General features: G+C 36.6%; 2 protein-coding genes across 2 annotated transcripts; one reads left to right on the top strand and one right to left on the bottom strand.

Annotated features, from left to right (window-relative positions):
- Positions 1-62,794: 62,794 nt before the first annotated feature.
- On the top strand, positions 62,795-65,883 carry LOC143626668 (zinc finger CCCH domain-containing protein 40-like). Its single transcript, XM_077096675.1, has 4 exons — positions 62,795-62,947; positions 63,024-63,293; positions 64,370-64,593; positions 65,101-65,883. The coding sequence occupies exons 1-4, from the start codon at positions 62,843-62,845 to the stop codon at positions 65,852-65,854; spliced, it is 1,353 nt and encodes a 450-aa protein (XP_076952790.1). The 5' UTR covers positions 62,795-62,842; the 3' UTR covers positions 65,855-65,883.
- A 1,263-nt stretch (positions 65,884-67,146) lies between these two features.
- Positions 67,147-69,962, bottom strand: LOC143626667 (uncharacterized). Its single transcript, XM_077096674.1, has 6 exons — positions 69,303-69,962; positions 69,137-69,214; positions 68,818-69,052; positions 68,625-68,712; positions 68,080-68,554; positions 67,147-67,382 (listed from the first exon to the last, which is right to left on the bottom strand). Exons 1-6 carry the CDS (start codon positions 69,921-69,923, stop codon positions 67,173-67,175), a joined length of 1,707 nt encoding a protein of 568 aa, XP_076952789.1. The 5' UTR covers positions 69,924-69,962; the 3' UTR covers positions 67,147-67,172.
- Between the last annotated feature and the right edge of the window lie 2,127 nt (positions 69,963-72,089).

Here is a 72,089-nt window from a genome sequence, read left to right as displayed (position 1 = left end):
TATAAATTATCAAAATATTATCAAAATAAGTTAATATAACATATCTTTGAAAATTTTAGTCAACTTATTATTTAAATTAGTGATCATTAATTCTAAAATTAAGTTGTTTAAATGTAACAATATAGTCAAAATTTAAATGTATATAAAACGATATATTTAGTCAAATCATTATTATTATGCACCATTAATTATAAATTAATGGTTAATCATATACCAAAATTGTTTAGAATTACCATATTCAAAGCATTGACTTACATTGACCTTAAATATGTAAGGTCAAATTTGAGTGTGTGATAAATTTTATAACTATCCATTATATATACTTATATATGGTGATCAATTTTATAACGATAATAAATTTTTTAAATTAGAATATAAATAGAAATCAAATAGTTTTATAAATTATAAAAATACGGTAATATAAGTTATGTTTTAAAATATAGTCAAAATTTAAATCTATATAAAATATTGTAGTCAAATCATTATTGTTATTATGGACCATTATTTATAAGGAAAGTCAATATTCAATATTGATGTTAATTAAAGTGTGATTGGTATAATTAAAGTATTTAAATTACCATATTCATGTTAATTCGGTTATTTAAACAGATAAGGAAAGTCAAACTAAATCAATTGTAATAATGGGATAATTAAATATGTACATGAATATACATGATTATTCAAAAAATAAATATACATCAATATAAAAAATACATCTTATAAAGTCATCCTCAATCCTTGAAATTAGATAATATGAGTGAGACAATAACCTGAAATAATAAAATTAAATATTAATATTGATATTATGGATTATTTTAATTATAATTAATAACCGGAAAATTTTAAAGGTGTTACCGGAAAAAGGAAATTGTGAGAATGACCATGATATCTCGGATATTTTCGTAGAATTTAAATTGATGTTAGGTTGTATGACTCGTGACATTCACCTGAAATTATAAAGTAGAATATTAATGTTTATGTTATGGAACATTTGATATTTAATTTATAACCGAAAAATTTAAATGTCTTACCGGAAAATAAGAAATAATGATAATAACCATGGCATCTCCGTTTTTTATTAAGAAACTAAAATCAAAATTTCCGTAAATCAATCGGGTAAATTACCTGAAATACGTAGAAATATTAGCTTAATCACCATTTTTGATTTAGAATCTAAACTGATTTTAAAAAAATCAGTTAACAATGAAAATAAAGTTAAAAAGGTTAGATCTACAATAACCGGAAGAAAATATGATGTTTCCAGAAAAAGATATAACCTTGCAGGAAAATCATATAACATTGTTGGTCATTAAAGAATAATATATAACCTTACCGGATAACGATTAATCTCGATCTACATTACCGGAATATAGAAGATGGTGGATTGTGGAGCTAGTAAGCCGAGGGGGGAGAGAGAGAGAGAGAGAAATTAAAATGATTAAAATAATTATAGTGGAAAATTGTAAGGTTTAAATAGTGTGTGAGATGACACGTGGTAGAATATTAGAGCTCATGAGAATGGAAACATGCTGACTGGATTGCACATGTGGACAGCCTAGAAGAAGGTCATGTGTCCACATTGTATTGCTTTAATAATATTTAAAGATATAATCTAATTTACAAGAATGGTCCTTGTTGAATCAATTTTTGACTTAAACGAGCTTTTTAACAACGAACCGGGTTATAACGAAACGTTATGACTAAAACGTTAGTCCAAGTTTATAAAAGTTAACTCTCGTTGTTATGTTGTAAATAATACTTCATAAGAACCTAAAACGTAGAAATTACGCGCAATTGATCGAAATTTCACACAACAAGCTACGAACTAAGCACATAATCATTTAACGTGTAATTTCATATAGATAATATTATAAAAACATACTTGATCTATTATTTTTACATGATAACTGAAAGCAGGTTAAGCGAGCATAATATACTAAATCATGTAACACAAAAACTCATCTTGCACATAATATGTAACATCCCGAAATTTCCAAAATGATATTAATTATATTACTTAATAATAAAGGGAAAGTTTACTCGGGTTATCGGGAAATAAATAAATAGAGTATGAGTTGGTATGGGTCGGGCTAGTGTTGGGTAATGGCTATGGGTTATGGACTTGGGTTATGAAAGAAGGAAGGAGAGTCCATGGGATTAAGCCCATGATCCCTAAATATAAATACCATTAACCACCATTTAATCCTCATTCTCACATATTCCATACACCACCAAAACACACACGACCCGAACCAAGATCCGAAGGCAAAAACCCGAGCTTGTTGGCGCTGGAACGTCGTGACGGACCAAAACAACATCAAGGCTTAACCGTGTTCGTAGTTCGACTCGTTCAAGGTACGTTTATAGTTAGAAATCGTTCGTATAGGTTTGGTTTGATTTGAGAAATGATAGATCTGAGTTTGTATGGTAAAAACGAATCCAACAAAGCTAATCTTACTGAAAATGATTATGATTTGATGGGTTAATCGATTGATAAAAAGAACCCGTAACCTATATGCCTAAATCGCACCCTTTAAACATCGATGTTAGGTCGATTTGATGGTTGGGGTTTGTAGGCGCTGGTCAGATGATCCCGTGGGTACCTAAATCGAGTTATTTGGTTAAGAAACGAAGGTGATTAAGGGATTTAAGAACGAACAGTAGCTGCAGACGACAACTTCGTCTGCAAGCTAAGTTCGCCTGATGAACTTCGCCTGCAAGCTAAGTTCGCCTGATGACAACTTCGCCTAAAGCCAAGTTCGTCTGATGACAACTTCGCCTAAAGCCAAGTTCGCCTGATGACAACTTCGCCTAAAGCCAAGTTCGCCTGATGACAACTTCGCCTAAAGCTAAGTTCGCCTAAGGTTTAACTTCGCCTAAAGCTAAGTTCGCCTAAGGTTTAACTTCGCCTAAAGCTAAGTTCGCCTAAGGTTTAACTTCGCCTAAAGTCAAGTTCGATTAGAGAATAGATTAAAACGATAAGTAAAAGTAAGCTAATACTAGGCCACCATATTAGATCAGGCGAGTATTGATACGTGTAACTTATACAGTCAGCCGAGCTCAGTTAAAGAAGGGATTTACAACTATCAGAGGAAGAAGCAGAGTTCAGGTGAGTTTCTAGCCCCATTCCTTGTTATGTTTTCGGGGCTGTGTGCATACTCGATGTGTTGTTAATACATTTATCCTAAGTGATAAGTGTATGCCATATGTGATATATGTGATGGATATGAATGATTGCTTGTCGGTACGCGAACGATCTTCGGATATTGCGCGTACTGTCTGGTTAAAAATAAAGGTACGAATATTATATATCGAAGATGTATGAATATTACAAATGAATACTTGTCGGGGCGTGAACGATCTTCGGATATTGCACGTAACGACAAGGGGTATGGTTGTTAAATTAAGGATGTAAAGAACACCTAGAGTGTTCTTATGCTATAATGTAATTATTGTATATGTGAAGTATGTGTATATAGGTACACGAATGGTATGTGAGTTCTACGTTCGACATAGTAAGTTAGGATGGCAAATCCCTCTAACTTCTGTTGGACATAGACTTGGCAGGTGATGGCGTAGTTAAGGGCTGCGAGCCTTATACGTGATGTAGATGATAGATGTAAACGTAGATAGGGACGGTGGGCCTTATACGTGTTATAGGAGATAGACGCCAACGTAGATAAGGACGGCGGACCTTATACGTAACGTAGATAAGGACTGCGGACCTTATACGTAATATAGGTAAGCGTCAGCACAGGAAAGGACTGTGGACCTTATACGTGCTTTAGCATGGGGGAGGACTGCGGACCTCGTACGTGCTATGAATTAGGTTGCAACATAGGGAAGGATCGTGGACCTTGTACGTGTTGTGGATGTATGATGGTATAGGGAAGGATCGCGGACCTTGTACGTACCATGAATGGTGAACATAGGTAAGGACGGCGGACCTTTTACATGTTCACGACCTTGAGTACAGGTATAGACGGCGGACTATGAACGTACTCTCGGTAGACTGAGGTTAGTGATTGTAGATATGTATGTATGTATGGTAGTAAGTATGTATGTAGAACAGAAGGGTAATTGGTTAAGTATGGATATGTATCTTCGGATATGTATGTATGTGTATGTATTGTATAGTGTATGATTAACTAGAACTCACTTAGCGTAGCTGACTTTTAGTATGCACGCAGGTGAGTAGGATGAGGCAGCTCGCTTGAGGAGACACGTGGCACTAAATAAGAGGCTGGCATCGGAAGACTCAAGACGTTTAAGTTAAATGTTTCGTTTATTTTGAAAGACAAAATGATGTTTTAAGACAAGACGTGTTTTGTTATGAAATGTTTTATGAAAGTTTTTATATTCCGCGAAAGTTTTAATGGACTTTGATTTGTACGAACTGTGTCTACGAATAAATCCGACGCTCAAGTAGGGCTACCGGGTTCGGGGCCTTACATAATAATTATATCCGAGTTATTTAAACATATATGATTCAACATTAATCACCAACGCATATTGACAGACTCATGTGGATGACTCGGGTAAATGTTATGCATGACGTGTAAGATAACGAAGTTTGGGTTAATGGAGCTAACATGAAAATGCAGGGTGTCACATTATCCCCTTGTTGAAAGAATTTTCGTCCCGAAAATTGATAGGTGGTGCTAAGTAAATAAGTAGACTCCCTGTCTATGTGTATGATCAAAATGAAATTATGTAGACATTATGTCTATATGTATGATCAAAATGAACCTAGTAGACATCCTGTCCATATGTATGATCAATAAAAAGCAAGTAGACACACCGTCTAGAGATTAGTGTCGCTAACGTTTGGGCAAAGTTTCCAATGTTTATAAAAATTAAAATAAAAATCCTCGGTTGTCACATCATCCCCTTGTTAAAAGAAATTTCGTCCCGAAATTTTGATTATGCTGGTTTAAGACCGTAACAATAGTTTATTGATAACAAAAGTGTCAAAGCGTATGGCAGTATAAAAAGTCAAGAAATGTTTTGCATGAATAATTTTTGTGATACATTATGAAATTTGAGATTCTTGGTCTTTGGTGCGAGTACCGGTTCTACAAGGTCAAAGTGGAAGTGAATATGATTAAGGGGCTAAGATCGGGAAATGATTTGGCTCTAGTCCCCACCGTCAACATACTGTTAGTGCTTATATATATGGTGTACCGCAGCTAACCCACCACACTAATAAGACATTGCAAGTGACTCCTATCACCAATCATTACTTTGTCAATGTGAAGTATAACTGAAGGAGAAATAGAATAGTCTGAACTCGTTCCTTAACTTTAGCCCCAAGGATTAGGTGTCTTGTCTAGGGTCGTATCCATAAGAATAATTGCATTACCGACCAGACGCTTGCACTTCATGAATTACATGTTTAACGGGATTGGTTAGTTTCGCAAAGGAGGGTTTCAAAAAATGGAGAGTCTTACGCCGGCTAAGAGGTTGTTCTTTCTGGTTGGTTGCATGATCGATAGTCATCATATGTGCGATTAAGATGCTTCAAGTGTAGAGGCAATTTCTTGTGTGAAAGAAGTTTCATGTCAAGGTTCCATTCTAAGTAAAGATAATGAAAAAAAAACAACAAAATGAGAGGGAGAGAGCTTATGTGTTCCTCACAGCTAGCATTGTTGCAGGATTTTGATCGATTACTCGAAATTATGTCCATACGGTAAAGGTCAGTCAACATGAAGTTTAAGGAGTTGAGACACATATCTTGTGGAAAGTCTGACCGTAGAGTTTGTTGTCTTAAGCTGTAAGGCCCCGTTACCGGTGCACTACTTTGGACGTTGGATTTACTCATAAACACAGTTCTAAATATCAGAGTTAATTAAAACTTTCACGGAATAGGTAACATAAAACCATTCATTACATAACTTTGTAAAACTTGTCTCAACAACATTCAAATTTGTACTTTTAAATAAAACATAAAACATAACAATCTTCCATGAGATGCCAGTTTCTTCTTTTCCATGCCATGTGCCCACGACAAGCGAGCTGCCTCATCCTACACACCTGCGTGCATACTAAAAGTCAGCTACACTAAGTGAGTTCTAGTTAATCAGGTAACATACAATACATTCACAGGTTTATACATACGCATTCGAAGATACATATTATATAACATGCTTACCTTTCTTTCATACATATATTATCATATACTTTCTTTCATTCTTTTCTTTTCTTTCATACTATTATATTAAACCTTACTTTACATAATTCTATTTTTTAAAGAGCATTATGCCCTACTACCTCGAGTATTATTAGGGCCCCGTTTCCTCTCTGCCTCGAGTATTATTAGGGCTATGTTCCCTTTCTGCCTTGAGTATTATTAGGGCTCGGTTCCCTTTCTGCCTTGAGTATTATTAGGGCTCGGTTCCCTTTCTACCTCGAGTATTATTAGGGCTCGGTTCCCTTTCTGCCTCGAGTATTATTAGAGCCCGGTTCCCTTTCTTCCATACAACCATACCATACCTATCCATATATTCATAATCATAACTTTCATACATACATACATCATTCATACCTTATAAATAACAATCATATCCTTAAACTACCACCTGGCGGTACATGCAATATCCGAATATTGTTCACGCACCGTCAAGCATTCATTCATACATAATCATACAAGGCGTACACTTACCACTTAAGGTTAGTGTATTAATTAATCACATCAAGTATGCACACAGCCCCGAAAACATAACAAGGAATGGGGCTAGAAACTCACATGGATCCTGTTTCGTTCTCTGTTAATCGTTTATCCTTTCCTTAACTGAGCTATGCTAACTGTATATTAGTTACACGTGTCAATACTTGTCCTATTCACATTATTCAAGTTTCAGCCAAAATGGCTAAGTCTGGTCTATTCTATTGGCCTTATATTAGAATATAATATACTTGGAATAAAATTTCATTCTCAGACACTAATGTATTCTAATGTTGGGTATTCAATTACTTTAGTATGCTTTGTCTTTCCTTCCTTTTGTGTTAGATTACATTTTTCTTAGAATTTAGTTTGTAATTAAATTTACAATGCATTTGAGTCCTTATGATGTATGTGATTTGCATACGTGTTTGAATCCCTACAATGGATGCGAAATATACATTGTATTTGAATAGGACATTGTAATCGAGTATGTTTATTATAACCGAGTGTACATTGTAAGCGGGTCTCATATTGTAATTGATAGTACATTGTAATCGAGTCTCGTATTGTAATATGATATACCTTGTAATCGAGTCTTAATTGTATTCGGCCATATTGTATGTGAACCATATGTATTCGAGTCTGACTATGTAATCGATTTGGCCAAGTATGCGACTAAGACCAATGTAATCGAACACAAGGGTTGTATTCTAGTGGCTCTTAATGTAATCGATCCATCTATTGTAATTGATGGTACATTTGTAATGGAGTTAACTTTGTAATCGATTATAGGTATTGTAAGCGAGTATTCCCATGTAATCGAATAGGCACTTTGTAATCGAGTTCAACATGTAATCGAGTCCGCTGTTTGTAATCGAGTTTTTGTACCATGTAATCAACCATAGGGCATGTAAGCGAATGAGCTGCTTATTGTAATAGAACGAACAATAACTTTTGGTCTCTTTTTATCGTTATCATACTCGTTTTAACCTATATACCCTTTTTATGATTCGGTATTAATCCATAAAAGTTTCCTTAACCGGTTTCGGCCAAAGCTTAACCCATGTAACCATAAAGCTTGGACCTTTAGGGATAAAGATGTTCAAAACTAGATCTAGGGTTTCTTTTATGAGCCGTTCAAAACCATTAGTTCATTAAGTCCATTTTAATCATCAAGTTTGCAACTTTATGATTTATCTAGGCCCGATCTACTCTAGGTTTGAGTTCATGGCAAAACGTTCATAAAAACATAACCTTTGAAGATCAAGAACGTACCTTTACTCGTTTTTAGGATATGGTTTAGCTTGGTTATGAACTACAATCTTGTATCTTGCTTGTATATCACAGATTTATCAAGATTTAGGCTAGGTTTGATCTTGGATCTTCTTCTTCTCACGGCCGTAAATTTGTTGTTGCATGTGTGTGTTTTGAGTGTGTAGAGAATAAGATGGAGAGATATGAGAGTTTTAGGGTTTAAGGGAGGTTTAAGTGAGTATTTATACTCACTTAAGCTCATTGACCTAAGGCCCATCTCATCCCTTATTCCATCTTTTCCCACCCAAGTGCATATTCCTCTTTATATTTAATTCTAAGTAAACATTAATGAACAAAATTTCCTTTTATTTATAATTACAAATTTTAGGATGTTACATAAGCTGCAATCAAACAAAAAATACCAACGGGTGGTTTGTGTTTTGTATTTTTACCTTTGTTTCTGAATGTTATTTTCTCTGTGAATATATCTGTGTTGATTCTCTACATAGGATAATTTATGTTGAAATTAAATTCTATTTTCGGTGTTGTCTTCTTGCTTCTTATGATACAAAACGGATTGAAAACACTCTTTGACAAGAAAATTTTAATATTCAAATGAGAAAGTTAAGAAATTTCACGATGCATTTTATAATTAAATAAGGAAAATGGAGTGAAAATATTTAAAGTTCGAGAGAAAAGTGTCTTTGTTTCGGTTCGTATCTTTCATTACTATAACTTCAAGCGCATAGTTACTGTTCTTGCAGTAACATGTATAAAAGGAAATAATATTTTCATTGATAAGTGACAGTTTATACATGTAGATAGTTATTGTTAATGATGAAGTAAATGAAAAAAATGGAAGTAAAAGTTTCGGTTTAATTAAATTTCAGTTTATTTAAATTTTAGTTTATTTTAGCAGTCTGCAGATGTTAAAAAACAAACCGTCTTCTTGTTGCAGACTGCAGAGGTTTGGTCCATCTATTCTGCTACAGATGTTTGGAGATATGGTCCCCAGATTGCAAACATTTTACCCCTGAAAAACAAACAGCACCTTAGATATTAGAATTAAACGTCCCCTTACTCCTTAGTATTGGTATTTATTTAAAAGGTTTAACCATCCATATATATATATATATATATATATATATATATTCAAAAAACAATCTCTTATTTTTGGAGATGATAATTGGGTTGTTGACAACTAGTAATTGAGATTAATAAGGAGATCTCAATTGACTTTACACATATATGTATGTTAGTGCAATGTTTTGCGTCTCGATTCTTTGTATTTATCGATTATGTATTTGTCGTTTATTTATGTAATAAATTATTAAGTTATTAATGTAGTTCGCTAAAGTAATAGTCTAGTTCGTTAAGGATGTTTAACGAACTAGATCTAAGTTAATATCTCTCCTGATTCGTTAAGGATTAGGGGGTGATTCGTTAAGGTTATTTCATTTAAATGTATGTAACGAAGTGGATGCTAGTTCGTTACGGAATGTGTAACGAACTAGATCCATATTCTATATATAGTGGCGTTTGTCCACTGTTTAAGTTAAGTTTTGAGTTTTACATTATCGAATTGCTGCCTGATTACTCTCTCAAGCTTCATACTAATATTATCATACACATACATACATATATATATATATATATATATATATATATATATATATATATATAACGTATAACTAACAATCAATGGCAATTACGAACTAGATCCGTATTAGGTTAATTATACATAGATCTGAGATCTGTGTGTTGGATTAACGAGATCAAACAAGTGGTATCAGAGCTGCTGGTGCTCTTTTGCTCTTGATTTTGATGGTTAATTCGTTATTACAATATTGTTAATTGTTATTTTGGTATAATTTTGTTTTCGGTTGAGTTTTGATCAAATTGAGTTTGATTTAAACTTGTTATGGACTGATTGGTTGGATTTGTGGTATATAAGGTATTGGAAAGGTGTGGATAATCGGAATTGGTATTTGATTGGAGTTTGGATTGAATTGGATTGGATTTGGTTTTAAGCCGAAACAAGGGATTGGTTTTGGTTAGTTTGGATTTGAGGTAATTGGTTATTGATTACGGGATGAATTGTAGTGGATTCGCGATGTATTTGCGAGTGTTTTGGTAGTTTAATTGAGTGTTTTGGTTAAGTATTGAGTGAGTATTACAGATTTGGCTTCTTAGTTTGTGTTCATAAGTTTTCCAGAAACATGGAAAATTTGAGGTTGAATGTTTGAAGATTTGAAGATTCAAATGGTTCGTTATTTCTTCAGTCTAATTCGTTAACTCTTTCAGCCTAATTCGTTCACATCTTTAAGCTGATTCGTTAAATTGATTAGATGATTCGTGAACTATTTCGTTACACAAATCCGATTCGTATTACACATTCTAATTCATGTTATCTAAATCGTGTCTCACCTCGGTTACTGTTTATAACAACTTTTGCCACGTGGCATTAGTTGTCAGAGGTTTGTTACAACCGTTGTAACTACCTAATTCGCTATAGGTTGATTCATCATTAACTGTAGCTGATTTGCTACTTCATTCGCTAAGCATACACTTAGTGATTCGTTAAAGAAAACCATTCTGCTTCGTTAATTAATTCGTGGACCAATTCGTTAAAATCATTTCTGATTCGTTACCTGATCAATCTTAACTTTGTTAAGGTGTGATTCGTTACTACTGTTTACAATTCGATACAACTGTTCACAGTTCGTTACCACAAAGGCTGTCCAAATCTTCTGGAGTTAAACCGTCGTCTTCCAGATCTCAAGCAATGTTGTCCAACGTAGATGGAGATGACCGGTTACAAAGGCTGCTATGTGGTAACAATCAAGCGAATCTGGTAATTTTTGGATTTCCTAAGAATTTTCAAGACGCAAGTGGAAGTGAACTCTCTTCGGATGCTGATACTGATTCTGATTCAGATGATTCAAGGGAAAAGCTTCCAACTACTTTCGCGTGTATGGCAAAAATCAGTGATTCAACCACGTCTGCTTACATGGCTAAGAAAAATGAGGTTAATACTTCTATTTCTAAGTTATCATGTGCTGATTGTGAAACCAATAAGCCTAAGATAGATGCCTTAAAACATCAAAATGATAATTTGCTAAAAGATATTGTTTCGTTAAAAGATACTTATACACAATCCTTAACATCTCAAATGAATTCAGAATAGAAAATTGAGGCCTTAACTATAAGTAATCATGATCTTAAGGCTGAGTTATCGGTTAAAGTGACTATCAAAGATCAAAAGTTTCAAGAAATTTTGAAACATAGATCAAAGATAACCGAGCTTGAAAATGAGGTTCTTGATTTAAAGAACAAATTGGACAAATTCAGAAACTCTTCCTTTTGCTAAATGAAATAATTGAAGTATGGTAAGCAAAAAGATTCAAAGAAAGGAATAGGTTTTGTTGAGATTCTGCCACCTTTTCAAAATGATTACAAACCAAATCCTTTTGCTAGAAAAGAAGAGGCTGTGATTGTTAAAGAATCGGTGATTCCTGAAAAGACAAAATCAGTTAAACCTGAAACTGTTAAAACCCAATCTTCAATTCAGAAACCTCATGTTCAAAGCAACAAAGTCTTTGTTGAAAATGTTGACAAAGTTATCATTGAGGATGTGTTCAAACCTGAAATCATACACAAGAATAAGAGCATTCCAAGTTCTAATCACATACTGTGTGAACCTCATGAATTCCATTGATACGCCTCTTGAGCGACTTCATATGGATCTTTTCGGTCCAGTGAATCATGCGAGTATTTCTGGAGATTGGTATTGCCTGGTAGTTACTGATGATTATTCACGATACTCATGGGTCTTGTTTATGAGTTCGAAAGATCACACCGGTTCTTGTTCAAAATTTAATCATTAAGATCGAATCACTATACAAACAGGAAGTGAGGAGAATTCGAAGTGATAATGGTACTGAATTTAAAAATATTGTATTGGATTTCTTTTGTTTACAAAAGGGAATTCATCGAGAATACAGTGCTCCATACGTACCACAACAAAACGGTGTTCTGAACGAAAGAATAGAACGTTGATTGAGGCTGCTAGAACTATGCTTGTTAATTCAAAGCTTCCTATCCATTTTTGGAATGAGGCGGTGAATACTGCTTGTTATACACTCAATCGAGTTCTAAATGTTAAGAGACTCAATAAGACAAGTTATGAGCTGTTGAATAATCGTAAACCTAATTTAAAGTACTTGGAACCATTTGGGTGTCCTTGTACTATGTTGAAAAAGGATGTGGGAAAGTTTGATGAAAAAGCCATTGAAGGGTATTTCTTGGGATATGCTTCTCCTAAGAAACGAGTATTTAATTTCACGTCTGGTTGTGTTGAAGAATGGTACCATGTGCTCTGTCAAAAATACACTACTCCTTCTCAAGGGAAAGGTCCCGACTGGATGTTTGACTATGATGGCTTGTTTAATACATTTACTCCAACAACTGATCAACCAGATGAAGATTTACTCTGTGCTTATTTTGAAGAGCAACTGGTAATTCCAAGATTTTCAAGTTCTAATGATATTGAGGTTCCAACTGATGCTCCAACTGAAGATCCTGATAATGATTCTCCAGTTCTCTTTGATAATGCATCTACTTCGTCTGATGATACTCCAGTTGTTGATCAAGTTATTGAACTTGATAGTGATGTTTCATCTCACGACCTGGGTGAACACTACACTAATTTATTTGAAACTATTGATGTTCCTGAGAATCCCACTCTTAGGATTCATAATTATCATCCAAAAGAAAATGTTATTGGAGAACTTGATGTGGGATTTCAAACACGTCATCAAGTTGCTTCGTCAAATGAAAATAACGTATTATGTGCTTATGCAGATTTACATGCATATAGAATTGTAAATCTTGCTAAATTCACTTGCTTTCTATCACAAGTTGAGCCAACGACTCCTCGTATGGCACTTCAAGATTCTTCTTGGGTAGAAGCCATGCAAGAAGAATTATAGCAATTTGCACGTTTGGGTGTTTGGGATCTTATCGACAAACCTGCTAGAGTCAAGAAGGCGATTCCGACTAAGTGAGTATATAAGTGTAAGAAAGACGATCGTGGGGTGATCGTGAGAAACAAGGCACGTTTAGTGGTGCAACGTTTTCATCAGCAAGAGGTTATTGACTACACCGAAGTATATGCTCCTGTTGCAAGACTGGAGTCAATACGAATCTTTCTAGCCTATGCAGCTTATAAGAACATAAAAGTCTATCAAATGGATGTCAAAAGTGTTTTTCTCAATGGTGAACTTCATGAGGAAGTGTTTGTTTTACAGCCTCCGGGTTTTGAAGACCCTGATTATCCTGACCAAGTTTACCGATCAAACAAGGCATTATATGGTCTACATCAAGCCTCGAGATCTTGGTATGGCACGCTCGCCGACCATCTGACGGATAATGGTTTCAAACGTGGGACTGTTGACTGCACTTTGTTTTATAAAAATATTGGTGATGATCTTCTCCTCATCCAGATTTATGTTGACGACATAATCTTTGGGTCAACAAATTTACGCGTTGTGTAAGGAGTTCGAGAAATCAATGCAAACCAAGTCCGAGATGAGTTCGATGGGAGAGATGAATTTCTTTTTAGGGTTGCAGGTTCATCAGTCTGGGAAAGGAATCTTTATTCACCAGAAAAAATATGTCAACGATGTCTTGAGCCGATTCAAGATTACTGCCGGAAAAATCCCTTCTACTCCTCTGCCCGTGGGTCACAATTTATCACCGGATGAATTGGAGGATACTATCGATCCTACCCTCTATCGAGCTATGATTGGTTCTTTGATGTATCTTACTGCTTCTCGACCCGACATAATGTTTGTTGTTTGTTTATGTGCTAGGTACCAAGCTAGTCCCCGAGTGACTCACCTGGCAGCGGTCAAGCGTATTCTTCAATATCTGAGGGGCAATCCTGACACCGGGTTATGGTACCCCAAAGACAATACTTTGATCTTACCGCTTATTCCGACTCAGACTATGGAGGATGCAAGATTAATTTCAAGTCTACCACAGCGGGATGTCAATTGTTAGGAAGCTGGCTTGTTTCCTAGCAGTGTAAGAAGCAGACACCGGTCTCCACTTCAACCGCCGAAGCTAAGTATGTTGCAGCCTCGAGTTGCTGTTCCTAGGTTTTGTGGATACAACAACATCTTCGCGACTACGGTTTGGAGTTTCTTACTACTCCCATTCTAATTGATAATTCTGCTGCTATTAGCATCACCAAAAATCCCGTACAACACTTTAAACAAAACATATCGAAATTCGATATCATTTTATACGGGATTGTTTTGAAAAGAAATTAATTGACCTTGAGAAAGTACATACCAATTTTCAGAAAGTTTACTTATTTACCAAAGCATTTAATAAAACATGTTTTCAATTTTTGCTTGGTTTAAATGGCTTAAAGACCCTTGCTGATATCCTAAAATTAGAATAACTATTTTTATTTTGAGTTTATTTTATTTTAAAATTTTATTTTGGTTTTGGCTTATTAGGGGGTGAAATAGAAAATACAAAAAGAATGTGCTTTTCGTTTGTATAGATAAAATCCAAAAACATTAATATAGTGTGTTTCCATAAGTTTCAAATTTTGAAAAATCCAAAAACATCTTAAAATTTGAAAAGTCAAAAAGATTGTGAATTTCTCGTTTGTAAAGGAAAATCCGAAAAAGACAAAAAGATTGTGTTGTTAAGTATGTAAAGAGAAAAATCAAAAAGATTTTTGCTTACGTTCGCTGAAAATTATGTCAATTACTTCTATTTGAAGGACATATACTTTTATATGTTTGGTCGTGATAATTTCTTGCAAACATTCGAGATAGCCATTTACCTGACAATGGAAAGTATTTGGGGTGTACGTTAAGCTTTCTACTTTATTTTCTCGCTGAAAAATATGTCAGTTATTTAAGTTTGTGGAGCATGCTTGCATGTTTTGGTCCTGTTATCTACCTGTAGATTAATAGTATAGCCATTAATTTATAGACTTAAAGTAATTGGGGAGATTAAATTCATTTTGTTTTATGCTCCTCAAAATTTTGAGTTTTTGAAGCAAAAAAGAGAAAATGATAGTACATTGATTATTTGACCCCAAATCCGGTAAGAAATAAGCTTAAAAGACTGAGTGCTTAATCATTGGTGCATTGATAGGTCTTAAACAAGTTGTTAGAGTAAAGTATGTGATATAAACATAAAGAAAAGCCAAATTGAAAGAGGTGTTAGTCTCTAGCAAAAGTCTCGGTGAGGATGGCAGAAATGTAATAACCAGTCATACTCAAGCCTTATAGTTGTTAATTACCCAAAAATATAATAAAGCAAATAACAAGCGTTAAGATTCTGGACACTGTGAGTCTTTATGCGGCTTAATCATCTGGGTATTCATATGCATGAATATTTCACTCGCTTTTAGAGCAACCCCAAAGTCATTAAACTTGATCACTGTTGTACTTCGTACAATCTAAATTACTGACTTGATCAAAATCCGTTGTTAGTCATACATCTGTTCCTTCCTTGCGCGCGTCTCATTACAAATGTAACGATTCCGGCAAGTTCAGGTATACCCTAGCCGGAATATACTAATTACGTGTTATTTAGTACTGAATATATGAATTATAATGTGTTTATACGAGTATTAAAGATTCACAGTACGAATTATACTCAAATGTACAACTAGTCGTATCGGAATTACGATTAATCGATGAACGGTTATTGAAACCCGAACGAATCGGGAATTACATTATAGACGAAATATATAATGTTTAGTGATGTTTACGAAGTATTAAAGCTTCGGGATAAGTGAATTATAGCACAGAAAAAGGATTTCGATTTATTAGTACGTCGGTACGATAAGAGAAACCTTTAACATCAAACCAAGCAAGAGACGATCGATCAAGCCGAAAAAGATGCACAATTACCGACAATACGATGTGTTAAGTCAATAAACGTCATGGTTTAAGTTTTTTAAAGTTTTTAAATCAGTTTTATATAAATTTTAATTTTAAGCCGAAAAAACGACCGTTTTGGTCTCGTTTTGAGCGGAATTAAACGTTTAACCGAGAAACGAACTGAACCAGATTATCCACAACATTATCCGGATTACGCAATCCAAATGTGTGGCCATGGTTTGAGATGTGGGCCCCACCCCACACCACAGCTAGGACCGATCGGTCCCTATGCACACACTTACACATTCATTTTTTCTTTTTTCCACAATCTTTCTCCCAAAATCCTCTCAACCTCTTCATCATCCATCCAAAGATCCAAGTTTTTAAGCAAGAAAACGAGGTATTGTAACGATTCCGGCAAATCCAGGTATACCCTAGCCGGTATATACTATATACGTGTCATTTAATATTGATTATATGAGTTATAGTACGTATATACGAGTATATATGATTCATAGTACGAATCATACTCGATCATATAGTGAATCGTATTGGAATTACAATTAACCAATGAACGATTATTGAAACCCGAACGAATCGGGAATTACATTATAGACGAAGTATATAATGTTTAGTGATGTTTACGAAGTATTAATGCTTCGGGATAAGTGAATTATAGCACAGAAAAAGGATTTCGATTTATTAGTACGTAGGTACGATAAACGAAACCATTAACATCAAACCAAGCAAGAGACGATCGATCAAGCCGAAAAAGATGCGTAATTATTAATAATATGATGTTTTAATGTCATGGTTTAAGTTTTTAAAGTTTTTAAGTCGGTTTTATGTAAATTTTATTTTAACCCGAAAAACAACCATTTTAGGCTCGTTTTAAGCCGAATTACGAGTTTAAACGAGAAACGAACTGAGCCAGATTATCCAAAACATTATCCGGATTACGGAAATCCGAATATGTGGCTAATATTGAAGTTGTGGGGCCCACCCCCACCCATTACTTGGACCGATCGGCCCCCTATCCCCGTTATCAATTCATTTTCTTTTTTTTTACACATCAAACTCTCTCAAATCTTTCAAACCTTCAAACATTCAACCCAAAAACCTTTGATCCAAACCAAGAACACAAGGTATAACACATGTTTTAATGCTTAAATCTTGTTTCCAACTTCATGATCTTGAGAAAAGGAGGTTTCAAATGTAAAAATGGGTGAAAACCCGAGTTGAAACCGATTCTCGCATGATCAAGTGATGTATACAAGTTATACAAAGGATCTTGATCCAAGTGATGAGTTAAAAGAGTTTAGAACGAAATTTTACGGTTGAAATCTTGTAAAATGAGTTTTCCATGTGAAAGACGGGTGAAAGCCCGAGATGAAACCGACTCTTGCATGATCAAGAGATGTATACATGTTATACAAGGGATCTTGGTCCAAGAAATGAGTAAAAAGAGTCGAGAACGGATTTTTACGGTTAAAACCTTTGTTTTTATATCAAAACCAACACTATGAAAGAAATGGTTTGATTGTTGGTGTAACTTGCTTGGTATAGTGTTATTGTGCTTGTAAGTGTTGTATCTAGTGGCTAGCAAAGGCTAGAAACCAAGATCCTTGCGATCTAACGCTAGAAAACACAAGATAGTTCGGTTTTCGTGTGATTTAGTGATTTTGGACAGATTGTAGTGTGCTTAGAGTTGGGTCACGAAATTTCACAGAGATGATCTACACATGAAAATATGAGATCTGTGAATTTTTGGTAATTTTTGGATAAAATATGAATATTTGGTGAATTTAATGCTCGGTTTTGGCCAAAAATGGTGAAAAATAGCTAAACTTGATGAAAAATTCTGAAAAATTTAGGATAAGCTTTTTATAACATATAAAAGTCACGCACAAAATTTGAGCTCAGTTGGAGAAGTCTAAGGGGGCTTTTCGGTAAAACGAGTTCTAAGGCTTTCTAGCTCGGTTTTTGTGAAAATGGCTTTAAAAATGAGTTTTGGGTTCTGTAAATCTTCCAGGGAGTTATGAGGATGGCAGGGATCGTCCCGGAAAAATTTGGGATTTTTCTAAAGTCTTTTGGTATTTTTGACATATTTAGTGTTTTAATAAGGTTTAAAAATAGATAAATAAATGTAAATATAAGAAAATAAATCTGGAAAATTTTTATAAAATTTCTTACTGTCAAAATAAGTTTTGTGCAAAATTTCAAGACCCGAGACTAAACGGGTAATTATTTGTGCTAAAAAGAACATAAAAACAAATTTTTAAAGCTTAAAACGTGTAAACCGGCAAAACTCGCATAAGCGAGCTGACTGGTATATGAAAACCCTAAAAATGGACCATTTCCATAAAACTAAGTAAATTAAGTAAAAATAAATCATCCAAAAATAATTCGGATGATTTGGGTAATTTTACCCGATTTTACTGTTTCCGGCACCTAAATGACGGAAACGGGCCCCGCGGCCAAACGGGGTGTCCAAACCGAGCTCTAATTTCATCACTTTAATTAAATTAACAGTCAAACACCATTTTTGGGTCGGGTGTGACCAAACTCATTTTTGAAACTAAAAACGGATAACCGTGCTAGGCACGCAAATCAAGGAAATCATAAAAATGATAATTTTGACCGTCAGACTCTAAGCAATGTCACAATCTGAGTCCTTAGAAGTGTCACGGGGTTAACATTGTCCCCGAATCGAGTACAGTACTGGGCTAACAATGTCCCCAGATGTACCGATTGATACGTATTTAATTTATGGGAATTATATAGTAACGACTAGATATTATATTACAGATCCAGGCTTATAGCAGTTCATTGTATCACGTCCCAACTCACAGGAAGGTGAGTTTTCACGAGCCCCTTTTACTGAACTGTTTTAAATATTTTCCCGGGGCGGAAAGCATGTATTTATTAAAGTATTTAAGTACATACTGATCCTATGGAAACACTTGTATATTTAAATATATATATGGTTTGATGCATAGGATATATAAATTGTTTATCGTGTGGGATTGTTCTGGGGTAACATAGTTCCCAGAGGTTATTATTATTGTTCTGGGGTAACATAGTTCCCAGAGGTTATTATTATTGTTCTGGGGTAACACAGTTCCCAGAGGTTATTATTATTGTTCTGGGGTAACATAGTTCCCAGAGGTTATTATTATTGTTCTGGGGTAACACAGTTCCCAGAGGTTATTATCATTGTTCTGGGGTAACATAGTTCCCAGAGGTGATTTTTGTTCTGGGGTAACATAGTTCCCAGAGGTTATTATTGTTCTGGGGTAACATAGTTCCCAGAGGTTATTATTGTTCTGGGATAACATAGTTCCCGGAGGTTATTATTGTTCTGGGGTAACTTAGTTCCCAGAGGTTATAAATGTTCTGATGAAACATAGTTTCCCGCATAATAACATTGTTTAATAAATGATTATTAAAATGATCTGTCAGTGTTTATTTAAATTAGTGAAACTCACCAACTATTCGTAGTTGACCCGTTTTCTTTACATGTTTTCTAGGTATGCCCAAGTTGGAATGATTGATATGTGCTTAATGATCTGTGCTACTTGTTGGAAGCTTGCTGATCCATATTTTGTAATGAATATATTAATGTCTTATCGGTAAAACTTGTGTGTAACGCCTAGACAGTAACGAAACTAGCAACAATGTAATATGATATAAATTAATGTAGTGGTATTTTCTTTATAAGCGAGGCTGTTGATATCAGATGTGTCTGTTGCATCCCGTGTACGTTTCCGCTGCGGTTACGGGGTGTTACAGAACTTGGTATCAGAGCCATTGGTTATAAAGAATTAGGATGTCTGAAAGAGATACCTAAAATATAACCAGTAGCTCAAGTATTATAGGATCTGAATATCAACTAATAATTTATTGTGACGGGATCTGGATGAACTTGGATGGACAAGTGAGTTATTATGGTCCGGAACATAATAACAGACTTGTCTGCACGGGAGAATTCAGGGGAAGTCACGAGGAACTTGAAATAGGTAAAATTGGAAACATATGTGTAAATATATGATAATATTACTATGTGGTAAAGTTGTATAAATAAGTATGTATTAATTTGATTATGAATTACACTATGGAAAGAATTATATGCTTGTTAACTTGTGTGCAGGTAAAAATGTCAAGCCCGCATAGCTTATCAGTAGAGGAGGATCCGGAGGAGGTTAGCCCCGGAAACTCCGGGAGCCTACACGTGTCATCCGACTCCGAGCCTAGCGAGGCGAGTCACAGGAGCTCGAGCCAGTCCTCCCCGGCCCGGATCGTCAGATCCCCTACTCCACTCGCACCGCAGGCCACCTCTGTCCCTCCGGGATTTGGTCCCCGCCTTACGGCGCGGATCAGCATTCCGAGTGTCCCACCGACCTCTCCCCCACCCCGACCTGCTACTCGTCGGGGAGAGTCCTCATCTCAGCCCGAGCCGATGGCTCCACCTGTCTGGGGCCTTCCTAGACAGGAGCGGGATGCGGCAGCCTGGCTACGAGTGCTCACAGAGCAAGTAAATGAGCACTCAGCCGCCCTGACCGTGGGGGTACAGAGACGGGTGTACCTTGGTGGCCGCATACTGGATTGCCAGTATGCAATCGACCGGTTGACAAGGGAGTGCTCGTACTCCCTATTGATGGTTCAGCGGTTAGAGGCGTGGCTCCGGGGGGTGATGGCAGTAGTGGTGGCGTTGGTGGCAGTGATGATGTGGTGGGCATACCACCGTGTTTAGTAGTTATGTTTGGATGGGGATAGTCAGGGACCATTTTTTTGATACTCTGTGTAAGTAGTTAGTGGTGATACTAACACGGAGTGAATCTTGTTTAGTTATGATACAACCACTGGCCCCTAGGGTGGGTCTCTTTTGGGGCATATCTTTATAGATACTTTTGGGTATCATTCAAGCACTGACCCTTTTACGGGTTATGTCGAGATGATACCGACATAGGGCCCTTGTATTAAAACGTAGTTGTGTAATGTTGACTGGAAAGTATGTAAACTGATGTTTGTGTAATATGTATCAATGTTTACTAATGAATGAAATATGTATTGTGTTTTATAATTTGAGATGGTATTGATTATATGTATTTCTTGATGTTGTGTAGAATGGCACCGAAACGATCAACGAAAATATCAGATGTAGATGTGAGCCGTTTGATTGCTCAACAGTTGGAGGCGGCGATACCGGATATAGTATCGCGCATCGCCGCCAGTATTAATAACTCGACCAATCCAACCCCTCCGAGCAATCAAACGCCCATAAATAATGACGGGGAACAAAATGCTAATCCTCCAAGGAATGATAACACTATTCCGAGTAATGACGCACCGCCTAGGGTGGTCGTTACTGACAGCAATGGCCCTATACCTACGGTAGAGACAAACCGTACTGAACCAATTAATGCATCCAGGGGATGTTCGATCAAGGATTTTATGTTGTGCAAGCCATTAGAGTTTAGCGGGTCTGAAGGACCGAATGGGTTAGTTAAATGGATAGAGAAAATAGAATCAGTGGTGAATATTAGCAACTGTCCCGAGGATTGTGTCGTTAAGTACGCCACCTGTACATTCACCGACCATGCCTTGACATGGTGGAACACCATAGTACAGACTCGAGGTCAGGTGGCGACAAACCACATGACCTGGACGGAGCTTAAGGCTCTTGTGTTGGAACATTTCTGCCCAAAGAATGAATTGCAGAAATTGGAAAATGAGTTGTGGAATCTGGAGATGAAGGGGGCGGACCACTTGGGTTATACCAATCGGTTTAATGAACTGTCACGATTAGTACCGTGGTTGGTCACCCCGGAGACGAAGAGGGTGGAACGTTATATTTGGGGACTTACTCCAGTTGTGAGGAGTATAGTCAACGCGGGGGGACACCGGACGTATGAAAGTGCAGTGACACAGGCTGGCATTGTCACGTATGATTTCTTGCGGAGCGGATCACTAAAGGTGACAGGAGAATCCGCTGGGGGAAAACGGGGTACACATGATCATAGAATCCAGGAAAAGCAGCAAAGCAAACGAGCTAGGCCCGCTGCCCAGAGCTATGCCATAACTAGTTCGGGCGGAAGGCAAGAACCGCAGAAGGGAACGTTTCCTAAGTGCGGGAAATGTGGGTACCACCATGGTGGCGTGTGCAAAGAGGTGGTGTGCCACCGGTGTGGCAGGATTGGACACTACGCACCAAATTGTAAGACAAATCTAAACAACCTGAACCGGCAACCGCAATCTATTCGTGCGCAACCATTTAGAACTCAACCAGCCCGACAGCAGAACCCGCAAGGAAATCAGATGGTGACCACTAGCCGTGCTTGCTACGAATGCGGCAGCACGGATCACTTCAAAAGGAACTGCCCGAAACTGAACCAGGGAGGAAACGGGAGACAACTTACGGGCCAGGCATCGTAGTCCAATCCGGCGCGAGGCCGAGCATTCGTGATGGGGGCAAACGAGGCACGCCAAGACCCCAGCGTAGTGACAGGTACCTTCCTCGTCTCTGATCATTACGCTTCTGTATTATTTGATACAGGCGCCGATAGAAGTTTTGTCTCCGTTAGATTCCTTTCGATAGCAAACCTTCCTATTGGTGAAACCATAGAACCTTACACCGTAGAAGTCGCTAACGGTAAAACCATGATAGTTAATCGGATAGTTCGGAATTGCCCTTTTATTCTTAACGAACAATCATTTCTGATTGACTTGTTACCGGTGGAATTGGGTAGTTTCGACGTGATAGTGGGAATGGATTGGTTAGCACGTAACAGGGTAGAAATAAACTGTGAAAAGAAAACCGTCAAGATCCGGGTGTCGGATGACGTGGAGGTATTAGTGCAGGGAGAAAAATCCGGCACCATGATACCATTTATATCCCACCTCAAGGTGTTGAAATATATACGTCAGGGATGTGTGGCGTATCTAGCGAGCCTGACGGCCGCTGATTCTGAGGAAAAACGGGTGGACGATATTCCCGTGGCACGCGAATTTCCACAAGTTTTTCCAGAGGAACTTCCTGGATTACCGCCAACCCGACAGGTCGAATTCAGGATCGATCTGTTACCTCAGGCTGGCCCTGTTGCTAAGGCGCCCTACCGACTTGCACCATCCAAGATGCAAGAATTATCCAACCAGTTGCAGGAATTGTTGGATAAAGGATTTATACGTCCCAGTTATTCCCCGTGGGGTGCACCTGTTTTATTCGTGAAAAAGAAGGACGGGAGCCTTAGAATGTGCATTGATTACAGGGAATTGAACAAGTTGACAATCAAAAATAGGTATCCTCTCCCCCGAATCGATGATCTGTTCGACCAACTACAAGGTGCGAGCTACTTTTCAAAAATAGATCTTAGATCGGGATACCATCAGGTTAGAATTCAGGAGGAGGATATCCCAAAAACTGCATTCCGGACTCGCTACGGCCATTACGAGTTCTTAGTTATGCCTTTTGGGCTAACAAATGCGCCAGCAGTATTCATGGATCTCATGAATCGAGTCTGTAAACCCTATCTTGACAAATTCGTCATTGTATTTATTGACGATATTTTGATATACTCGAAGAGTAAAGAAGAGCACGAGCAACACTTAAAGTTAGTTCTAGAGCTCCTGGATCAGGAGAAGTTATATGCAAAATTCTCCAAGTGTAACTTCTGGTTACAAGAGGTGCAATTCCTCGGTCACGTTATAAACCACCAAGGAATACACGTTGATCCGAGTAAGGTTGAAGCAATTAAGAATTGGCAAGCGCCTAAATCTCCAAAGGAAATCCGCCAATTCTTAGGCTTAGCTGGATACTATCGTCGATTTATAGAGAACTTTTCCAGCATCTCCCAACCTTTAACCCTCCTGACTCAAAAGGATCGGAAGTATGAATGGGGTGAAGACCAGGAAACGGCGTTTCAAACGCTAAAATAAAGATTGTGCCAAGCGCCAATCTTAAGTCTCCCCGACGGAGACGATGGATTTGTTGTATATTGTGACGCATCCCGTAAAGGGTTAGGATGCGTGTTGATGCAAAATAAAAAGGTCATAGCCTATGCGTCTCGACAGTTAAAAGTTCATGAGAAAAACTACACTACTAATGACTTGGAACTGGGAGCAGTCATCTTTGCACTTAAAATCTGGAGACACTATCTCTACGGTACAAAGTGCACCATCTTCACTGATCATAAAAGTTTGCAACACATATTCGATCAGAAAGAACTGAATATGAGGCAACGAAGATGGGTCGAGTTGCTGAGTGACTATGACTGTGACATTCGATATCACCCCGGCAAGGCTAACGTCGTAGCCGATGCCTTGAGTAGGAAGGATCGGGTTAAACCATTGCGAGTGCGGGCGTTGGGGATGATAGTCCGGTCAAACCTTTCGGATTTGATTCGAGTCGCTAAACGCGAGGCGTTGAAAGAGGACCAATTGGATAAAGAAGGACTTTACGGGAATGAGAAGAATTTCGAACAGCGTGTGGACGAAATTCTCTATTTCAAAAATCGGATTTGGATCCCGACCCTCCATGACCTTCGTGATTTGATCATGGATGAAGCGCATAAATCGAAATATTCCATACATCCGGGATCAGATAAAATGTACAAGGATGTGAAAGAATTTTACTGATGGCCAGGTATAAAAAAGAATATAGCCACATACGTCGGCAAGTGTACGACGTGTGCGAGAGTTAAGGCGGAGCACCAGAAACCCTCGGGAATGCTACAACAGCCGGAAATTCCCGAATGGAAGTGGGAGCAGATCACAATGGATTTTGTGACACATCTCCCCAAGACACCCCGAGGTCATGATGCGATTTGGGTAATCGTGGATCGATTAACCAAATCGGCACATTTTATTCCGATTAGGAATACTTTTAACACTGAGAGACTTGCGCAGATTTATATAAATGAAATAGTGTCTCGTCATGGCATCCCCATCTCGATCATCTCCGATAGGGATAGCCATTTCACCTCCAAACTTTGGCAAGCTGTTCAAGAAGCATTGGGAACACGTATTGACCTAAGCACGGCTTACCACCCTCAGACCGATGGTCAGTCTGAGAGGACCATTCAAACTTTGGAGGATTTGCTTCGTGCCTGCGTACTGGACTTTAAGGGAAATTGGGATCAACATCTCCCACTCGTTGAATTTTCCTATAATAACAGCTACCATAGCAGTATAAAGGCAGCACCTTATGAAGCATTGTATGGACGGAAGTGCCGATCACCACTTTGCTGGTCTGAAGTGGGTGACTCGCAGGTAATTAGATCGGATCTGGTCCAGGAGACGACCAGCAAGATTCTTGAAATTAAGAACAACCTGAAAGCCGCACGGGATCGGCAGAAGAGTTATGCCGATACCCGTCGAAAACCGTTGTCATTTGAGAAGGGTGAAAAAGTATATTTGAAAGTATCACCGTGGAAGGGTGTGGTTAGATTTGGAAAGGCGGGGAAATTAGCCCCGAGATACATTGGACCATTCGACATTATTGCAAAAATCGGTCCTGTAGCATACCGATTAGAACTGCCTGATGAACTGAGTGCAGTTCACAACGTGTTTCACGTGTCGAACTTGAAAAGGTGTCTGTCGGATGAGACATCGGTGTTACCTTTAGAGGGTGTTCAAATAAGTGATAGGCTCTACTTCGTAGAGGAGCCCATTGAAATAGTGGACGGTAAGATCAAGCAACTTAGACACAATAAGATCTCGTTGGTCAAAGTTAGATGGAATTCGCAACGAGGCCCAGAATTTACTTGGGAACGAAAGGATGAATTTCGGAAGAAATACCCCCACCTATTTCCTCAAAAGGAAGTAGTTGACGTGTAAAATTTCGAGGACGAAATTTTTATAACGGGGGGAGAATGTAACGATTCCGGCAAATCCAGGTATACCCTAGCCGGTATATACTATTTACGTGTCATTTAATATTGATTATATGAGTTATAGTACGTATATACGAGTATATATGATTCATAGTACGAATCATACTCGATCATATAGTGAATCGTATTGGAATTACAATTAACCAATGAACGATTATTGAAACCCGAACGAATCGGGAATTACATTATAGACGAAGTATATAATGTTTAGTGATGTTTACGAAGTATTAATGCTTCGGGATAAGTGAATTATAGCACAGAAAAAGGATTTCGATTTATTAGTACGTCGGTACGATAAACGAAACCTTTAACATCAAACCAAGCAAGAACGATCGATCAAGCCGAAAAAGATGCGTAATTATTAATAATATGATGTTTTAATGTCATGGTTTAAGTTTTTAAAGTTTTTAAGTCGGTTTTATGTAAATTTTATTTTAACCCGAAAAACAACCATTTTAGGCTCGTTTTAAGCCGAATTACGAGTTTAAACGACAAACGAACTGAGCCAGATTATCCAAAACATTATCCGGATTACGGAAATCCGAATATGTGGCTAATATTGAAGTTGTGGGGCCCACCCCCACCCATTACCTGGACCGATCGGCCCCCTATCCCCATTATCAATTCATTTTCTTTTTTTTTACACATCAAACTCTCTCAAATCTTTCAAACCTTCAAACATTCAACCCAAAAACCCTTTATCCAAACCAAGAACACAAGGTATAACACATGTTTTAATGTTTAAATCTTGTTTCCAACTTCATGATCTTGAGAAAAGGAGGTTTCAAATGTAAAAATGGGTGAAAACCCGAGTTGAAACCGATTCTCGCATGATCAAGTGATGTATACAAGTTATACAAAGGATCTTGATCCAAGTGATGAGTTAAAAGAGTTTAGAACGAAATTTTACGGTTGAAATCTTGTAAAATGAGTTTTCCATGTGAAAGACGGGTGAAAGCCCGAGATGAAACCGACTCTTGCATGATCAAGAGATGTATACATGTTATACAAGGGATCTTGGTCCAAGAAATGAGTAAAAAGAGTCGAGAACGGATTTTTACGGTTAAAACCTTTGTTTTTATATCAAAACCGACACTATGAAAGAAATGGTTTGATTGTTGGTGTAACTTGCTAGGTATAGTGTTATTGTGCTTGTAAGTGTTGTATCTAGTGGCTAGCAAAGGCTAGAAACCAAGATCCTTGCGATCTAACGCTAGAAAACACAAGATAGTTCGGTTTTCGTGTGATTTAGTGATTTTGGACAGATTGTAGTGTGCTTAGAGTTGGGTCACGAAATTTCACAGAGATGATCTACACATGAAAATATGAGATCTGTGAATTTTTGGTAATTTTTGGATAAAATATGAATATTTGGTGAATTTAATGCTCGGTTTTGGCCAAAAATGGTGAAAAATAGCTAAACTTGATGAAAAATTCTGAAAAATTTAGGATAAGCTTTTTATAACATATAAAAGTCACACACAAAATTTGAGCTCAGTTGGAGAAGTCTAAGGGGGCTTTTCGGTAAAACGAGTTCTAGGGCTTTCTAGCTCGGTTTTTGTGAAAATGGCTTGAAAAATGAGTTTTGGGTTCTGTAAATCTTCCATGGAGTTATGAGGATGGCAGGGATCATCCCGGAAAAATTTGGGATTTTTCTAAAGTCTTTTGGTATTTTTGACATATTTAGTGTTTTAATAAGGTTTAAAAATAGATAAATAAATGTAAATATAAGAAAATAAATCTGGAAAATTTTTATAAAATTTCTTACTGTCAAAATAAGTTTTGTACAAAATTTCAAGACCCGAGACTAAACGGGTAATTATTTGTGCTAAAAAGAACATAAAAACAAATTTTTAAAGCTTAAAACGTGTAAACCGGCAAAACTCGCATAAGCGAGCTGACTGGTATATGAAAACCCTAAAAATGGACCATTTCCATAAAACTAAGTAAATTAAGTAAAAATAAATCATCCAAAAATAATTCGGATGATTTGGGTAAATTTACCCGATTTTACTGTTTCCGGCACCTAAATGACGGAAACGGGCCCCGCGGCCAAACGGGGTGTCCAAACCGAGCTCTAATTTCATCACTTTAATTAAATTAACAGTCAAACACCATTTTTGGGTCGGGTGTGACCAAACTCATTTTTGAAACTAAAAACGGATAACCGTGCTAGGCACGCAAATCAAGGAAATCATAAAAATGATAATTTTGACCGTCAGACTCTAAGCAATGTCACAATCTGAGTCCTTAGAAGTGTCACGGGGTTAACATTGTCCCCGAATCGAGTACAGTACTGGGCTAACAATGTCCCCAGATGTACCGATTGATACGTATTTAATTTATGGGAATTATATAGTAACGACTAGATATTATATTACAGATCCAGGCTTATAGCAGTTCATTGTATCACGTCCCGACTCACAGGAAGGTGAGTTTTCACGAGCCCCTTTTACTGAACTGTTTTAAATATTTTCCCGGGGCGGAAAGCATGTATTTATTAAAGTATTTAAGTACATACTGATCGTATGGAAACACTTGTATATTTAAATATATATATGGTTTGATGCATAGGATATATAAATTGTTTATCGTGTGGGATTGTTCTGGGGTAACATAGTTCCCAGAGGTTATTATTATTGTTCTGGGGTAACACAGTTCCCAGAGGTTATTATTATTGTTCTGGGGTAACACAGTTCCCAGAGGTTATTATTATTGTTCTGGGGTAACACAGTTCCCAGAGGTTATTATTATTGTTCTGGGGTAACATAGTTCCCAGAGGTTATTATTATTGTTCTGGGGTAACACAGTTCCCAGAGGTTATTATCATTGTTCTGGGGTAACATAGTTCCCAGAGGTTATTATTATTGTTCTGGGGTAACATAGTTCCCAGAGGTTATTATTGTTCTGGGGTAACATAGTTCCCAGAGGTTATTATTGTTCTGGGGTAACATAGTTCCCGGAGGTTATTATTGTTCTGGGGTAACTTAGTTCCCAGAGGTTATAAATGTTCTGGGGAAACATAGTTTCCCGCATAATAACATTGTTTAATAAATGATTATTAAAATGATCTGTCAGTGTTTATTTAAATTAGTGAAACTCACCAACTATTCGTAGTTGACCCGTTTTCTTTACATGTTTTCTAGGTATGCCCAAGTTGGAATGATTGATATGTGCTTAATGATCTGTGCTACTTGTTGGAAGCTTGCTGATCTATATTTTGTAATGAATATATTAATGTCTTATCGGTAAAACTTGTGTGTAACGCCTAGACAGTAACGAAACTAGCAACAATGTAATATGATATAAATTAATGTAGTGGTATTTTCTTTATAAGCGAGGCTGTTGATATCAGATGTGTCTGTTGCATCCCGTGTACGTTTCCGCTGCGGTTACGGGGTGTTACAGGTATAGACCGAGTTATAATCGTGTTATTCTTCTTTTCTTGATTCATTTACAAGGAAATGAGGTTTCAAATGAAAAATGGGTGAAAACCCGAGATGAAACTAATTCTTGGAGGATCAAGAGATGTATACAAGTTATACAAAGGATCTTGGTCCAAGAAAGTAGTTAAAAGAGTCAAAAACGAATTTTTACGGTCAAAATCTTTGTTTTGATGTTTTAATCGAAACCATGAAAGAAATGGCTTGATTGTGGGTATAACTTGCTTGGTGTGGTGTTGTTGTGCTTGTAAGTGTTGTATCTAGTGGCTAGCAAAGGCTAGAAACCAAGATCTTTGCGATCTAACGCTAGAAAACACAAGATAGTCCGGTTTTCGTTTGATTTAGATAATTTGGACAGATTGTGATAGACTTAGAGTTGGGTCACGAAATTTCACAGAGATGATATACACATGAAAATATGAGATCTGTGAATTTTTGGTAATTTTTGGATAAAGGATGAATATTTGGTGAATTTAATGCTCGGTTTTGGCCAAAAATAATGAAAAATAGCTAAATATCATGAAAAATTCTGGAATATTTAAGATAAGCTTTTTATAACATATAAAAGTCACACACAAAATTTCAGGTTCATTGGAGGAGTCTAAGTAGGCTTTTCGGTAAAACGAGTTCTAGGGATTTCTAGCTCGGTTTTGGTAAAAAAGCATGAAAAATAAGTTTTTGGTTCTGGAAAAATTACAGGGAACTATGTGGGTGACAGGGGTCATCCCAGAAAATTTGGGATTTTTCGAAGGTCGTTTGGTATTTTCGACATATTTGGTGTTTAAATGACGTTTAAAAATGGTTAAATAAATCTAAGATATAAAAATTAATTCTGGAAAAATTTTATAAAATTCCTTACTGTCAAAATATGGTTTGTACAAAATTTCAAGGTCCAAGACTAAACGGATATTTATTTGTGCTAATTGGAACTTAAAAACAAGCTTTTAAAGCTTAAAACGAATAAACCGGCGAAGTTCGCTTAAGCGAGCTGACTGGTGTTTGAAAACCTTAAAAATGGATGATTTTTATGAAACTAAGTTAATCAAGTAAAAATAAATCATCCGAAAATAATTCGGATGATTTGGGTAATTTTACCCGATTTAACCGTTTCCGGTGTATTGAAGACGGAAACGGGCCCCGCGGCCAAACGGGGTGTCTAACCGAGCTCTAATTTCACCACTTTAATGAAAATATCAATAATGACTATTTTCGGGACGTATGTGGTCAAATTCATTTTTTGAAAACATAAAGACGAATAACCGTGCTAGGCACGCAAAACGAGAAAACAAACTATCGGTAGTTTTGACTAAAGAACTCTAAGTGATATCACAATCTAAGTCCTGAGTAGTGTATCGGGGTTAACATGGTCCCCGGATCGTGTACGGTACTGGGTTAACAGTGTCCCCGGACGTACCGGTTAACACGAATTTAAGTTATATTGATAGAAATTATGTAGTAACGATTTGGGGATCGTATTACAGATCTGTACCAGTAGCCGTGCACCGTAGTACGTCTTTGCTCACAAGAAGGTGAGTTTTCACGAGCCCCTTTTTACTGAACTGTTTTAAATACTTTCCCGGGGCGGAAAGCATGTTTCTATCAAAGTGTTTAAGTACATGCTAATCGCATGGAAACGAATGTATTTATATAATGTTATTGTACGGAAATCGTACGGTAATGTATTAAGATGGTAATTAACTGAGTTGCTAATATTGTAAGGCCCGAAACAGTGTTCTGGGGTAACCGAGTTCCCAGGGGTTATTAAATGTGTTCTGGGGTAACCGAGTTCCCAGAGGTTATTAAAGGTGTTTCTGGGGTAACAGAGTTCCCAGAGGTTATTAAATGTGTTTCTGGGGTAACAGAGTTCCCAGAGGTTATTGGAAGTATTCTGGGGTAACAGAGTTCCCGGAGGTTAATCGATATGTTTTTGGATTAACAGAGTTTTCACTTGTGAACTCAGTATAATTACATCGCTTATTTATGATTTTTATAATGATTTGTCATGGTTTATTTAAATTAGTGAAACTCACCAACTATTCGTAGTTGACCCGTTTTCTTTACATGCTTTCTAGGTACACTCAAATTGGAATGAGTGATATGTGTTCGATGCTGTGTGCTATTTTGTGGAAGTCTAGAGATCTATATTTTGCATTAAATATGTTAATGTATTATCGGTAACACTTATGTGATAACGCTTAGATGGTTATGAAACTCAGAACAATGTAATACGTTTAAATTAATGTAGTGGTGTTTTCTTTATAAACAATGCTGTTGATATCAGATGTGTCTGTTGCATCCCGTTTACGTTTCCGCTGCGGTTACGGGGTGTTACAGAACTTGGTATCAGAGCCATTGGTTATAAAGAATTAGGATGTCTTTACAAGATACCTAAAATATAACCAGTAGCTCAAGTATTATAGGATCTGAATATCAACTAATAATTTATTGTGACGAGATCGGGATGAACTTGGATGGACAATTGGGTTATTATGGTCCGGAACATAATAACAGACTTGTCTGCACGAGGGAATTCGGGGAAAGTCACGGGGGACTTTAATAGGTAAAATTGGCAACATACGTGCAAATATGTGATAATATTGTTATGTGGTCAAGTTGTATAAGTAAGTGTATATTAATTTGATTATGATTTACACTATGGAAAGAACTATATGTTTGTTAACTTGTGTGCAGGTAAAATGTCAAGAACTCCTAGTTTGTCGATTGAGGAGGACCCGGAGGAGGTCAGCTCCGAGGACTCTGGGAGCCCACTCGTAGCATCTAGCACAGAGCCTAGCGAGGCTAGCCTTAGGAGTTCCGGCCAGTCCTCCCCAGCTAGGATTGCCAGATCCCCTACCCCACCCGCACCACAGGCCGCCCCTGCACCCCCCGGATTCGGACCCCGCCTCACGGCGCGGATCAGTATCCCACATGTCCGACCTATCTCGCCCCCACCCAGACCTGCTACCCGCAGGGGCGAGTCCTCCCGCTCTCAGCCCGAGCCTGCGACTCCACCTGTGTGGGGTCTTCCTAGACAGGAACGGGACGCGGCGGCCTGGCTCCGAGTGCTCACCGAACAGGTGAATGAGCACTCCGCCGCCCTGACGGTGGGAGTCCAGAGGAGGATGTACTTGGGTGATTGCATACTGGACCATCAGTATGCGATTGCCCAGCTGAAGAGGGAGTGTTCATACTCCCAATGGATGCTCGGCCGGATGTAGATGCGGGTCCGGGTTATGATGGCTGTGTTGGTGGTGTTGGTGGCGATATTGGTGGGGTTGGTTTACCACCGTGTTTAGTTGTGTTGGGTTGGGGATAGACAGGGACCATTTTTTTTGATACTCTGTGTAAGCAGTTAGTGGTGATGCTAACATGGAGTGAATCTTGTTTAGTTATAATACAACCACTGGCCCTTAGGGGGGGTCTCTTTTGGGGCATATCAGTATAGATACTTTTGGGTATCATTCAAGCACTGACCCGTTGCGGGTTATGTCGAGATGATGCCGACATAGGTCCTACGTATGAAAACTTAACTAATGTAATAGTGACAGGAAAGTAATATGAACGGATGTTTGTGTAATATGTACTAACGTTTATTAATGAATGGAATGTTTGTTGTGTTTTATGATTGGAACTTGTATTGATTATATATATTTTCTTGATGTTGTGTAGAATGGCACCAAAACGTTCAGCCCAATTGTCGGAAGTGGACGTGAGCCGTCTGATTGCTCGCCAGTTGGAGGCGGCGATACCGGATATAGTATCGCGCATCGCCGCCAGTATTAACAATTCGACCAATCCAACCCCTCCGAGCAATCAAACGACCACCAATAATAACGGGGAACAAAATGCTAATCCTCCACAAAACGATAACACGATTCCGAGTAATGACGCACCGCCTAGGGTGGTCGTTACAGACAGTAATGGCCCTATACCTACGGTAGAGACGAACCGTACTGAACCGATTCGTGCATCCAGAGGATGTTCGATCAAGGACTTTATGTTGTGCAAACCTTTAGAGTTTAGCGGGTCTGAAGGACCAAATGGATTAGTTAAATGGATCGAGAAAATAGAATCTGTGGTAAATATCAGCAACTGCCCCGAGGATTGTGTTGTTAAGTATGCTGCCTGCATATTCACGGACCATGCCTTGACATGGTGGAACACGATAGTGCAGACCCGGGGCCAAGCGGCGACAAACCGCATGACCTGGACGGAGCTCAAGGCTCTTGTACTGGAACATTTCTGCCCGAAAAACGAATTGCAAAAGTTAGAAAATGAATTGTGGAACCTGGAAATGCAGGTGGCAGACCATTTGGGTTATACGAACCGGTTTAATGATTTGTCGCGATTGGTACCATGGTTGGTCACCCCAGAGTCGAAGAGGGTGGAGCGTTATATTTGGGGGCTAACTCCAGTTGTAAGGAGTATAGTCAATTCTGGGGGACACCAGACGTATGAGGGTGCGGTGACGCAAGCTGGTATCGTCACGTATGATTTCGTAAGAAGCGGGTCGCTGAAGGTGGCAGGAGAGTCCGCTGGGGGGAAGCGGAGTTCACATGACCATAGGACCCAGGAAAAGCAGCAAGGTAAACGTGCTAGACCCACTGCCCAGAACTACGCCATGACTAGTTCGGGCGGAAGGCAAGAACCGCAGAAGGGAACGTTTCCTAGGTGTGGGAAATGTGGTTACCACCATGGTGGCGTGTGCAAAGAAGTGGTGTGCCACCGGTGTGGCAGGATTGGACACTACGCACCAAATTGTAAGACAAATCTGAACAACCTGAACCGACAACCACAACCTATCCGTGCGCAACCATTTAAGACTCAACCAGCCCGACAGCAGAACCCGCAGGGAAACCAAATGGTGACCACCAGCCGTGCTTGCTATGAATGCGGCAGCACGGATCACTTCAAAAGACACTGTCCGAAACTGAACCAGGGAGGAAATGGGCGGCAACCCGCGGGTCAGGCATCGTCGTCCAATCCGGCGCGAGGCCGAGCATTCGTGATGGGGGCGAACGAGGCACGCCAGGACCCCAGCGTAGTGACAGGTACATTCCTCATCTCCGATCATTACGCTTCTGTATTATTTGATACAGGCGCCGATAGAAGTTTTGTCTCCGTTAGATTCCTTTCGATAGCAAACCTTCCTATTGGTGAAACCATAGAACCTTACACCGTAGAAGTCGCTAACGGTAAAACCATGATAGTTAATCAGATAATTCGGAATTGCCCTTTTATTCTGAACGAACAATCCTTTCTGATTGACTTGTTACCGGTAGAATTGGGTAGTTTTGACGTGATAGTGGGAATGGATTGGTTAGCACGTAACAGGGTAGAAATAAATTGTGAGAAGAAAATCGTCAAGATCCGGGTGTCGGATGACGAGGAGGTATTAGTGCAAGGAGAAAAATCCGGCACCATGATACCATTTATATCCCACCTCAAGGTGTTAAAATATATACGTCAGGGATGTGTGGCGTATCTAGCGAGCCTGACGGCCACTGATTCTGAGGAAAAACGGGTGGACGATATTCCCGTGGTACGCGAATTTCCACAAGTTTTCCCAGAGTAACTTCCTGGATTACCGCCAACCCGACAGGTCGAATTCAGAATCGATCTGTTACCTCAAGCTGGCCCTGTTGCTAAGGCACCTTACCGACTTGCACCATCTGAGATGCAAGAATTATCCAACCAGTTGCAAGAATTGTTGGATAAAGGATTTATTCGTCCTAGTTACTCCCCGTGGGGTGCACCGGTACTATTCGTGAAAAAGAAGGACGGGAGCCTTAGAATGTGCATCGACTACAGGGAATTGAACAAGTTGACAATCAAAAATAGGTATCCTCTTCCCCGAATCGATGATCTGTTCGACCAACTACAAGGTGCGAGCTACTTCTCAAAAATAGATCTTAGATCGGGATACCATCAGGTTAGAATTCAGGAGGAGGATATCCCAAAAACCGCATTCCGGACTCGCTACGGTCATTACGAGTTCTTAGTTATGCCTTTTGGGCTAACAAATGCGCCAGCAGTGTTCATGGATCTCATGAATCGAGTCTGTAAACCCCACCTCGATAAATTCGTCATCGTGTTTATTGACGATATTTTGATATACTCGAAGAATAAAGAACAGCACGAGCAACACTTAAGATTAATTTTAGAGCTTCTAAATCAGGAGAAGTTGTATGCAAAATTCTCCAAGTGTAACTTCTGGTTACAAGAAGTGCAATTCCTTGGTCATGTTATAAATCACCAAGGAATACACGTTGATCCAAGTAAGGTTGAAGCGGTTAAGAATTGGCAAGCGCCTAGATCGCCAAAGGAAATCCGCCAATTCTTAGGCTTAGCTGGATACTATCGTCGATTTATAGAGAACTTTTCCAGCATCGCCCAACCTTTAACCCTCCTGACTCAAAAGGATCGAAAGTATGATCGGGGAGAAGAACAGGAAGCGGTGTTTCAAACGCTAAAACAAAGATTGTGCCAAGCGCCGATCTTAAGTCTCCCCGACGGAGACGATGGTTTTGTCGTGTATTGTGACGCATCCCGTAGAGGATTGGGATGTGTGTTGATGCAGAATAATAAAGTCATAGCCTATGCTTCCCGACAGTTAAAAGTACACGAGAAAAATTACACTACTCATGACTTAGAACTGGGAGCAGTTATCTTCGCACTTAAAATCTGGAGACATTATCTCTACGGTACAAAGTGCACCATCTTCACCGATCATAAAAGTTTGCAACACATATTCGATCAGAAAGAACTGAATATGAGACAACGAAGATGGGTCGAATTATTAAGCGACTATGACTGTGACATCCGTTATCACCCCGGCAAGGCTAACGTCGTAGCCGATGCCTTGAGTAGGAAGGATCGGGTTAAGCCATTGCGAGTGCGAGCGCTGGGGATGATAGTCCAGTCGAACCTTTCGGATTTGATTCGAGTCTCTCAACGCGAGGCGTTGGAAGAGGAACAATTGGAAAAAGAGGGACTTTTCGGTAACGAGAAGAATTTCGAACAGCGCAAGGACGAAATTCTCTACTTCAAAAATCGGATTTGGATCCCGACCCTCCATGACCTTCGTGAATTAATCATGGATGAAGCGCATAAATCAAAATATTCCATACATCCGGGTTCGGATAAGATGTACAAGGATGTGAAGGAGTTCTACTGGTGGCCGGGTATGAAAAAGGATATAGCCACATACGTCGGCAAGTGTACGACGTGTGCGAGGGTTAAGGCGAAGCACCAGAAACCTTCGGGAATGTTACAACAACCGGAAATTCCCGAATGGAAGTGGGAGCAGATCACGATGGATTTTTGTGACACATCTCCCCAAGACGTCCCGAGGACATGATGCAGTTTGGGTAGTCGTGGATCGATTAACCAAATCGGCACATTTTATTCCGATTAGAAATAATTATAACACTGAGAGACTTGCGCAGATTTATATAAATGAAATTGTGTCTCGTCATGGTATACCCATCTCGATCATCTCCGATCGGGATAGCCATTTCACCTCCAACCTTTGGAAAGCTGTCCAAGAAGCGTTGGGAACGCGTATTGATCTAAGCACAGCTTACCACCCTCAGACTGATGGTCAGTCTGAGAGGACCATCCAAACACTGGAGAATTTGCTTCGTGCATGCGTACTGGATTTTAAAGGAAATTGGGATCAACATCTCCCACTCGTTGAATTTTCCTATAATAACAGTTATCATAGCAGTATAAAGGCAGCGCCTTACGAAGCATTGTATGGATGGAAATGCCGATCGCCACTCTGCTGGACTGAAGTGGGCGACACACAGGTTATTAGATCAGATCTGGTCCAGGAAACGACCAGCAAAATACTTGAAATTAAGAACAATCTGAGGGCCGCACGGGATCGGCAGAAGAGTTATGCCGATACCCGTAGAAAACCGTTATCATTTGAGAAAGGTGATAAAGTGTATTTGAAAGTATCACCTTGGAAAGGAGTAGTTAGATTTGGAAAGGCGGGGAAGTTAGCCCCTACATACATTGGACCATTCGACATTATTGCAAAAATCGGTCCTGTAGCATACCGATTAAAACTGCCTGATGAACTGAGTGCAGTTCACAACGTGTTCCACGTGTCGAACTTGAAAAGGTGACTGTCGGATGAGACATTGATGTTACCTTTAGAGGGTGTTCAAATAAATGATAAGCTCAACATTGTAGAGGAGCCCATAGAAATAGTAGACGGGAAAATCAAGCAACTTAGACACAATAAGATCTCGTTGGTCAAAGTTAGATGGAACTCGCAACGAGGCCCAGAATATACATGGGAACGAAAGGACGAATTTTGGAAGAAATACCCCCACCTAATTCTTCAAAAGGAAGTAGTTGACGCGTAAAATTTTATAGGACGAAATTTTTATAACGGGGGGAGAATGTAACGATTCCGGCAAATTCAGGTATACCCTAGCCGGAATATACTATTTACGTGTTATTTAGTACTGAATATATGAATTATAATGTGTTTATACGAGTATTAAAGATTCACAGTACGAATTATACTCAAATGTACAACTAGTCGTATAGGAATTACGATTAATCGATGAACGGTTATTGAAACCCGAACGAATCGGGAATTACATTATAGACGAAATATATAATGTTTAGTGATGTTTACGAAGTATTAAAGCTTCGGGATAAGTGAATTATAGCACAGAAAAAAGATTTCGATTTATTAGTACGTCGGTACGATAAGAGAAACCTTTAACATCAAACCAAGCAAGAGACGATCGATCAAGCCGAAAAAGATGCACAATTACCGACAATACGATGTGTTAAGTCAATAAACGTCATGGTTTAAGTTTTTTAAAGTTTTTAAATCAGTTTTATATAAATTTTAATTTTAAGCCGAAAAACGACCGTTTTGGTCTCGTTTTGAGCGGAATTAAACGTTTAACCGAGAAACGAACCGAACCAGATTATCCACAACATTATCCGGATTACGCAATCCAAATGTGTGGCCATGGTTTGAGATGTGGGCCCCACCCCACACCACAACTAGGACCGATCGGTCCCTATGCACACACTTACACATTCATTTTTTCTTTTTTCCACAATCTTTCTCCTAAAATCCGCTCAACCTCTTCATCATCCATCCAAAGATCCAAGTTTTTAAGCAAGAAAACGAGGTATAGACCGAGTTATAATCGTGTTATTCTTCTTTTCTTGATCATTTACAAGAAAATGAGGTTTCAAATGAAAAATGGGTGAAAACCCGAGATGAAACCGATTCTTGGAGATCAAGTGATGTATACAAGTTATACAAAGGATCTTGGTCCAAGAAAGTAGTTAAAAGAGTCAAAAACGAATTTTTACGGTCAAAATCTTTGTTTTGATGTTTTAATCGAAACCATGAAAGAAATGGCTTGATTGTGGGTATAACTTGCTTGGTGTGGTGTTGTTGTGCTTGTAAGTGTTGTATCTAGTGGCTAGCAAAGGCTAGAAACCAAGATCTTTGCGATCTAACGCTAGAAAACACAAGATAGTCCGGTTTTCGTGTGATTTAGATAATTTGGACAGATTGTGATAGACTTAGAGTTGGGTCACGAAATTTCACAGAGATGATCTACACATGAAAATATGAGATCTGTGAATGTTTGGTAATTTTTGGATAAAGGATGAATATTTGGTGAATTTAATGCTCGGTTTTGGCCAAAAATGGTGAAAAATAGCTAAATATCATGAAAAATTCTGGAATATTTAAGATAAGCTTTTTATAACATATAAACGTCACACACAAAATTTCAGGTTCATTGGAGAAGTCTAAGTAGGCTTTTCGGTAAAACGAGTTCTAGGGATTTCTAGCTCGGTTTTGGTAAAAATGGCATGAAAAATAAGTTTTTGGTTCTGGAAAAATTACAGGGAACTATGTGGGTGACAGGGGTCATCCCAGAAAAATTTGGGATATTTCGAAGGTCGTTTGGTATTTTCGACATATTTGGTGTTTAAATGACGTTTAAAAATGGTTAAATAAATCTAAGATATAAAAATTAATTCTGGAAAAATTTTATAAAATTCCTTACTGTCAAAATATGGTTTGTACAAAATTTCAAGGTCCAAGACTAAACGGATATTTATTTGTGCTAATTGGAACTTAAAAACAAGCTTTTAAAGCTTAAAACGAGTAAACCGGCGCAGTTCGCCTAAGCGAGCTGACTGGTGTTTGAAAACCTTAAAAATGGATGATTTTTATGAAACTAAGTTAATCAAGTAAAAATAAATCATCCGAAAATAATTTGGATGATTTGGGTAATTTTACCCGATTTAACCGTTTCCAGTGTATTGAAGACGGAAACGGGCCCCGCGGCCAAACGGGGTGTCTAACCGAGCTCTAATTTCACCACTTTAATGAAAATATCAATAATAACTATTTTCGGGACGTATGTGGTCAAATTCATTTTTTGAAAACATAAAGACGAATAACCGTGCTAGGCACGCAAAACGAGAAAACAAACTATCGGTAGTTTTGACTAAAGAACTCTAAGTGATATCACAATCTAAGTCCTGAGTAGTGTATCGGGGTTAACATGGTCCCCGGATCGTGTACGGTACTGGGTTAACAGTGTCCCCGGACGTACCGGTTAACACGAATTTAAGTTATATTGATAGAAATTGTGTAGTAACGATTTGGGGATCGTATTACAGATCTGTACCAGTAGCCGTGCACCGTAGTACGTCTTTGCTCACAAGAAGGTGAGTTTTCACGAGCCCCTTTTTACTGAACTGTTTTAAATATTTTCCCGGGGCGGAAAGCATGTTTCTATCAAAGTGTTTAAGTACATGCTAATCGCATGGAAACGAATGTATTTATATAATGTTTATTGTACGAAAATCGTACGGTAACGTATTAAGATGGTAATTAACTGAGTTGCTAATATTGTAAGGCCCGAAACAGTGTTCTGGGGTAACCGAGTTCCCAGGGGTTATTAAATATGTTCTGGGGTAACCGAGTTCCCAGAGGTTATTAAAGGTGTTTCTGGGGTAACAGAGTTCCCAGAGGTTATTAAATGTGTTTCTGGGGTAACAGAGTTCCCAGAGGTTATTGGAAGTATTCTGGGGTAACAGAGTTCCCGGAGGTTAATCGATATGTTTTGGGATTAACAGAGTTTTCACTTGTGAACTCAGTATAATTACATCGCTTATTTATGATTTTTATAATGATTTGTCATGGTTTATTTAAATTAGTGAAACTCACCAACTATTCGTAGTTGACCCGTTTTCTTTACATGCTTTCTAGGTACACTCAAATTGGAATGAGTGATATGTGTTCGATGCTGTGTGCTATTTTGTGGAAGTCTAGAGATCTATATTTTGCATTAAATATGTTAATGTATTATCGGTAACACTTATGTGATAACGCTTAGATGGTTATGAAACTCAGAACAATGTAATACGTTTAAATTAATGTAGTGGTGTTTTCTTTATAAACAATGCTGTTGATATCAGATGTGTCTGTTGCATCCCGTGTACGTTTCCGCTGCGGTTACGGGGTGTTACAACAAATAAGAAACGGACCCCAGGGGATACAATGTATGTAAGCCGACAGATGGACTCGTGCATACTCACTCACAGTAAATGAAACTTGATGCATTGCTCAAAAATTCCAAAATTCTAAAAAAAAAAAAATTGATCAACACTAATGGTTTAAGTCAAGTTAGGGTGATTTGGCAAATATCAAATTAAGCTTGAACCGAGATTAGAGGCTGATAGTTTCTGATATTATGTGCGCTAATTAAACCATTAATCATATCACAAAAATGCTTGAAGGCTTGTTATAATATTTAAGTGGACAACAATATCAATGACCGACTTAACGCCAGTCATAATATCGCTGAAATATAAAATTGTGATAGAAGGGCAATTCAGTCAATATGATTCTCTGCTCAAACTCAACAAAAATCCAAAAAAAATGTACTGTTTTGATAAAACATACAAAAACACAAAAACATTTTATGTTTTACGTTTTAGTTTCGGATATTTTTTGTGTAAATATTTTAAAATCAAAAAGATCAAATTCAAAAAGATTTTGCGTTTTATTTTTACAATTTATTTAAGTTTAGTGTTTTCAAAACGTGAAACAATTTAAGGTATTTGATTATTGAGGTTAATTTAAAAGGGTTATTTAATGAATTATTTATTTATTTATTTAAATTCATTCATTTAATTTTCCCATTTAAAATTTTATTTTATGTGTGATTCGTTAAATATGAATAACGAATTAGGTCATTTTAACGAACCACATCTTAGTTCGTTACCTTAATTCGCTTCCGCACTCTATAACGAATGACTTTAATTCGTTATGTATATGTTAACTAAGTAGACATAAATAAAATCTGATTCGTTATTACACGTGTTAAATGAACCTAACGAATCAGCTGATTCGTTAATTCAAATTTCAAACGAATCATCTGATTCGTTACATTGGGAAACGTGTAATGTCAGACTATATAGGGAAATGTGAAGGTGGTTCGCTTCAATATTCACCCTTCATCTTCCATATTTTCACTGTTACTCTGGCCATTTTTTCTCAGAAATTTCGACCTTCACTAAATCAATTTCTGATCATACTTTTGAGTTACTAAGGTATACACGATCATATCTTCGTGATTTTCGTCAAAAATAATGACGATATGATTGGTTAATTATGTGGTTTTGTTATCGGGTGTTTGAGGTTTCTTTAAACCTTAACTTTATAAGCTGTAATGGACCTTAAATCTGTTACCATTATCATCGGAATCGGTTTCCGAGATCAATGGTGGTCTTTGATCATGTTTTGATTACAGATGGTTGGGTTAATTATTATCTGATAACTATTGGGTTTTTTACACTTCGTTCAAACCCTAACTTAATTAATCTATTCCATGTTTTGGAAGCTCAAATCGGTACCATTTGAGTCGCAATGGGTTTCCGAGATCTTTATGGTCATTTGTTCGGCTACTCCTCGATGATTATGGGGTAATCAATTTCAGACTTGCACATTTGACTTTTGGTGTTCTTGGTAATTTTGACCTTGACCAGCGAAGTCAAATATTAAGCCAATTTTTTTGGCCATTCGTTATACTTAGTGAATTGGAACTCATTCGTGTCCAATTCGTTAAGTAAATAATACGAACTAGAATAGCGAATCATTTTATTAACGAATCAGATGTACATTCGTTAAATTATAACGAATTAGTTGTTAAAATATAACGAACTAGTTCTTAATTCGTCATTTTTCAATAGTAATTCGCTACTTCTGGTTCGTCAACAATTTACTTGATAGCGAATCAATTGATTTGTTATACATTTTGTAACGAATCAGACTGATTCTTTAACGAATGACATTTAAAGGGTAATTATTTATTATTGTAAATTGATAAGTGTTCAAATTTACAACCTTATGGTTTTATATAATTTTACTGAATTTTCAATTTTATTTATTTAGACATATGGTTGATAATATGGAACAAGATCCACCAGTTGCTGAGCAACAAGAGCAACAACAGCAACAACAAGTTATACCGTTATTGCCGTACGATAAAAAGCATAATATATGTGCCTTTGTCGATACAAATTTTGCAGATGAAGCGGTATTTGGAGGATTATTATAATTTCTACGTCGTTTGCGTATTCACTACTCTATCACTGTTGATCTTGAAGTCCGTCGCAGTATTATTCGTCAATTCTGGAGTACAGCAAGATACATTGATGTTGAGAACCATATCACTACCACAATCAACCAAGCGCCTATTACTGTTGATATTCGTGTGATTCGATAAGTTCTTCGTTTTGGTGATACTGATGATTATCCATGTGAATTTGATAAAGAGCTTATCAAAGGACTGTTTCGTCGTGTATTTTATGGTGGTGACATCGGAGAATCTATGTACAACAAGAATGGGTCGTGTCCTACTTACAAGTATCTCCTACATGTGTTAATCCATTGCTTGGGAGGACGTAAAGGCGGGTTTGATGAATGACGTGTCATGTTACAATCAGCTTTTGCGGCACTTGTTCTTAATAAGTTGTTTAATTTTTCAGAGATGATCTTCTATCGTCTTAAAGAACAGTGTCTGCAAACAGTTCAGAAGAAGAAGTTCCTGATGTATCCAAGGTTTCTTCAGTTAATCATTCAAGACTTGATTCCAAATTTGGTTATCGATCAAACATTGATAGATGACATCTTGGAGTTAGATCATATGACGGCTGATACGGTGCGAAGAATGAAGATCTATCGAAAGGAGAGACCTAGGACCAACCGTTTGATTGGTCAACTGTAAACCCTGATTATGAATGTCCTGACAATGATCGTTGGATCCATGACGATTCAGATTCTGAGCGTGAGGAGGGACCAGGTGGGAACGATGATGGTGATGGTGGTAATGGTGGTGATGGTGTTGCACCTATACTTGAACAACAAGCTGCTGTTGAAGCAGCGTTAGCTGCTACAATTGCAGCAAAACGAAAAAGAAAAGGCAAAGAGTTGGCCACTGAGGGGCCATCTAAGCGTCGAGTGTCGGCTGGTGCTGGCGTCTCGTTCGGAGTTCAACCTCCAAGGTCGTCCACTCCTCTACGCCCGGCGGTGCCGCTTACTACTAGCACTTCGGAGCTTACTTTGACGACTATGCTCACTTCAGATCCAAGGCTTGGCATGATTCCACATTTTGTCCTATCTACATTGCCAATGCCTTCTACTGTAACTTCGGTGGTTTCTCCAACACCGATGATGTTTCCTCCACCACCAATGGATATCTCGTTCTTGAGATTGATTCGACCACAGGGTCCTGTGCAACCTATTCCTTCTTCCTTTCATGCAATGTCTCCAACTCAGCAGACAAATATGTTGTTAAGTCTTCTCCATTTGTATGAAGATCAAATGTCTGTTGACCGTCTGAATCAAGAACGCCTCATGGAAAATCAAAAGAAACTAATGAGCTACGTCTCCTTTTGTCAGAAGGAAACGAAAGCCCTTTGTGAGATTGTTACGTCTCAGGGGGTGAAGCTAAAAGAACAAGATGATCTCATTCTTCAACTCATGTGTAAAGATGATGTTTTGAAAAAGTTGAAAAATGATGAGGAGGAGGACCCTGATGCTTCAGGTGCTGGAGGAAATGAGTCTAAACAATCTCACGGTTCTTCCTGTGGTGCAGGCACTAGTGGAGCTGGTGATTCGGATAAGCAGATCATTGTTTATCATGATACGACTGCTGCTAAACCGATTCAGATGATTGAAGCTGATACAGTTATCTTTGTGGATGGATCGGGGGTGGTCAGGAGTGTGGTGAATCGGAATGATATTGAAGTTGGGCAGTTTGTGCAAAAGTCTCTAACACGAGAGCAGATTTCACTACTGCTTGGTTTGAATGATGATGAGTTGACCGTGTTAGAGGCAAAGCCGGATGTGGAAGTAGAGAATGATGAGGAGATTTTAAATGATCCGACTATTCAAATGAATACGGATTTTATTTATGAAGATGAGGAAGTCAATGTTGAAGACATCACAGCTGAGAAGTATCCTGACCTGTTTCAACACACCAACGTTGATCAGGGTGCTCCAAGTATTTAATGAGGAAACGTTTAAAGCAGCTGAGGATAATCTTGAAAAGGTATCCAAGGGTAAAAAGGTGGTTGAAACGAGATTCAACTCGATTGAAAACCCGACTGATGCTGATATTGCAAGATGGTTTGGGTATCAAAGCAAGAGAACCCGTAAGATTATTGAGGCATACAGATATGTAGATCAAGAGCAGAAGGATGAAGCTGCTGCTCGTGCTAAAGCCAAACAAGTGACATCATTAAAAACCGTGTCAAAGGTTCAAGGTGATATCATTTCTTGGTTATTTGATTTCGATCTTAAAGTATGTATTATTAAATGGGAAAAGGGGGTTCAATATTATGAAAAGATAATGGATGTTCTCACTTTACCGCGTTGGGATGTCCGTACCCTCGTGTGTCATCCATTTATCAACCGTGGGGTGATTGGATAGCAGACTGGTTCCATCAACATCTGTTATTTGAAGTCAACCATGGATTCAAGTTTCTCAAGCCTCAGGTTCCAACCCGAAAAGATATAGATGAATTGATCCAAGGACGAGTTGGAGAAAGTTGATCCTCAAGGTTAAGCCACCAAAGACCATGAAGCGGGTACCAGTGAAGACTTTGAATCAACACATGCATCTGTCTTTCAACCGTTGGTATTACGATAACTGAACTGGCGAGACCGTCAATGTCCTGGGCAAAGGTTTGAAGACCGAGCTGATCAAAATCATTGATCCAATGTGGCTGGTTAACTTAGCCGAGACCGATAACGACGTGCTACACAAGAATAAGATTTTGTTCGAGCGCAATGAAGACTATGATCTGGCTATGCAATTCCAACGCGTTGTGCGTGTATGTTATGAGAACGAGATTCATAGTTGCAGAGATTGGCAGTCCAAGTGTTTCAAGTAAAGTAAAGACAAAGAGCTCAAGACGAGGGGGTGACTATTAGTGCACGGTTTTGCATCTCGATTCTTTGTATTTATCGATTATGTATTTGTAGTTTATTTATGTAATAAATTATTAAGTTATTAATGTAGTTCGCTAAAGTAATAGTCTAGTTCGTTAAGGATGTTTAACGAACTAGATCTAAGTTAATATCTCTCCTGATTCGTTAAGGATGTTTAACGAATCAGGGGGTGATTCGTGAAGGTTATTTCATTTAAATGTATGTAACGAAGTGGATGCTAGTTCGTTACGGAATGTGTAATGAACTAGATCCATCTTCTATATATAGTGGCGTTTGTCCACTGTTTAAGTTAAGTTTTGAGTTTTACATTATCGAATTGCTGCCCGATTACTCTCTCAAGCTTCATACTAATATTATCATACACATACATACAATTAATATATATATATATATATAACGTATAACTAACAATCGATGGCAATTACGAACTAGATCCGTATTAGGTTAATTATACATATATCTGAGATCTGAGTGTTGGATTAACGAGATCAAACAATGTATAGCGATGGTTTTTTTAAAGAAAATTGAAATTGTCATTTGGAATTTTGGTACGTGTTTTTCAATGATCCTGCATGCCGTTTTCTTCAATCGGGAACACAATTCTGCAGGTGAAAGTTTGAATCATTAATCAACCAGGTACGCTTCAATATTACGATCCGGATCACATACCGCCGGGAATCGAGACGCTTTTGTACCTCAATCTAGATAGTGAATCGTGACATGTTTAACGTTTCCTATAAATATGATCTCTATTTTAATAAATAAAAAGTTCATTGTGCCACATGCCCGTTGTTAGTGACTATATTTGAATTTACCCTCTTTTAACCTACAATTTTAGATTCCATCCTGTCATAACAATTTAATTAATATTATAATTTTTTAAGTAAAGTATATTCATTAATACAAGAACAAAATTATTTCCCAAATTATAACTAAAAAAAATGTGTCCTGTATGTATTATTTTTTTTAACGATCAATCAATATTTATTGAGGAAACTAACAAAGGACAAGATAGCAAGCAGCTACCCAACCCAGCATCAAATAAGACTAAATGCAAAACTATTACTGGACACTTAACCCTCTTTGGTTATATGTCTTCCATTGTTACCCGCAAAGGCAACATAACCTCCTTGAATATCTTTTACACTTGTAAGGAGATTAAGATTGTTAGTTATGTGCCGAGAGCATCCACTATTAACAATCCAGTTGTCACCAAAGGTTTTGAATGAACTCTGCACATGAAAAGTAAAAAATATTAATTTGAAGAGTGTAATAACACAGACTTTTCATATAACAATTTGTATTTCTTACCCGACCCATTTTTATGTTCGGGAAATTTTATCCTTAAAATACCGCGTCTATCGAGTTATCATTATTTTATTATTATTTTGTTTATTATACTTATTTAATACATATATAGAAATTTTATATATATTCAATTCTAACCCTAAACAATAGTTTAACCTCATTTTGTACCCATCTTTATAATTCAATGACCTTTTAGCAAATCTGAAAAATCAAGATATTATATTCATTTACCCCAATAACCCAAACCCGCGATCTGGATCCAAACCCGCATACCCATGACCCGTTTTGATATCTTGAACCTTAATCTTCGCTCTAAACTAGGAATTGATATGGGTATATTGCTCATCTCGCCAATTTCGGCCTTGCCGTCATAGTTAATTAGGAATTAGAGATCAAAATGATCGTATTTACTTTATATCGCAAACCATCTTTTATAATTTAGGTTTATACCATCTCGAAGTGGTTATAATTCAATTGTTTGGTCTGCACCTTCCCTGCTACTTTACGAAGCAAACCCCTATAGTGAATTGCATCATATCAACCTGCAAAGCAACGATCCCCGTTCATGCTCTAGTCGGCCCTATAGAGAACGATTTAGCCTTCAATTAATCAGTGTTGTAAGTAATTGTTATACATGTTCAGTTCGTCCTTGCACTCTACTCATTAACCCTAAGGTTAATTGGCCAATCGTTTAACATATTGGCTGATTGATTGATCCAGGGTTCATATATGTTTATGGTTCGCGTCTGTGTTTAATTCATAGGTGTTTCAGATTATAACCAATTCACACCCTAGCCCAGATGGCTTGGGTGGTTGCGTTAAGACTCGTTGAGGTTGGGGGCGCGAGTTCGAGCCACCCCCATCCCGTTTCACCCTTTTTTTTTGTTTTTGGAAAATGTTTAAGTATTATGTTTAACTCTTTAAAAACAATTTAAATAATATTATAAATATCATAAAATTCATAATTAATTCATATTTTATTAAAACCGACATATTAACTATTCTTTTCGAACCTTGGTTAAAACCATATAGATATGTATATATTTATATACATATATATATATGTGTGTGTGTGTGTGTATTAATAATAGTTATTATAAATTGATAAAATTCTTAATAATAAAGACTTAAAAAGGTTTTAGTTAAATTAAAATAAGTAAAATATATAATATACCTTATTATTTTACATAATTATTTGGTCAAGTATTTTATAAAAGATTATATTTTATATAAATATTATTATTTATTATTTATAATATTAATTTAAAAGAGATCTTCATTATTAATAATAAAATGTAATAATTTATTATTTCACAAATGCAGATCGACCCTAAATCATTATTTCTATATATTATTTATTACAACATGAATACTTATTAAGTAAAATTATTTATATATTAATACTAAGATAATAACTGTTATAAAACAAACTTTAAATAAAATATTTTTAAGTCTCCAATACCCATTCATATCTCGATTCTCTTTTAGTCCATCTATTAATTCGTATTATTCTTCAATTATCACTCTTGCTTAGGATTCGTCCTTGTTAACTCTCGGCAAGCGTGACACATAATATTAATTCTTCGCATTCCCTTATGTATTTGCTAAGGTGAGTATTCACTCCCCTTTTTACTTATTTTTAATTCTTTTGGGGACATATGCGTATCGTATTATATTTATTTATTATTTAGTATTCACACTTGCAAACTGTTTAATCCTTGTGTACATATCAAATATTTGCCTAACTTGCTATATGTTTATTTTCTTGATTGTCCGCATTCGGAGAGGTCCATCATAATCACGGAAATAGTATGATCATACGACCGTCGTAGTAGCCAATGCCCACTTCGCAAGGCAACAGTTTTACCGACACTCATTATTTGGTCATTGGCTAAATTGTTTATCTCACAGGAACAGTTTTGCATTTTCTTTTATATATTATATTGTATCTCAAATTAACTGTTGTTTTACTCACTCAACTTTGTGTTGATAAAATTATTTTTATTTTATACGCATATGCAGGTTATCGTGTGAATTGATATCAGGAATTGTTGATTTAGGATTGCATATGTTAGAAGAGATATTATCAAGACTAAATAAAGACTTAGTTAAATTTGAATTATTAATTATCTTGTTGCCTTATTTTTGGATTATGTACTTTGTTTTGTTTGGAATTGTTTGAATATTTAATTTAAATAAATAGATATTGTCACTTTAAATTATTGCATGATAGTACCTTGAGAGTTGTAAGCAATCATTTCACGTCCCTCCATTTTCGCCTTAGGATGGGGTGTGACAAAGAGGTAACCCAAGCCTTAGTCTTGGGTTTCACCTCAGTCACCTTTTGAGAAACAAAACTTTTAGGTTTCTATTTTGGCAAATCCTCAACATAAACCTTGTCATAACAAGTCCTTTTCTTTATGATATGTTTACGTAACTTCCAAAATTGTCTAAAGGTTAAATTTGCCTTTTTTAGTCAATTTAAGATTAGCGGAAGTTGTATAAACTTTAGTTTTTTGACAAACAAGTTTAATTAGCTCAATCGATCTGTAAACTTTCCTCAACTTATTATTAAACTCGGTAACCTTCTTAGGATTAACAATGTCAACAACTTTTTGTGTTACACTTGATTTATTTTGTGTTGGTGGTCTTCTCAAAATACTTTTAATCAATTGTTGTTTATCCTTGATCAAAAATATTTAAAGTTACTCACCTTAGATTCACAACTGATAGCAATATGGCCTTTCTCACCACATGAAAAACAATTTCTTCTTTCCACAAACTTATATGGTGACATAGGTCGTGCTTGTGATACATTAGGTTTAGAAGAATAACTGAACCCAACTTGAGACTTAGTCAATATCACAGCTTGTTTTTGTTTATAAAAATCAAGATTAGAACATTCAGAAAAACTCTTAAGCATGTCAGACCCAGTTGATTTAACAAGCTTATTTTGTTGAAGTAAAATTGGCTTAGATTCCTTTTAGGTTTTAGATTTATTCTTCCTTATTTCCACAATAGGGAATCCAAACTCACTAGATAAAGGGTTACCACAGTCATAAACCTTCTCAATACATTCAAGTTTTACAAGTGATAAAGGGAACATCTCATCAGCTATCAACTTGTCAAAACCCTTCAACTTGTAAACCTTCCAGTTTCTCTCAACACTTACAAGGTTTAAAATGAGTTCAAAACCGCATCTAACACACCCTGCTTATCAGATCTCTTTAATGCAACATAACATGATGTTTACCAAGTTTTGATTTCTCAATAATATGTGGTTCACAAATAATATGATTTTCTAAAGATATGTTTTCATTCTTGTGAACCAGTATTAGTTCAAACACATCCTCAACAATGACACCTTCATCACCTTGAGAAAATACAAGATTACTCTTGTAATGAAGCTTTGATGCTAACTTATTATCATTTATATCAACAAATTTGTTATGAATAGTCATTTCCTCTTCAACAAAATTTACTAAACTATCTTTAATCAAAGGATCTACAGTCAAAGGAGATGTAATATCTACCTCTTTAGATTCTCTATATCAGGTAGTATAATATAATCATGACCAAATGGAGGAGGAATATCAACATAGCCTATGCCATGTTTATTTCCTTGGAAATAACTACTAGTCACTTCAGTTATTTGGTTGAACAAAAATGATGAGTTTTTGACATTACTTGGTTTTCGTTTTAGCTCCAAAATCTCATTTTCAAGCTCGGTAATCTTATATCTACCTTTGATTATTTCCTCAAATTGAGCAGTTATAGACTCTTGCTTGATAGAGATATCTATTTTCAAATCATGATACTCACAGTTAAAGCGTCAATTTTTACTTTATATTGTTTTTCATTATCAAGCAATACTCTATAATTTTCCCTTAAAGCTGCAAGATCAATAACCATGGTTTCATTATGGTTATGAATCTTCTTGAGCTTTGACAAATTTTCAACACAAGTAACACACACATTTACATGTAAACTATCAAAATCATCTTAATCGGATGAGAAGGAACGAAATGATTCATATGAAAATAGAAGAATTAGAACTTACCTCTTCAAGTTTTGCCATGCAAGTAAAAATATTTTTTTGATCATCACTTAGAGTTATATCCACTTCTTCTATAGCATCTTCAATAGAATACTCTGATTCTGAATCTGATTCTTCAATTCACACTCTTATTCTTGTTATCAACCAACCGTTGATCAGTTTTAGTGATAACAACCATGTTTTCTTGTTGTTGTTCACTAGATGATGATTCACCAAAATTTTTCTTGGCCAATCAACACCTTCATTAACTTGAAGTACCACTGTTGTTGAGTCACTTTTCTTCACATTTTCTAAGGTATTTTGAGGAATCTCCCTTGACTCTCTGTTATTATACTTCATCTAAGAGTCAGAGTTTCTATCTTGAGTTTTGTTTTAAGGATACTCTCTCCTTGGCTTGTCACATTCTTTAGCAAAGTGATCGAACTCTTCACAGTTGTAGCACTTGACTTTGAGTTGGTCAAAGCCAATCCTGTTACTCATGGTAGGAAGATCATTACATGTTCTTTCCATATATTTCTTTATCTTTCTAATCATAGCCATGTTCCACTTGATATTCATCAACTCTAAATCATCATAATTGATTTGATCATAATCTTCATCAACCAAATAACAAGTGGCTACCTTGCTACTCACCAATTTTTCATAAGATGACATGAAAAGTGAGCTTGAGCTTGAGGAACTTGAACTTTGAGAATGTACTATTGGCTCTTGAAATGCTTAAGGTGGAGGAATAACATGACCCGTTAACTAAAGAAAGCAGTGATAGGTGTAGACACACTCTTGCTAACAGGATTATCCCCACCATGTAATATTGGATCTTGATTATCTTTAGACATTCCTTGACATTTGATTTCATATTCTCTCTTTTACAATATATCAACAAATTTCATGTGTGTAAGAGTTGGATCCTTAAAAAATCTGTTTTAGTAAGGATCATCACAAAAGTGGAATATGAGTTAGGCAAAGCATCCTTCAAGGTCTCAATCCTATCCGCTTCATTCTTGCAGAGCTCATAACGATTCCGTTCAGCAATAAGATGATGGTATCTAGTCAACATTTCACTTACTGTCTCATTGGGTAATAAGTTAAAGTTTTTGAATTGATACTTTAACATAGACTTATTGCTCTCTTGGGTATTTCCCAAGCTTCTAGCCTTTAAAGCAGCATACAAAGTAGTTGAAATATTGATGTCACTAAATTGATGAAAAATTTCTCTGGTAATGCCATTGTCAAAGTAGAGTAGGTTTTGACTTCCAGATCATGCTTCTTTTGCTCCTTAGCACTCATTTGGTCAACATGTTTTGCTCTTGGACCAACACCTTCAACATCCATTATAGGTCGCACATACAATGTATCTAAAAAAATAAGACAATCAGGATCAATTACTCCAATATGAGATTCATCTTTGAAAATAATTTATGCGGGTCAGCTTTGGAGTCTTAGCATGTGACACAATCTAATTATCATAGTTCAACATGGCTTGCATTATCTCATTTTACAAAGCAAGAGCATAATAATTTGTCATTTTGAGAAAAACTTGGAAATAATCTGACAAGATTCAAAGTGTAAGGGGTTAAACTTGACAATTTGTCAAAGTAGAAACCAACGTATGAGAACAAGCGAATGGGTGTTTAAATCAGCGAATGAGAATATCTGGTGAATGTGGTGGTTTAGCGAATGAGGAGACCAAGTAGACGAATGGATGATTAGATAATGAGGTTGAAAGGTAAATGAGTATGTATATTCACTAAGCGAATGAATACTCTGCGAATGAAACTGTTGTGCAGTGAAAAGGTAGAACAATCAAGCGAATGGGCAATTAGTTGCAGTTATCACAGAATTAGCAAGTTGATGCAAATACAAAGCGAATGTATTCATCCACACCATCAAATCTTCATCCTCAACCCCAGCAACTAACCATAACCATAACCATACCAAAACCTATCCAATACACTTCAATCTCAACTCGCAAACCATAGGCAAACCAATTCACACCAAATTGCACAAAACCATAACAAATTCACAGTCAAACTAATCAATTTTGACCTATAAAAGTCAAAGTACGAGCACTGTTTCATCCCGCCATGAATTTTCAAATCCAAAACCTTGCAATTCAATCAAACAACATATAATTGAACAGTAAACACTCAATTCACATAAAGACGATCACATTCCAATCCAAATTTATCAATTAACTCTATGATTGAACGAATTTGCTTAATTCTTAAGTCCGATAAAAACAAATTCCAATTCAATCCATAACACCTTCAATTGATGTAATTGTTGATCAATTAGCTAATCAGAAACACTGTAAGATCTGATACCACTTGAGAAAGCATTGTTCAAGGTCAAACAACACTTAATCAATTCATACAAACCATGATCTAGTTCTTTAATGATAGTTAATTGATCATTTAGGGTTAACTATGTGTAGTGTGTGTTTTCTAGACAGAATCGGACAGTGTTTGGACACAATATCATGAAATAGGTTAGATTCCTTATAGAATTCATAAATTACAGAGTATTTATAGTGGTAGTTCCATTCGCCAAATTCCTTAGCGAATGTACCCCTATACGACACGCCATTCGCTGACAGGCTAGTGAATGGCTATTTACAAAACACTCATACGATGACTAGTTTAACGTATGGAGTTACAAAACCCAAAACCCCATTCATTAAAAAACCTAGCGATTGGGCACACCATAAATTACATTATAGCTCTCTCAACTATTACAACAACAGAAAATAAAATAAAACAAAGACTAAGACGACTAAATGTGTATCAACATCAACTTACCCTGATGAGACAAAAATACAAAAAAAAAAATGGTAGCCAAAGCATGGGGATGTGCCCAATGTAACATACCCATATGCTAATTCATCACATGTATGATCTGACACGCATTAAATGTGCATGCAAAATGATCCATGGGGACGTACCCGGTAGTCCAGAAAACTTATAGACAAGTTGCATATCTCATTGTTTTGGGTGTGCTTGGAGAGGATTTGGAAGGGTTTATCACTTAAAAACACTCACTTTACATTCACTTTGAAGATCAATTGAGGAGTTTGAAGGTTTGGAAGCATCTATCATCATTTTAGAAGGAAGATATCTCCATAATTCGGTTAGACTGTTCTAATTTAATCATGTATTTAACATCTTCATCACCTTTGTTTATCATCATGCTCATTATGAACTAAACTTCCCTTTACCACCTAAATCTATGTTGAATTTTAATTCAATTTGATGATTTTATTGAATATGTGATTTAGTTTTGTGAAGTAATGATTATTTTACAATTATCTTTTGATGAAACATGTTTTGCCACCTTAATCGATTAATTCAAGATTGATGATTCATATATGTAAAACAAACTTTTATAATCATTCATGATTCACTCATGCTCTTGGAGACTAAAAATGGTAAAAAGAAAATCTTGATATTATATCTAAAACATGCTTTCTTGTATTAGACTTTGAAAAGATGAGATACATGCTATGATCAATTTCTCTAGTATTCATAATTCTAAAATAAGATGTTAAGTACGATTGATAAGGTTTCTATGCTAGTTAAAGAAATCATATGTTAAAAAAATGTGTAATTATAATCTAATTAAATAAACCATGGGTGATTGTGTGAATAAACTATAGTTCCTAAAAGTTGTTAAGATTAGGGGTGAGCACGATAAGGGTCGGACCCTTGAAACCCGGTTACCCAACTCGCAAAACCCTTAATTAGATCCGAATATATAATATGGGTCGGGTAAAGGGTATTTAAAATTCACCTTAAAGGGTAAAAGGGTTTCAAGGGTCCGACCCTTTTTCAAACCCTTTACCTTTTTACTAGTTTCTAGATAGATATGTATGAGATTCGCGATTAATCTAAAATTTAGGAGAGATATATATTTCATATGAGGTTTATCCGAAATTTCCCAATTACTACGAAAAATAAAAATAAAGGGTCATACCTACTCATTAGAAACATATTTATGGGAATCACTGAATTATTCTCTACATGAAATTTGTAAATGTGAATATTTCAGTTTAAATGGATGATTAACTTTCAAAGTTAGAATTTACTATGTTATTAAATGAAAAGATAATTGTTCTAGGATTCATATTTTAAAGTCATATATGAGATATGCAACTAATAAATGCAGAAAAAGATATGTGATTACTGCCTTAAAGGGTAAAGGGTTGGACCCTTAAAACCTTTATTTATACCCAACCCTTTTATTGTTTAGAGGGTGGGGTCTAGGGTCCATGTTTCTTCCTAAAAGGGTAAAGGGTCCGGGTAGGGTATTAGGTAAAAGGGTAGGGTCTTACCCTTTGAACAGCCCTAGTTAAGATTAGTGTTTGAGAAATCGAAGTTAATCATAATCTTTATACTTCACTAAAAGTACTTGCTTACTTAAATTAACATTCTCATTATAGACATGAATTTACGAATTCTACTTGCTTTTTTGTCATAGGGTAACTCACTTATGAATGAGGAATTATTCTATCTTATATTCTTAAAGCAAGTTAATCACATATTCATAATTTAATCATCAAAGAAGAGTTACGTGGATTCTTGATTTAGATGTTAACCTTCATATATTGATATTCTTGTCTAAAATCTGTCTACTTGCTTATTTTAATTTAATTTCACAAAAATTTTGTTTAAAAACAAGAGATTTTTACATATTTCCCATCTTTAAGCCTTTAAATTACATATATCCCCAATGTCTAAAACATAATTACATATCTCCCCTTTTAATATAAAATTACCTACTTACCCTTTCCATATATCAATAATTACAATGATCTAACAACGATTGGTAAAACCAAACATCTGGCCTGAACTCATGAGAAAAGATAACGGCGATTCCTGCCAGCAGCTTCTTCGTCGTTCGATTCTGGCATCCTTTCACGCAAACAAGATAGCAACCAACATCCACGAATTTGAAATACGAATCAGAGATTAGAAAACCCCGCTTCCATATCTGTAATAGGCTTACGAATTTGAAAGAGAATATGCAACTATTTGGATACGAATCAATGAATCGGTAAGTTCGTATGATTGTTAATTTATTTGAAAATTATAACATCAATTTCGTTTTATTCAAAGTACACATTTAAGGTATCTGTCAACAGTCCCACGATTATTTTGTAGAAGTACTCAAAATGACTCTATCATCAATCAATTTGATGTGAAAGCTCCTTTGATATGACTCTTTGATCGATCCTTTGGCATTCTGTTCACATCCTTTTTGACTCATGGTTCCTCTTTTCACTTAAATCAGATAGTTATTGTAATATTAGATTTTATAATATCACTCTTAACATAATTAGGAGATCAAACTTGCAGGTTTTGAATGATATTGATTTTGAAGTGGTAATTACAAATTTACAAGCTACAATTTTGAATGACATTACAAATTTTAGGTTGGGTATATATGTAATTAAAATTAAGGGTAAAATAGTCATTGAATTAGTTAATTTTAATGAAATGGGTAAATATGTAATATATGTGGTTTAGGGAGGGGAAATATGTAATTGAGTTTTATGTGTTGGGTAAATATGTAATAAAGGAACTTAGGAAGGGGATATATGTAAATGCCCCTAAAAACAACCTGTAATGATTATTATTTCAGGTTAATTTAATAACAAAGATTTATTATTAGAAACATTCTGTGTCATTGGGTCGATACTTGGTTTTTACCGAAATTATTCTACATATAAGATCTTACATTTGCCTATTTGTGTGTGGTTTAGTTTTAGTAGAAATGATTTTTTATAATTTAAAACATGATATTGTGTGTAAACCGATCAACATTTTATACACACTCACACACGATATTAGGTATAATCGTCTTTTTACACGTAATCAATATCTTTTAGCCATTTACAACCATACTATTCAAGAACAACACCACGATTTGAACAATACACAATTGATTTAGTGTACCGGTTGCTTGAGCAAACATGGAGATGTGGGATATCTGACTTCCTGATGATAACTTCGACCCAGATGTTCACAATGGTATGTTAATCCTTAAACCCTAACTATTATGCATTAATCAAAGAAACGATTTTTAGTTTTTTCTGTACAATTCGGTTTCAGGGAATTACCCGAACCACTTTAACATTTTTTCCACCATGCGGGAGATTCTAATAAATGTCCAGAAACAAAATACATATGATTACTGTTGTCGACAGAGTAAATGCATACATGCTTTGAGTAATTATTTTCAATGATATGGTACAACACTTATGTTATGACAAATAGGAATTTCTTAAAGACCAGAAATTCTATTTTAGGGTTCCTGGAGAGGATTTGGATTTTGGTTTAAGACCCTTTTGCAATGACAATGATTTTCTTAACCTTATAGGATATATTAGTGTGCACAAGGTAATTGAGGTGTATGTGGAACGTTTGCATTGTGTAACAAAAGTTGAAGAGGTAAAAGAGGCTACAATGATAACTTGTTAATGTGGAAAGAGATGGTGACTCAAAAAGTGAGGCTACAATGACACCTTCTTTTAACATTTCAGAATATGATGAACCTAAAAATGATGATGTAGTTGAAATAGATGAAATGTATTTACATAATGTTAGGGTGTTTGAATATGATAAAGAGGCAGAGGGGTTTGATGGTGAGGCAGAGGGTTCTGAAGATGATTTAGACTTCTAGTAGATGAAGACATGACTGAGGAGTCAAATCTTGGTATGGATTTATTAGAGCAGGTGTGGATGATATATATGATGAAGGTGAAGATGTTGAAGATGAAGGAGGTGATTTAGATCTACATGATATTGATAGTCTTTGTGACCCTCATAATGAAACTATATTGCAAAGGGCTATTAAGATAAACAAGGAAAGAGAGAAATCCCAGTCAAAAGAAACATATGAAGATTATTGTCCTTTTCACTTGGGTCAGATTTTTGGTGGTAAATATGAGATAAAGCAAATGGTGAAGACTCGTGCAATTCAATCAAGGAGATAACTTCATGTTTTGAAAAATGACAAGATTAGGTATCGTGTAGTATGTTTGGGGAGACACCTAAATATAGGTGGTTCTCAAAGTAATGACAGCAAGAAAAAGGAGGTGGATAAGATACCCATTCGAAGGAAAAGAAAATGTAAAAAATATTGCGGGACCCAAGTGGGCAGTTCCAACCCTAAATCCAAACCTAAAAAGAATAAGATTTCTCTTCTCACTTGCTCATGGGTCTTACATGTATATTTTGATGCGGCTGAAAAATTTTGGTGTGTGAAACATTAGCAACTAAGCATCAGTGTTTACAAACTATAACTATTGGGTTATGTGGTTGGGTGGTTGGAAAAGGAGCTAGAGGCAGATCTTGGAGAAAATCCAAATGAAAGTATGAGGAAATTGCAAAAATATATTCAAAGGAAGTTGCAAGTTAAGTCACCCTTAACCAAATCTATAAGGCTAAAAGCATTGCTAAAAAGAATGTTGTTAATGATTTTAGTGGTTAGTATGCTATTCTTAGAGATTACTTGTGAGGAGGCGGTAGATGTAACCCAAGTATGTTTGTTTAAGTTTTTTTTAAACTTTTTTAATTATGCATGTTTAAGAAAATAGTTGATGTTTAAACAGTTTAACCAGTTTAAGAAAACAGTAACTTTAATATAGATGTTTAACCAGTTTACCAGTAACTGTTTACATTCATGACAGGTTCAACTATCAAGATAGATATTAAAAGGGAATGTAATCCTAGCAACCAACTAGATAGTTTAAGAGGATTTATGTATGTTTAGCTCCACTGAGGCAAGGTTTTAAATTACATGTGAGAGAATTATTGGGGCTAGATGGTTGTTTCATTAAGGGGATATACCTGGCCAGAAACCTAGCTGTTGTTGGAGTTGATAGCAACAATGAGATATACCCTGTAGCATATGCAATAGTGGAATCAGAAAATTACAATTCACGGAGATGGTTATTGGAGATTTTAGGAGTCACCCCGCACCAGATCTATAAGGTTAAAAGCATTGCTAAAAAGAATGTTGTTATGATTTTAGTGGTTAGTATGCTATTCTTGGAGATTACTTGTGAAGATGTGGTTAGATTCAAGGGTTGTTTGTTTCCCCACTGAATGGGATCATTCAGATCTATAGATCTGATTCGGTCAGACGTAAAACCATTCAGAGCGTTTGGCTTGTTTAAGAAATGCATCTGAATGATTTTTTGAACATCTGATTCGGTAAGCGATGAATTTTCGCTGAATGAGATTCAGACCTTATTACCCTTACTGTTGCCTTCCTCATCCAACTTCAGATACCACAACTTCATCCTCCCACCATCCCACCCACCACCAACCACAAGATGCTCACTAACGCTGCTTCACCGCCAACAATTGAAGACCCAACAATTAAGGTGATTTTATTATAATTTTGCTTATGCGATTCAATTTCTCTATCTTCAAGTTGATTTTATGGTTCAAAATCGATTTTATTAAACGTTTTGTATTTTCCATTTTGGGGCTTAGGGTGCATAGATTGGTTTCAATTGGGTTATCAATTTCATTTACGTTTTCTATAGAAACACGAAAAAGTTCTAGCCAAATTTTCAGTTATAACAGGTTTGATTCCTGTTTATGAGTTTGGGAACCTTCAATTGCATTTAGTTAACATGTGAAAAATCCGATGAACCTGGACTGATAATCGGTCCCATCTTCAGCACCTACATTAGAATACAAGTCCCCAGTTTAGGTATTTTATACACATTATTATTGAGTATGGATTAAATCAACAATAACGTGTTATTTTGATGGTGTTTTGGTGGTTTAAAATCGCAAAGAAAGAGTACAAAATGATAATGGGTCGAGTAACCAAAAGGCAGAAAAATTCAGCTTATATCCAGATTTTGAACAGTTTAAGAAAATTCATGGTAAATTAACCATATCTCTGTTTGGAGCATATTATATATTGGCAGAAAGCTCTACGAGGTTACTTTTTTCAGAATTTTAGTTTTAAGTAAAACACCCAAGGTAAGTGGGGGGGAATAGTAAATTACTGCAGCTGCGCAGAACTGTTTGTACACAGAAGCGTTATAGTATCTACAAATTCATTAGCAATTTACTGGAACCTGTTAGGCATGATTTTTATGTGATTGTGAACCTAAAAGGGTCTACTTTTACTGTTTGTAAATTAAGGTAACTATATATGTATAAATATGCATGTTAATTAGCTGATTAGCTCTCATTTAGCTTTCGCTAATGTTTTGCGATGATAACTTGTAGGTGATAAAATCGATAATGATTAGAGTGGTCAAGTCATGTGGGATAATGAGATTATTAGTTAAGGGCACGCGTGATCAAGTCTTGGGAGCGGGTCAACGAATTGGAAACATGTTAAGTTTGTGCGTATCGTTTAATGTAGTTTATTTTATTGAGTCGAGCTTTCTTATAGGACGTGTTTTGGAGTATATCTTTAAGGTTGGTTTGTAAGCGGTTGTCGGTTTTTATGTGTTATTAGTCGTATAAGTTTGTTTTAATATGTATTTTGGTTCGCGGGACGGTTTCACGGGTCGAGCCCATGTATTAATGTAACTGTGTTTTGTTTGGAAATTTCTACGGTTCGGGTGAAGACCTCGGTTCGGGTTGCATGTATGAAGAGTTGAAGACATTGGTTCGGAATAAAGAAGTTGGTTTAGTTGTTGTATATAACTTTCATTTTTAAACATATATATTTGTGGTACTGTGATTTTTTTTTTGTACATTTGAAACATTTTTTGTATATTGATTTCATTTTTAGGTATATATATTTGCATATATTGGGTTTTGTATATTGAGTTTAATGATAATAGAAACAAAAAAATTTTTAATTCATTTTGCATGAAATAGTTCAGAGGGGCATAATAGTCATTCTGCATAGCCATTCAGACGTCCAACCAAACAACACTTACTGGTTCAGCACCACTTATTGGCTCAGAGCCTCTTAATCATTCAGCACTTAATGATTCAGCACTTGCCAAACAGCCCCTCAATTTAGGTATGTATGTTTAAGTTTTTTTAAAACTCTTTTAATTATGTATGTTTAAAAAAACGGTAAAACTGTTTAAACAATTAAACCAATTTAAGAAAACAGTAACTTTAAGATAGATGTTTAACCAGTTTAACCGGTAACTGTTTAAATTCATGTCGGGTACAACTATTAAGATAGATATTAAAAGGGAATGTAATCCTAGCGGCCAACCAGACAGTTTAAGAGGAAATATGCATTTTAGCTCCACTAAGGCAAGTTTTTAAATTATGCGGGAGAGAATTATTGGGGCTAGATGGTTGTTTCATGAAGGGGATAAACCCAAGCCAGAGGAACGCTCTTGTTCGTAATAGGGTGTCGATTCAACTCTCGGGCTTGGTTAAGAAAATAAAAATATCGGGCTTCCTCTGGGTTAAAAGTAGGGGAAATAAAAGGAATCTTACTTGCGAGGATTGATGCCGGTTTAGAGTGTAAAGCTTGTAGTTGGGTGTTTTAACTTTGATGGTGATTGTTTGGTGTTTGTATTAATTCCTAGCGTCTTGCTAGTTTTAATATTATTTCTTTGTTGGTCGTTAAAAAAACTAATTAATTTATCATACAAACTATTCATATTTAAATTAAAAGGATATAATTGAACTAATTAATCTAATTATATTTTATAAATTTTATTTTTTTTATTCATTCATGTAATTAGGGGTGTCAAAATGTCCGAAGTCAATTAACCTGACCCGAGCCTAAATAAACTAATTAGGCTCAGGTTAAATAGGGTGAACAAGTATTATTCGGGTTAACCCCAATAGTCATAGGGTCGAGTTTCGGATCCTTAATAGAGCTACCCGAACCCGGGAAATCCAAGCCGATTGAATACCTTGTATATATTTATTTACTAGACGGGTGCCCGCGCGATGCAGTGGGTGTTTGAACGCGGACCCTATTAATCACGTAACAATAATGAGTGTTCATGATTCGGTTTAAAACCTTGAAACCGTTTAAACCGATCATCGGTTTAGTTTCACGGCTCAGTTTTTTACTTTCAGTCGGTATTTTTACTTCCTTTATCATTTTAACTATCATATTTTGACTTAGTTGGAATTGATGATACGGTTAATTAATAATCATTTTAAACAAATTTTATTATCAAAGCTTAAACTATTAAACCAAACCAAACCAAAACAATACCAGACCGTTAATGACAATTTGACTTTCAATTTTCAGTGGTTTAGTTTTGGTTTTGGATGACAAAAGATGGGTACTAACGGTTGGGCTCATAAGCTTAACTTAAAAACAATCAAAACCGGCATTAAACACCCCTACGTAACATATTAATTTTTTTAATTGAAAAAATTGTAACAATATTACTTAAATTAAAGAGAATAAAATACTCGTATTTATGGTGCAATAATTATACAAAAATATTAACGTATAAAAAAGTTATTGATGTTTAAAAATCGTGGGTGAAAAGTTGGTTTAAAATTGAAACTAAAAAAGAATATGGTTAAAGATGAGAGGACAAACTTATAAGTTGGGTGATTTGTGTTTAAAAGACAAGTTTACCCGTAACTATATTAGCAATTCTAAATCTCTTAAAATCAACTTAATTTGCCCTTCTTTCGTCTTGAAATCGAGAAGGTACTAGAAGTCCGTCCACAAGCCCTAACACAAGTTTGCCATTGATTCTACAGGTAATCTTTATCTTCTTCCGCAACAGATCTATTTATCTATTAGGTTTTGATCTATAATATAATACACAAGTTTTAATTAAATTAGGTTTAATCAATCAATCAATCAGTGAGTGATGGCACATAGAGTGTTAAGAGACCTTGAAGCTGATGGTTGGGAACGCTCTGATTTCCCAATCATATGTGAATCTTGCCTAGGCGACAATCCTTACATCCGAATGGTATGTATCTATTATTATTATTATTATTTTCTTGAAATGTTTATGTGGTTGAATTCAAACCCCTTACTTTATGCAGACAAAAGAGAACTATGGTTCAGAGTGCAAGATCTGCACCAGACCCTTTACCGTCTTTATGTGGAGGCCCGGTCGTGATGCACGATACAAGAAAACTGAGATTTGCCAAACATGCAGCAAGTTGAAAAATGTCTGTCAGGTGTGTGTTCTGGATCTGGAATATGGGTTACCGGTCCAGGTTCGTGACACTGCGCTCAGTATCAACTCCAATGACTCCATTCCCAAGAGTGATGTCAACCGCGAGTACTTTGCAGAGGAACATGATCGCAGGGTATGTCAATTTGCAGTTTCTGCTTACGCTATGTAGCATGCTTATTGCTTGCTAGGTTTTAGTTGTTCTGAGTTCAACTATAGACTAGAGTCGATAGGCATGAATCTAATTCTTGAATTTAGATAGAAAATGTTTTTATTCATGTCTAGTTTAAATATACTAAACCTTTAAGGGGTTGGCACACGTATGCGACTAGTTACTTCTAGCACAGGTTTCAGGTATGGTTATTCTGGTTCATCGGTTCGGTTTATTCGGGCTATATGGTTCGGTTTATTTGGTTTTAAAATTGATTCGTTCATAACCAAAAACCAAACTGAATCGAACCAAAATCTTGGAGAAACAATTAAGCATTTTAAATAATTTTGGAGCAAACCAAAATCTACTGGAGATTCGAACTTTTAGTATTAAGATTATATCAAGGGCTATTTAAGAAGTTTGCTACTAAGATACAAAAAAATAAGTGTCAAAACACCACTTTTGTATGAGGAGCTTTAGCTTTCTGAATTGTGTAATTTATAATGAAAAGTCAAGAGTTGAAAAACATTTAGCAAGTAAACTAAGACAAACTTACATATACATAACAGAATTCAGAACAAGTTATTTTCAAATTGAGGTAGATCTAAAGTTTGGGAAATGAACTTAAGGAGTTACTGAGTTAGGACTTAGGATTATCACATACCAATCACCAGAATCCAGATTGGAGTTAAGATGGATTTTGTTTTATTTAGAGTACATTCAAAAACTTTTTTAAGCTAAAAGTGGAATGGGTTGAATGGATTTGACAAGTCGCCCAAAATCTACTTATGTCAATTTGTTGATTTTAATTGTGAGTGTAATAATATTGTTTAACTAAACATAATAAACATGCTTATTATACTTTGAAAAAGAAAAGATAGTGTTTGCAGGTCAACCTAATAAAGCTCATTTTCATTTAGTGACTGTTTCAACCTAAACATGTTTCTTACCACCCATAAATTTTAATATCACTGATTATAAATTATAACTTTACAAGATTTTGTGAGGTTAATGTTTTTTAAAGTATCATGAAATCATAATTAATTTGTTTATTCCCACAGGCAAGGGCTGGTCTAGATTATGAGTCTTCATATGGTAAGGTTCGCCCGAATGATACACTTTTGAAGCTTCAAAGAACAACACCATATTACCAAAGAAATCGGGCACATATTTGCAGTTTTTACATCAGAGGTGAATGCACTCGTGGTGCTGAATGTCCGTACCGTCACGAAATGCCTGTCACTGGAGAGCTGTCCCAGCAGAATATCAAAGATCGTTACTACGGGTTTGTAACTTTTGATTAGGAAGGTAAACGAGCCAAGCACGAGCTTGGTTAGGCTCATGCTCGGTTCGTTTTGACTTATGAGAGCTTGAGCTCCCTTTTTCAAAACTCGAACTCGGCTCGTGAGTCAATTTTTTAAGCTTGAAGGCTCGTTTATGAGTTAATTTTTAGTTTATACACTTTTTTTTAATTATTATTATATGTTGAGAAAAACCTTAAACGAGCTTAAGCTCAGCTCGAGCTCGTGTGCAGTACCGTAAATAAGCCAATGCTTTCAGCTGTGCAGTGGGAATCTAAAACATAGAAGTTTAAAAGAGTCGATATATAAAATTACGCTAGGCTTTTTAAGGCTTGACAAGCCTAAACGATCATACAAGTCTCAAGCTCGGGTTCGATAAGTAAACGAGATTTATATGAGGCTTCGGCTCGGCTCGTTTGCCCCCCTACTTTTAGCCACACTAATTATGTTACCTCGTGTGACAATAACGAATATTATTATTGTGATTACAGAATTAATGATCCGGTTGCATTGAAGCTCTTAAACAAAGCTGGTGATATGCCTGCTTTAGAACCACCCGATGATGAAAGTATCAGAACATTGTATGTCGGCGGGCTCGATGCGAGAATTTCAGAGCAGGATCTTAGAGACGAGTTTTACTCGCATGGTGAGATCGAGTCGATTAAGATGGTGACTCAAAAGGCGTGTGCGTTTGTCACTTACACGACCCGAGAAGGGGCTGAGAAGGCGGCTGCAGAATTATCAAACAAGCTTGTTGTTAAAGGTCTTAGGTTAAAACTGATGTGGGGCCGACCACAAGCGGCTAAACCCGAGGGTGAAACAGGCTCGTCAGTTGCTCATGGTGGTTTATTGCCTCGGGCAGTTATATCACACCAGCAGTATCAGATGGCTCCACCGCTGCCGGGTACGTCGAGTAGTCAGGATCAGCAACCACCGCCACACATGCAGTATTTTAATATTCCGCCACCGCCACCTCAGCATGAGAGGACGTATTATCCGTCAATGGATCCTCAGAGGATGGGGGCGGCAGCCACGAACCAGGAAGGTGGTGGTTCGGGTGTGCCATATGCTGCCTACCCCCCGCCGCCGCCTCAAGGTGGTGATCAATATTACCAACAGTATTATTACCCACCACCGCCTTATGGGTACATGCCACCGTCTTCTGAACAATACCCGTCCACAGTGGCTCCAACTGGACCCACCAATGAGCGAGCTAAAACTGGACCCACTGATGAGCAAGCTTAGCGGCAAGAACCGCCACCCTCGGGTTGTTTTGTTGCCGTCGTCGTTGTGACGGTAGAAAAAAAAAAGAAGTTGGTTTTTATTGGTAAAACGGTTGATGTTAAGAGTAGGAAAAGAATATGATATGCGAACTTGGTTTATTTTGCTTTAACGGATTGGTTACTTGCTTATGTCTTTGATTTGATTATGTTTTTCATTTGGTTTTTATTCTCACTTCTGATGAATTATGAAAGTAGCAGTCACGGTCTAAAGTTCTATACCCTAATTTGAGTTCAAACAGTCTTCAACATCCATACTATGTTAAGAATTTAAATCAAGATTATACACTCTCAATTAACTCTGCTGCGGTTTGGAACATATCTGGGTGTAGGTTACGTTTTTCCGGCAGAGAGGGAATCGATGTTCCTGGTTACCTCCAGCGAAGAAGAAAATACCGACAAGATGGAGGAGGGTTTTTTTTTATATAAAGTCGCATATTGACCACTCTGATCCCCAAAATAGTCATTCAAACCGTCGGCTCTGACGGAACATTTAATGGTTCTGACAGACATTTTACTGGATCCTACATGATGGATTTCTCAACAACATTTGTAATTCGTTGGAAAAAAAACAGTGTATTCTCCTCGAAAAAACAAAACGATTTACACAATTGATTTGCTTAATTTTTCTATAAAATTAAGAAAGATGGAGATAGAGGTTGGTTATGGAATTTTGAGAGTTGGAGAGGTAGGAGATGTAGAGTTTCGTCGGATGAGAAAAACGTCGGTGACTAATAAAGAACACTCGGATCCGACGGTTTGGATGCCTATTTTAGAGATTTGTGAAAGTGATGGCTATTTTGGGTATTGGGGGTGGTTGGGTCATTTTTTTCTTAAAATAATAGTCATTTTTGCCTCCACTTGATTTTCTCCGTGGGGTTCCAGACAAAATAAACAAAGAAAATTGGAGAGTTAGATGGCATTGTTTTAATTGAAACAATAATAAAAGATCAAGAACTGATAAAGCAAGATTTAAACTTTATAGAAGAAAACCACAGTTTGCTCAACTTTTTTCTACCGGTACCTAACTGGGGCGGCACTGTCAATCCCCTGTGTTTCTATGCTTCTAGCTGCTCATGAAAGAAATGGATGATTTAATCCACATAAGTTTAAATCTATCGCACACCTAGAATCATAATCCCCCTTTTACTACAAATTACAAACTACACCCGAGTTTTAAGAATTCTACAACTTAAAAAGCAAACAAGACTCTCAACCTTCATATCAAACCAACCTTAATAGTCCCGTGAACCCACAGTTAGTTGCTGTCTGTTTACAAACTCTTACTTCTTCATAAATGATGCAATTGCGGCACCAATGGAGCTACTGCGAGAAGAACCACCAGCATGGTGAACCAACGAATGCGGTCTGCTCCATACAGACTTATTATTCTCAGGGAACAAAGACGCGTATAATTCCAAAACTATCCCGTTATCATAACGCTTGTGCAGCTTCTCATACAATTTGGCCTTCTCACGGACGTCTAGTACCTCCTGTGTTCATAATAATAATAATCGTGTTATCCATAGACCGACTTGTTAAGGAGAAAAAAATAGAGTAAATTACACTTTGTGTCTTTTAACTTTTTGCAGGCTGTGTCCTTTAACTTCAATAGGTACAAAAAACATCCTTGATTGAAAGTTGTAACATATTACGTCTTTCCACTAACAGAAGTTAGATTTTCTGTTAACTTTTTTTAAAGTGACAGTTTTACCCCTACAATTGAAGAACATAACTTGTAGTTTTCAGAATTTTTTTCTTTTTCTAAAAATTATAAATTCTTGTCCTTTAATAGTAAGGGCAAAATGTCATTTAAAAAAAGTTAATAGAAATCTAGCTTCAGTTAATTGAAAGAATGTAATGTGTTACAACTTTTCAAATAAAGAATTAAAATTTCTGTTAACTTGTTTTAATGACAATTTTAACCCTACAACTAAACAAGTGTTGTAATTTTCAGAAACCTTTCTTTTTCAATTTTCTTTTCTGAAAATTACAAAACCTGCCCTTTAGTTGTAGGGGTAAAATTGCCATTTTAATAAATTTTAATAAAAGATAACAGAAAATCGAACTTCTGTTAGTGGAAAGAACATAGTGTATTACAAATTTCAAATAAAGACCCTTTTAACAACTATTGAAGTTAAAGCAAAATTGTAATATACTTGAAAAAATGAACAAAAACAAGATAACTACCTTATGTTTCTGATGTACAACAGGTGCACTTTCGACCTCCTGCTGTTTAGTTTTCTCTACATTATTTGAATCATCCTTGGCATCACCTGCTTCCGCCATCTGTACATCTTCGTGTTTCTCCGATATTGCATCTTGCTCGTTTTCTTTATTTCCATCCAACGTTGTCTTCTCGTTCTCGTTTTCTTCTTGCTGTTTACTTTCCAAAGTGCTTTGTGTCTCTTTTTCCGCCTTCAATTTCTCTTCTTTATCTTCCATTTCAACATCCGCATCTTGATTCTGTGAATTGTCAGTACTTGATGACGTGTCATCACCGGTAGGACTTCCGACCGTTGAAGTTACCTCATGTATGACCTGTTTGCCCAACCCGTCACTCATTTCTTGATCATCACCAGGATTCATAGTTTGCTCACGCTCTTGCCTTCGCCTCATCATGATGCATATCGCACATAAACAATCATCCTTGTGGCACTTCACTCTACCAAAAATATAGAAAATACAATATTAATAACTATTTTTAACAACTTTAATAAAACAAAAATCAATACCCTTGACGTTTCCGTGACTTGTTTTTTAAATGCCCACCCTTGTTAGTTGACTTTCCTTGACTGGATACATTTCCATCCTTCCCGTCTCCTGCAACAAGTATATGCATCAAACTAGTTAAAAAAATATTTGCCGGGTCAACCCAACCCTTTACGACTCACCCGTTTTCATAGAAATGGATACTCAGATTGTTACCTTGCTGTGGTTCATTATACAGCCCTGCAGCAGACCAATACTTTGAAAAATTCTTTTTAACTCGTTTCATGAGTTCAAGAATGTAATCGCCTTTATTATTATACTTGTAGCAATTCTCCCATATAAACTGTACATCCTTGTACACATCCTCTGAGTTCATATACTTGATACCGCTTTCGAGGTTGCTACAAATGGTCCCAAAATCCATAGGTGTTTTGACCACATCAAAATAATCCTGTCCCGTAAAAATAAAGATAAGTATAAACCCATAAATATAATTATACAGTTCAAATTCTATACAAAAAGAGGTCAAACTTACAGGTATTCCAAGAGCAACGGGGTTCACTGGAACATTAAAAGACTCTGATGCGTCCATTTTCATAACCTTCTTGATAACCTACAACAGATAATAATAATAATAACACAATGAATAATCTTGAAATATAAATAAATCATAGATAAAAAAGATGCAATTTTTAAGGTACCTCTAGGGACACATTAAGTTCTTGCTTGTTATAAACAGAAACAGGATCCCGAGAAACCGACTCGGGTTCTTTCTGATGTGTTTTCTCCACCTGAGGTACTGCAGTATTACTACAAGGACTCAAACTTGAAGTAAAACCCTTTGAAGTTTTTATCTTTATGGTCCCAGGTTTCTTCGCTTGAGTGGTGGGATCAACTACATTGGTTTCAAGAACCGAATTGGCACTATCTTCTACTTTCTCACTAACCACTTTTTTCTCAACACCAATTTGTTGGCTACTTTTATCCGTATCACTGTGTGTATGTGCATCCGAAGAAGTCACCTGAGGTTCCAACGCTTTAGACTGTTTGAATCGAACTTTGACTCGATTATACACCAATCTTCCTACTGGTTTATCGGTTACTGCAGCTACACTGACAGATGGAGGTTTTTCGGGCTGATCGGTTCCGGTTGACGGGGTTGCAATATCGGGTTTTATATCCTTTTCACCCTTTTCATTATCATTGGGACCCGATGTGTCTTCCGTGCTTAAGTTATCAACATTTGGATTGTCGGTTTCTGTTAGTCCCACCGCCTTTGAGGCCTTTTCGGTTTTTGGCTTCTTTCCACGCTTTCTCTTCATGTTTAAGAGTTCTAATTCGTTTAAAGACGGAAAAAAAACGTTAAGAAAATCATTAAAGATATTATTAGTAGCATATCTAGTTAGTTACGATTAGAAACTTGAAATCTAGTCGTCTATCTTCATTCATGGAATTTATAATAATAATAATTTTGTTTTGCAATTTCATAATCCAAGTATTCAGTTTTTAATTGACCTTGGAAAAGTTTAATTTTCCCAGTGGCATCACCTCTCTAGAAAACTAAACCTAATAATCTGAATCTAGTGCTTTCGAATTGAATCAGAACACAAACATAAACATATTATTATTATTATTATACTAAAAACATGTCCTAATGTGCGATTAAACAATGAAGATCGAGAAGAGAAGACAATGAGACCCAAAATAATAAAGAAACCCTAGATAATTGAATTGGGGAAGGAAGTAAAATAGGAGGGAAATGAATAGAACCTGAAGAAGAAGAAGATGAAGATTCTGAAAGTTATTATTATATGTATAACGCCGAATTCCGGTTTTCAACTGATTTTCAATTTTTCAATTTTCAATTTGATTTGAACGCAACAACTCACCTCACGCTATTATTAGATGAAACAAACGGGGCTTTCTTTGACTCTAGGGATGGATGGGATGGGGATGAGGCTTATTATTAAAACAATGGGCCGGGCTTTAATATATGAGGTGTTCGGGCTTTATGGACCGTTTTCATGGACACATAATTTACAAGTTGAATTGAATTGCTAGTTTAGGACTTTAGGTTAGAGTAGAATTACCTGATCTATACCCAAAAATAGGGTATTGAAATACCTGGGTATAACCCGGTCCAATAGCCTACCCGGAACCGATGACACCAGGCATGGTTCTTCAAGCTAATAATCAGACACGGACCCGGTTCCATACCATGAACCAGGCATTAGAAAACCCCAAACTGTGCACCTCTAGGTTATTGTTAAATGTTAAATGTGATTGTTAAATGATTTGGCGTGTAATTGTTAAATGTGATGGTACAATTATTTTATATCCAATATCAGAGAATGTAGTTTTTAAAATACTGGGTTTTTCTATTCAAAAAGGGGTAGATGCAGAAGTTGTTACACGTTTACCTGTTGTTTCGATGTAATCGTTATTTTTCAGTTTTATAAAAACAAATTAATTGCATATAGATACTTTTTATAGTAGTTATAAACCATTATGAATGTTTTTGTTTCTATCTATTAAAATAAACATGTTACTTTATATTAAAACTAGAGTAAAAAATAAAAGAGAACTGTATCTATACATTGTATTACTAGACGGGTGTCCGTGCGATGCTGCGGGAAACCAAAATCCTAGTAATCATGTAACAATTACGGATGTTCAAAGCTCGTTTAAAATCTTGAAAACGTTTAAACCAATCGCCACTTTTGATTAGCTGGTTTCTGAATGTTCAAACCATAGAAAACAGTTCAGTTTACGGTTTATACAAAAAATACGCCATATAAAACCGGACCGGACTGTAAACTTATTATTGAAACTCAATGCGTGAAACTAAACCATTAGTAACGATTCAGTTTAAATTTTCGACGCTTTAGTTTTCGTTTTCAATTAAAAAAATCAAACCAACGGTTTAGCTTACTATTTAACTTAAAAATCGCTAAAACTGAATTGTGAACGCCTACATATAACATGTTAAATTTTTTAATTGAAAAAAACTATAGCAATACCATACCCAAATTAAAGACAATAAAATGTTCGTGTTTATGGTGTAATTTTTAAAAAAATGTATTAACGTATGAAAAAGTTACAGCCGTTGGATAATCGTTGGTGGGACGTTGGTTACAACTAAAATAAAAAAGAATACGTAGGTAAAGATGAAGGTTCAAAGTTGTAATAATTTTTTAAATTTACAAAAGTTGAGTAAAGATGAGGGGGCAATATTGTAACTTTTTTCATGTATATTTTCTAATGGACAAGTTTGTCCCCTATCTTACATGTTATAGAAGGTGTACCTTAAGCTTTACATGTTGTGAATTACTTAAAATGTTGGTGTCTTAATTTGCCCATGTTTCATGCATTACATATAGTATAGATATAGATTTTATAAACAAGAGACTTAGACCACCCGTAGTGGCAATTTATTGAAGGCATTTTGGCCTATAATGCCGGGGGCACAACGCCCCCCGGCGTTTTTG

This window comes from Bidens hawaiensis, unplaced genomic scaffold (assembly GCF_021521415.1).
Source record: "Bidens hawaiensis isolate Kalapana, Puna unplaced genomic scaffold, B.hawaiensis_p1.1 tig00004474_1, whole genome shotgun sequence".
Classification (NCBI taxonomy): domain Eukaryota; kingdom Viridiplantae; phylum Streptophyta; class Magnoliopsida; order Asterales; family Asteraceae; genus Bidens; species Bidens hawaiensis.
The sequence above is the reverse complement of the archived record's forward strand: the minus strand, read 5'-3'. Positions and strand labels throughout refer to the sequence as shown.

Excerpts from the sequence above, each read along its gene's own strand:
- LOC143626667 (XM_077096674.1), bottom strand. The coding sequence starts at position 69,923 with ATGAAGAGAAAGCGTGGAAAGAAGCCAAAAACCGAAAAGGCCTCAAAG. Across the intron at positions 69,215-69,302 it reads AACTTAATGTGTCCCTAGAG|GTTATCAAGAAGGTTATGAA; the intron begins GTACCTTAAAAA and ends TATCTGTTGTAG. Across the intron at positions 68,555-68,624 it reads AAGTCACGGAAACGTCAAGG|AGTGAAGTGCCACAAGGATG; the intron begins GTATTGATTTTT and ends TATTTTTGGTAG.
- LOC143626668 (XM_077096675.1), top strand. The coding sequence starts at position 62,843 with ATGGCACATAGAGTGTTAAGAGACCTTGAAGCTGATGGTTGGGAACGC. Across the intron at positions 63,294-64,369 it reads CAGAGGAACATGATCGCAGG|GCAAGGGCTGGTCTAGATTA; the intron begins GTATGTCAATTT and ends TTATTCCCACAG. Across the intron at positions 64,594-65,100 it reads ATCAAAGATCGTTACTACGG|AATTAATGATCCGGTTGCAT; the intron begins GTTTGTAACTTT and ends TTGTGATTACAG.